This window comes from Schistocerca cancellata, chromosome 8 (assembly GCF_023864275.1).
Source record: "Schistocerca cancellata isolate TAMUIC-IGC-003103 chromosome 8, iqSchCanc2.1, whole genome shotgun sequence".
Lineage (NCBI taxonomy): Eukaryota > Metazoa > Arthropoda > Insecta > Orthoptera > Acrididae > Schistocerca > Schistocerca cancellata.
Window position 1 is genome coordinate 361627011 of NC_064633.1, and position 72089 is coordinate 361699099.

At 40.2% G+C, this 72089-nt stretch overlaps 1 protein-coding gene and 1 long non-coding RNA gene across 2 annotated transcripts; both read right to left on the reverse strand.

Moving 5' to 3' along the window:
• Positions 1-12658: 12658 nt before the first annotated feature.
• LOC126095580 (uncharacterized) lies at positions 12659-18037 on the reverse strand. Its single transcript, XM_049910356.1, has 3 exons — positions 17231-18037; positions 16979-17043; positions 12659-12795 (listed from the first exon to the last, which is right to left on the reverse strand). Exons 1-3 carry the CDS (start codon positions 17998-18000, stop codon positions 12659-12661), a joined length of 972 nt encoding a protein of 323 aa, XP_049766313.1. The 5' UTR covers positions 18001-18037.
• A 7-nt stretch (positions 18038-18044) lies between these two features.
• On the reverse strand, positions 18045-44089 carry LOC126094902 (uncharacterized). The gene is made up of 4 exons (XR_007521894.1): positions 43984-44089; positions 43799-43878; positions 23387-23445; positions 18045-18109 (listed from the first exon to the last, which is right to left on the reverse strand). It is a non-coding gene; the product is annotated as an uncharacterized LOC126094902 (long non-coding RNA).
• Positions 44090-72089: the final 28000 nt, after the last annotated feature.

The following is a 72089-nucleotide window of genomic DNA, read 5'->3' on the forward strand; positions in this document are numbered from 1 at the left end:
TTTGATAGATATAAAGGATAGTAGAAGAGAAGGCAGCAGTGCAGAAAACTAAAGATGAAACAGCACTACTACAGCTCGGGGCCCTATGCTCGCTACGGCACATATTCATTAAAGTGTAATGAATCCCCTGAGGTCAATTACGCACTGCAAATACTTTTCAGCTTTTGCCTTACAGGCAATGCCGGTAAAAATTCAGAAATAAATTGCTGTATCCATACTAATTCAAGTTTTTGCATTACACGAAATGTTGGTAAAAATTCAAGAGCAAATTGTCGTATCCAGTTCAAAGCTAGTTTCTGTGTTACAGGTAATAGTGGTGAAAGTACAAAAATAAATCGACGTATCCAGTTCAAATCGTGTATCTGTGCTCTGTCATTATTAAATTCCTTAGTTTTTCTTACTGATAAAAACTGCTCGTAATCAACGTTATCGTCTCTGAATTTGTGAACACGTTCAGGTTTGTGCGAGAATCTGTTTTTCTGTGTCAGTTCGGATTTCAAGTTGTGTAGCTTTTCAGATTTTAAATCGCGTACTCTTTGTAGATTACCCAAATTATATGCGCTGCGTGAGTCGGAAAAATGTTCGCAAAGTGGCGTCTGCTGTGCTGTATTATTAACTGAAATATTTTTCATCTCTGTTACTTCTTGCTGTAAACTTGACAGTTTTCTACGCAACGTGTTGTTAGACGAGTCGATCTCATTAATTGTCTGCTGCAAATTTTGAAATTCAGGTGTTTGGTTAAATGAAACCGGTGCAGTATCGTCTGATTTATTATCATTACTACTTTCAATAGCATCAATACGACTGGCCAATTCTTCATATTTTTCAGTCAGTATTTTTGCCTGATCATCGGTTTTAGAATCGGACGCATTAATCTGTTTTTGCAACTTACGCGTAGTTTCGCTCAGTTTTTTAACATCAGCTTTGATGACATCGCAATCCTGTGTTAGTTCTAATTGTTCGAATCTGTCTGTCACTGTTTGAATATTTACTGTGTGTGTATCTGTTTTTGATTTAAGATCAGAAATTTCATCCCGTAATTCTGTGTTCGACTGTTTGATGGAATTAATTTCGTCGGACACTGACGCAATATTGTTGTCTACATACGTCTTCGCTTTCGCGAACATTTTACGTTTGTCTTCTTGTCTTTGTGCAGTGATTGTTTCCATGACCTGACGTTTTACTTTGTTTTGATCTTGAATAAATTTGCGGAAACGCGTATCACTGTTCTGTATGTGCTGATTAAAGCGTTCGTTAATCTGAGTGTTCTGCTGTTCGAATTTCGCGTCTATCTTTGCGTCCACTGTGCGCGAAAGTTCTGCTGTCATTGCTTTAAACTCGTCGCGTAATTGTGTAGCTTTTTCAGAGCATTGTTTAGCGACTCCGCTAATTTCGTCTCTGAGTGTTTCTGTCGCGGCAGTTTGCATTTCCCTTAATTCCTGCGCAACAGACTTAATTTCTTCGCTATTTTTTCTTGAACAAGCCTCAATTTCTGCGCGCAACTGTTCCTTAGTGTCATGGCACTGCGCGGCAACGGCTCTAATTTGTTCACTAAGCTGTCTGGAATTGTCGTCTAATTTTTCATTTAACTTGTCTTGTTTTTCGTTCTGTTGTTTGACCTGTTCACTAAGTTGTCTGGAATTTTCACTCTGTTGTCTGATATCCGCACTAAGTTTGTCTTGTTTTTCGTTCTGTTCGTTCTTAAACTGTAGCATTATTGCCATAAATTGTTCCAGAGTAACATTACCTACTCCATTATCTGTGCTGTTTGATTGTGTACCTGGAATTGTCGCGCTTTGTGTGACCATTTGGTCATTCTGCAATTTACAAAAGGGATTATCATTCGGACCTACACTGTCACTCACTATTTCGGAATTAAATAAATCCGTCGTACTTTGAGTATCCTGTTCATTTTCATTAGACAAATTTGTCTGTACGTTACTTGAATTTTCCAAATCGGGTATATTAAGCTGGGCAGCGCTCATTACAATAGAGCGTTCCGCGTCATCAATTGTCGTCAAATTCACAGAGGAGACAATTGAGTTCGTTTGTTCCTCATTAAGATAAAAGTCATCATTAGTGGTTGTAATGCACTGATTGTTAATGAACACAGGATTGTCATCATTACACTGCGTGTCACAATTACTATCGGTCACGTTGTTTAAGTCGGTAAATTCATTCATAATACCTCGCGATACACTATTCATAGTCTTTCGCGGCATTTTTACAGTGGTCACAATTATTCACAAAACAATAAACACAAATGCAAAAACAACACACAAATACAACAGAGCAACGAATTGCCGTTGACCTGTAGAAAGAAAGTCACAAGTTAATAAAAGCGTTGCGCCAAATCCTAATTATATCTAAGCAAATAAGAGCAGATATCTGACTGTTGTTCAAAAGACTCTCAACGAAATACGATCCTGGACTGGGTGTCGCCAAGTGTAACCTCCCCACAAAAATTTCGTATGACAATGTTATATAGAAATGGAGCCAAGAAGCAATATCGTCCCCACAGAAATATTTAAATAAAATATAATAATAAATGGGACCCAAGAATAACCTCCTTGCAATGAAATGTGCTGACAAAGGCAATAAAAATGTGAAATTCGCAATCTGACTCTGGTGTAAGCTTCCGCAAAATAATGAAAAACAATTCAGTACTAATGAAACTTCAGTGATAATGATAATTCAATTAAACCGAAATATCGGTCTTTGGCCCTGTGCAAAAATCAGAATTAAATTCTTACCTCATTGTAACTGCTAGTCAAATTTCTGCTCTTATTGTTGCGCACAGCTTGGAGGAAATGCATCGCAAATATAATTTTTATATATATATATTTTTTGTTACTTTAAGGGAAATTTTTTCTTTAAGGAAATGCAACGGAAATATTATTAAAAAAGAGAATTGTTTATTAAAAATGCTTAGCTTGAAATCAAATTATTATTGGGGCACTTGTTGGAAATTAATTACAATAAATGAACTTTAAATTATCTGATGATTACCTTAATTAACAATATACCTTATTCAGCATCTTGACCAGTGTTGCCGACAGACTACATCACACAACCGCACTGGGCTGCTACTACTGACCGACTGCTCTGCATGACGGCTACTACAGAACTGCTCTCAACGACAACTGACTGAGTACTGCCCTCAACTAGACAGAGCTACAGACTCGCAACGACTGACTGACAGACTGAGAACCGCTCGCAACACGCGCGGTCAAGCGCATACTCTCTGGTCACAGATGCTACAATGCCTCGCCATCGCTGCTATGTTACATACGTGTTTCAACATGGAGTAAAAAGTTAACTGTAACTTGTACACAAATCAGACTGCGGTTATGAGAGTCGAACGACAGGAAACGTTCAGTGATTCAGAAGTGAGTAAGACAATGGCTGTAGCCTATACTCAGCGGTATTCAGTATGCCAATTAAACAAGCGCTAAAGGAATTCAGAGACAAAATAGGAAAGGGAATTAAAGTTCAGGGAGAAGAGATACAAAATCTTTAACTATGCCGAAGACATTGCAAGAGACGGCAAAGCACTTGGAAAAAACATCTGAACATAAATGAGTGTCTTGAAAATCGACTATAAGATGAATATCGACAAGAGTAAAAAGAAGTTAATAAACATAGTCGCATTAAGTCAGGCGAAGCCGAGGAATTAGATTAGGAAACGAGGCAATAAAAAATTTATATGGGATTTGCTATTTAGGTAGCAAAATAGCTGATGATGACCAAAGTAGAGAGGATATAAAATGCAGACTTGCAATAGCAAGAAAAGCTTTCTTAAACCATTTAATTGTAAGGAAGCCTTTCTGAAGTATTTGTCTGGACTGTAGCCTTGTTCAGAAGTGAAATTTGGACGATAAGTGTTTCAGACAAGAAGAGAACAGAAGTATTTCCAATGTGATGGTACAGAATAAGTGTGAGATTAGATACTGAACATACCCACATGTGGTGAGAGATGGGAACATGTAATGCTCCCAGGAACATTGTCGAAGTAGGTCGCTTTGATGGCCAGGTGTTATAACGTGGGAGGCATAACGTCACATGGGCGTCCTTATCTCCAAATCTTTGAACACGGTACAGTCACCGGTCAACACTATTGTAGCATTGTACTGTCTTTTCTCGGGTGCATTCAGCCCTCACTTTATTTTTATGGATGACAAAGCGCAACTGCGTCGAACAGAGAGCAGGTGGGGGAGCTCTTGGAACGAGAGGACATTCGGCGAATGGACTGACCCACCCCTTCCCGGCTTGAATCCCATCGAACACGTGTGGGGTGCGTTGAGGAGACGTATTACACCCCAGCCTCGTGCACCAGCGACGATCCAGCACTTGTTAAACACGCTGGTGGAGGAAGGAACGCCCTACCACAAGTACAGAAAGGGACTGAGAGAAATACGCAATGAGACGAACGCAAATGACACTTTTGTTCAAAAACAATAATTACAATGAAGAGCAGACAAAATAATCTACATAAAGATAGCAATACTAATATGCGTAACATGTGAATCAGTTAGTCCGGGTGCAGGTACAGGAAAGTGACACCCGATACTTGTTGGTTCTGTTGCTGCGTGTTTCTGGGACAGGTAGGACGTGTGAACAAAATCGTCGTCGTATATGCTACAAACAATTTATTTTCAAACATAAAAATGCTGTTTCAATTTAGAACCTACTTCTAAAACGATAATTACTTTCGAAAGTGACCACTTTTCTCTTAGCTTCCTAGTACTGTGTCTTCTTATTTAGGCCTAATATGGAAGTTCCAGGCTTATAAATTATGGAAGTTCCAGGGTTATATATACAATATTAAATAGAGATAATGTAGCAGTAGGTCTAATAATGAATAGGAAATCAGAGAAGTGGGTAAGCTGCTTTGCCAGCCGGAGTGGCCGAGCGGTTCTAGGCGCTTCAGTCTGGAACCGCGCGACCACTACGGTCGCAGGTTCGAATTCTGCCTCGGGCATGGATGTGTGTGATGTCCTTAGGTTAGTTAGGTTTAAGTAGTTCTAAGTTCTAGGGGACTGATGACCTCCGCAGTTAAGTCCCATAGTGCTCAGAGCCATTTGAACCATTTTTAAGCTGCTTTGAGCAACATAGTGAACACATTATCGTAGCCAAGATAGGCAAAAAGCAAACATACACCACGGTAATAAAAGTTTATATGCCAACTAGCTCCACAGATGATGAAGTGATTGAAGACATGTCTGATGAGATAAAAGAAGGTTTCAGATAGTTACAGGAGAAGGAAACTTAATTGTGATGGGCGACTGGAATTCGATAGTAGGAAAAGGAAGAAAAGGAAAAATAATAGAAAAATATGGATTACGGGAAAGCAGTGAAAGAGGAAACTGCCTTGTAGAATTCTGCACAGAGCATAATTTAATCATGGCTAACACTTGGTTTAAGAATCATGAAAGAAGGTTGTATACGAGGAAGAGACACTGGTAGGTTTCAATCTGATTACGTAATGTTAAGACAGAGATTTCAGATTGCCTACCTAATGGTAATACAGAGATTCAGATTGGTTATGTACTAGTGAGACAGAGATTTGAGAACCAGATTTTAAACTGTTAAACTGTGAAACATTTCTAGGGGCAGATATGGACTTCGACTATAATTTATTGATTATGAACTGTAGATTAAAACTTAAGAGTTTGCAAAAGGGTAGAATACGAAGGAGATGGGACCTGAAAGAACCAGAGGTTGTTGAGTGTTTCAAAGGGAGCATTAGGCAACGATTGACTGAAAGGGAGTAAAAGGAATACAGTAGAAGATGAATCAACAGCTTTTAGAAATGAAATACTGAAGGCAGCAGAGGCTAAAATAAGTTAAAAGGCACGGTCTAGTGGAAATCAAGTGTCAAATATGAGATGCAAAATGGCTAAGCAGGAATGGCTAGAGAGCAATTGTAAGTTTATAGAAGCATGTATCACTAGGGGAAAAAGTTGACTTCTACACGAAAATTAATGAAGCCTTTGGAAAAACGAGAAGCAGCTGTACGAATATAAATAGCTCAGATGGAAAACCAGCACTAAGCAAAGAAGAGAAAACTCAAATGTTGAAGGAATATACACTGAGCAGACAAAAATTATGGGATACCTCCAAATGTCCAAATGTCCATTTGCCTGACGTAGTGCAGCAGCTGAACGTGGCAGGGACTCAACAGATCTCTGTAAGTCCCTTGCAAAAGTATTGAGCCATGCTGTCTATACAATTGTCCACAAATGCGGAAGTGTTGCAGATGAAGGATGTTGTGTACGAACTGACCACTCGTTTATGTCCCATACATGTTCGATGCGATTCATGTCGGGCGACCTGGGAGGCCAAATTTTTCGCTAGGATCGTCCGGAATGTTTTTCAAACAAAGTGCGAACAATTGTGGCTTGGTGACACGACATCATTGATTGAGAACATGTAGTCCATTGACGGCTCCAAATGGTCTCCAAGTAGCCGTAAATCATCATTTCCAGTCAATGATCAGTTCAGCTGGACCAGAGGACCCAGTTAATTCCATGCAAACATAGCCCACACCATTATGAAGTCACCATCAGCTTGTACAGCGCCTTCTAGACAAATTGGGTCCATGGTTTCGTAGGGTCTGTGCCACACTCAAATCCTATCAACAGCTCTTACCAACTGAAATCCGGATTCATCTGACCAGACAACGGTTTTCCAGTTGTCTATAGCCCAACCAATATGGTCACAAGCCCAAGAGAGGCTACAGGCGATGTCATATTGTTAGCAAATGCACTGCGTCGGTCGTCTGTCGCCATAGCCCATTACCTCCAAATTTCGCCACACTGTCCTAAAGGGTAAGTTCTTCGAAAGCGCCACATTGATTTCTGCGGTTATTTCAAGCAGCACTGTTTGTCTGTTAGCACTGACATCTCTTCGCAAACATCACTGCCTTCGGTCGCAAAGTGAAGGCGGTCGACCACCGCGTTGTCCGTTTGAAATTTGATACTATCGGTATTGTCTTGACATTGTGGATCTCGAAATATTGAATTCCCTAACTATTTCCGAAATGGAATGACCCACGTGTCTAGCTCCAACTACAATTCTGCGATCAAAGTCTGTTAATTCCCGTCGTGCAGCCATAACCACATCGGAGACCTTTTCACATGAATCACCTGAGTACAAATGACAGCTCCACAAATGCACTGATATTTTATACCTTGTGAACGTGATACTAACGCCACCTGTATATGTGCACATCGCTATTCCGTGAATTTTGTTACCTTAGTGTATAGAAGCATCGTGAAAGGGAAATGAACTTGAAGGCAATATTGTAGAAAGGGAAGAGCAAGTAGATGAAGAACAGACGGGAGAAGAATGCGAGAAGAATTTGACAGAGCACTGTAAGTCCTAAGCCGAAACAAGGCCCTTGGAGCAGACGACACCCCCTCAGAACAGTTGACGTACTTGGGAGAGTCAGTCATTACTAAGCTATTCCACATGACGTGCAAGATCTATGACAGAGGTGAAATACCCTTACACTTAAAGAAGAATGTAATAATTTCAATTCCAAAGAAAACAATGGCTGACAGGTGTGAGAATTACTGAACTATCAGACTACTAAGTCATGTTAATAAAATACTAACACGAATTACCTAGAGAACAATGCAAAAAATTGGTAGAAGTCGACCTTCGGAAAGACCAGTTACGAAAAGAGTTGGAACATGTTCGCAATTATCGACAGCTATAGAGGCAGCATGGCTCAATATTTCTGCAGGGGACTTCCGACGACTTACTGAGTCCATGACACGTCAATACGTTTCAGTAAGTGCGGTGAAAGGAGGTCCGACACTATATTGGGAAGTATCCCGTGACTTTTTTCACCACAGTGTATGCTTCTCAAGTATAAAATATATGTTTGTATTCTATTGATTTCAGCGGACTAAGCTGCTGTTATACACATATTTGGTAGCAATTAATTCACAAATAAGTTGTAGTTATTGTCACTGAATGAGGGAGATTAGCCTGTTTTTGTTTCTTTCACGGTCATTCATGTCTCTTGATCATTTATTAACGCTTCGAAAGCAAAAATATAGCAACTTCTACTTTAATTAAGTAGAAAAATAATTTAAAAAACCATTAACCTTCATCCTGTTAGGGGCGCTAGTGCTGTTCCAACTGTAAGACGATAACACAACAGTGAGTGGCGAGATTGTGTGTGTTGGACTGTGATATTACCATTACGCAGTCAGATGCTTGTTTAGGATCCCAGTAATGAATGTATTGTGTTCTGGTGAAAATAGTTTTTCCAGAGAATTTTTAGTCGGACTCCTTAAAACCGGTGGTTCATACAAACATAGTTATACAGACTGTTCTAAATTTTATTCTGAACGTTAATGCTTTGGATGGAGGCCATCTATTCCTTTGTGATAGACTTGGGAAACCGCCAAAATATGGCAAAGTTCTCAGATGGTACAGATACTTTCAGTGCGTTAAAAAGTCTAAATGTCGAAGAATCGGCAGACTGACTCTCTGTGAAGAGCTGCGTATCTTAAGAGCAGAGAGATGTTTCAACGTTATACTGCGTCGTTGGTAGATCTATCAGAGCTGAGGTGGAACGTTCCCTCAGCAGCCAAAATGACAACTTTTGCAACCAAATCCATCACTGCAAGGAAGGGGCGCACTGAAGGGCGATTAGGTACAGAACGCCAAGTTTAATGATGACAAAAATGGTTCAAATGGTTCTGAGCACTATGGGACTTAACATCTATGGTCATCAGTCCCCTAGAACTTAGAACTACTTAAACCTAACTAACCTAAGGACAACAACACACAACACCCAGTCATCACGAGGCAGAGAAAATCCCTGATTCCGCCGGGAATCGAACCCGGGAACCCGGGCGTGGAAAGCGAGAACGCTACCGCACGACCACGAGCTGCGGACTTAATGATGACAAAGCTTTTGTGGCTATCTCTGGACGGGTGCGTGAATAAACACCAAGGAATGCGAAGACATACTGGACGAAATTTATTGTTCGATAATAAATAAATAAATTACACAAGGTCAAAGGAAATTGTTTAGTTAGTTTTCTTTGAGTGCTGAGACGTCTTCCGCCTGCTGTTCTGCTCAGAGAGCCAGGGCGTTTGGCGGAAGCCGGCTGCTGATAACTTGGCCGAGTTGCTTCGCCCCCTCGGCGTTGGCTGCCTCGAAGCCAGGAATGTCGCGACTGCAGCGCTCCAGCCAACCCCGAGTCCTCGGAAACCCAATAAAATCTACGCCGTTTTTCTGCAAAACAGAAATACCAGGGTGTGAGTCGTATAGTTGTAAAGTCGTTTACGGAGCAATTAAGTTAGCGCGTATGATTGGAAGCAATTCAAGGTTTACAGTTGCTGCTCTGGTCCTATTCCGCACTGTAAAGGTAAGGATCGCCATTAGCTGTTCTAGTAGCTTACAACACCCATTTTAAATCATCTGTCGCATCAACTCATTGTACATGAAATTAATTATACAGATTTCAGGAAAAAATTGTAGCAACTGTAAGTTTAGAGTTAACAATACAGCAAATTCACACATTAATAAAATGTAAACATTTCTAGAAGCAATGTTTCTCAGAATGGGTTAGTTATACATATATATGAAATAATCATAGACTGTGATATACTGATAAAGCGTTTCGAACTTCAACTCATCGCATATCCATTCTAAGGATCCTACCATTTGAACAGTTATAGTATTAAGTGTCTGTAAGCGGAAGGTAGCACTGTGATCTTGGTACGTACGTATCACCAGCAGCTCTAAGAACTTTTCTAATTATATTTTAAGCATAATGCGGTTTAGCATTGCTGTGCACAACAATGCTGTAACGATAAGTTAAGTTTTAAATGTATACAGATATATCAAAAAGGAAATATTCTGCAGAACATGAGGAAATTGTTTTCTTTTTTGTATCATTATATTCTGTTAAGTGTAGATGTAGAACTGAGCTAATGATATATCTGTATCTTAAAGAAAATAATAAAGAGCACACAGCATTCAAAAGATAATTTATTGTGACTTGTACCTGCATAACGAACTAACTTTCACAACAAAGACGTATAAATTGTATGGTTTACCATGGTAATTTTTATTATGCACTTTACTGGACTGGACTGTATCTTAAATCGCCTTTCCCTGCGGTCATATGAGCCCTTTGTCTTAAGTGACTGAAACAGTATCTTAAGCCCGATGTTTTTGTTGAAACTGCTCATCATTCCTGTCATTCATTTGATGCTATTAATTTCTTGGGCGCTCGCGCTGATGACGTCGTCCCTGCATACCTGTTAAACCATTATTTTGGAAAATCTTTGCCACCCCCTCTCATATGTCGCGTACTCTTTTCCATGCAACATTTAACATCTACCGTTCCATAGTTACTCGAGTATTAAGTTCACTTCCGTCGTGTCTCTTGCAGCGCTCAACAATGTGTCTATCTGTCCAGGTTTTCCAGATGTGTTTTCTCATATACAGAATGAAACGGTAAAATTTTATTACTTTCAACAGCCCAGTCAGCAATAGTGATAATCTAATTTATGGGAAACTATCAGCCTCGACTGTGGTAATGAAACCAACCGTTATCTAGGTTTCAGCCCAAGTAATTGAGCCTTCTTCAGAAGATTTACCTGATTCTATAAAATATCTACGAGAGCGTGGTCTAGAAATAAAACTAAAACAGTCTGTTTTAGTTTTATTTCTAGACCACGCCCTCTTCGACATATTAAAGAATCAGACATATCTTCTGAAGAAGGCTCAATTACTTGGACTGAAACCTAGGTAAAGGTTGGTTGCATTACCGCAATCGAGGTTGATAGTTTCTTATATATTTAAAATTTTATCTGACCACTTCTTTTTTAACAGCGCTCAATAATTCCAATTTCAAAAGATGCCTCTACGCTATCGCTTATTCCTCCCTATAACTAATAGCATCATTACAAAATAAAATATGTATTCCAGTAATAATAGTCTTATAACTGAGGCTTGGCCTAAAGTAAGTATAATTTTTTCTCTGTTTTAGTAACTTAAACGGAAAATTGTATTTCATTTTGACTCTGCATTTAAAAATTACTTTTTTTTGTTTTGAGGGGTAACGCAATAAAATTCGTTGATTCGTTCAGTGACAGCTGTATCATCTCTATAAGCAAAAACTAGTATCTTCCGTTATATCAATTAACTTCGTTTAGCAGCTAGTTTGTGTACTGTGGACTATCTAGCAACACCTTTAATGAGCTGTTATAACGTATTTACGTACTTTTGATCTTACGATATTCACTTATATACACTTATATCTCAGGAGGAATGTAGAAAAAGTTTAATTCAAAATCGATCTTAGGTAAGTTAGAAGCCCACGATCTTTACAGGAATTTATTTGCGCTTTATGCAAATTTTGTAATATTTTATGGCTACAAACAGAGCAGCAATTTGTTTAAATTCACCATAGAATGCCTTACACATTTTATTGATTACAACACGTTTCCGAAAGTTAGTTGTATCATCAGGTGACAAGTTTATTTACCTAATGTCGAGTACGACTTCAGGTCAGGGCTGGTAGTGACGGAGGCAAATCTGATGACACAACAGTGCGTGACGGTCATCACGTGTTACCTCTCATTTTTCCGGCAGTACATTGCTCGTCCACATATGGCACGTGTGTCTATGAACTGCCTGTGTAATATTGAGGTACTCCCATGGCCACCAAGATCCCCAGATCTGTCTCTCATGGAACATGTGTAATACCCCCTCGGATGTCAGTTGTGACCCAGTGTCAGTATCAAGGTCCAGTTACAACAGTTGTGAGCCAACTAGCCTCAGAAGATAAAACAGCTTATGACAGCCTTCCCAGCCGAACCAGTGGATGCATCCAAGTCACAGCGTTTACAGTCCTATAAGCAGTCTCATATTGTCAAGTTCTCTGTGAATTTTCAGCCAGTGTATTATTAGTCGGTTTTCACTACCCACTCTTGTTTTGGAAAGCATGATAAAATACAAATTGATACCTCCAAATATTTGCATGATTTGACCGATTCCAGCTGCAGCTTGTTTCAATTGTAGGATACTAAGTTTATTCGTTCTGTGAAGCGCGCAGTTGCTTGTTTCTGAACACTTAAAGCGAGTTTCCAATCTTAGTACAGCTGTGGAAACTTATCAATGTCTGACTGAATACTTGCGCAGCTATTCTCATATTACATTTCATTGTAGAAAACTTCATCATCTGCGAGGAGACTGAGGTTACTATTAATATCGTCTGCAATGTCAATGTAGAACTTGGTCAGCAAGAGACCCAATATACTTTCCTGGAGCACACACGGAGTTAAAGCTACTCTGCATCTCTGATAACATGCTTCGTTCTCCCTACCAAAATTTCTCACCCCAGTCTTCAATTCCGCTCAATATCTCTTATGACGGTGCTTTCGATAAGTAAGCGTAGGTGCGATACAGAGTCAAATGATTTTCGGAAGTCAAGAAATACTGCGTCTATCAGACTGCCTCGGTCCATGGCTTTCAGCTTGACGTGTAAATGGAGGGTTGGCTGCTGAGACATGTGGGTTCCTATTGAACTTATTTCCAGACGGTTGTCGCTATCTTTGACAGAGCCACGCCGGGATGGAGTAGAGGGTGCAGAGAGTGGTAGAGGGTGCATGCGGGCAGTGATCAGACCGGCGAGAGGCTGTCGTGGAGTGGTGTTTCAGCCAGGCACCAGGAAGTCAGCACCAGCACTGAGTGCAAGCGCGGCGAGCCGGGACCACTTGTGACGTGGCTATGGGAGTGGGTTTCAGGCGCCTGGCCACCTGGGATAGTATACCAGGTCACCTGCAGGTTCTGGGATGTACTGTGTGGCCCTCGTCAGTGGAACACCTATCGCTGGATTTCAAGCACTTTGATGTTAACTGTCTGTACCGGGAGTGTGCACGTATTAATCGACATGGATACTTGTCAGGACTAAAACTGATATTCGTGTAACGAAGTGCTGCGGTTTTTATGTGGTTTACCAGCGTGTGACTCATTTGTAGATTGACTATAGAACTGTATAAGCAGCTCTCTTCCACTATAGGAAACAATATAAATTTAAATGGTAATTGATTCCGGTGGTGTCTGTATTATGTCGTACGCTGTCAGTTAGGGGGAATGTAATGCAATGCATATGCATGACAGCCTTTGTGTGTCCGGTATTTTGTAACTAACTTATGAACGTGAATTGACACCAAGCTATTGAGTGAAATTTCTTAGCGTCTGTGTTCCTGTTGCATTGTGATTAATGAGAGTAGTTATAATGTATTCTCTTAGAGCATTTTGGAGAGCAAAGCTGTTCCATTCTTCGGTTATCGTAATCTTGAGAATTATGTGACTTCCCAATATTGGCCAAATTGATTAGAACACCTTTACAGTGTAGAAAAGTTTGTGTTGTAAAGCTGCTGTGCAGATTGAATCAGATTTTGGAATCATTACAGCGCACAATGCTGTAGGTTTAATACCCATTCCATTAAACAGATTGATTCACAAACAGCAGTTGGCGACGGGCTGTTATACGGCATTTTCCGTTTAATTGTAGTTAACCAAATCATTATAAATTTTACTGCATAGCTGGTAGCTACCGTCCTAAATTTCTTATAGTTATTAAATCTCAAGAAGATACTTGTTTTTAGGTTAACCATTTTAAATTGCATAACCATATTGGAATTTCCTTAAAGACACTGAATTTAAAAAATAATACAAGGTTTAAAAAAACTTCCTGGCAAGATTAAAACTGTGTGCCCGACTGAGACTCGAACTCGGGACCTTTGCCTTTCGCGGGCAAGTGCTCTATCATCTGAGCGACCGAAGCACGACTCACGCCCGGTTCTCACAGCTTTACTTCTGCCAGTACCTCGTCTCCTACCTTCCAAACTTTTCAGAAGCTCTCCTGCGAACCTTGCAGAACTAGCACTCCTGAAAGAAAGGATATTGTGGAGACATGGATTAGCCACAGCCTGGGGGATGTTTCCAGAATGAGATTTTCACTCTGCAGCGGAGTGTGCGCTGATATGAAACTTCCTGGCAGATTAAAACTGTGTGCCCGACCGAGACTCGAACTCGGGAGTGCTAGTTCTGCAAGGTTCGCAGGAGAGCTTCTGTAAAGTTTGGAAGGTAGGAGACGAGGTACTGGCAGAAGTAAAGCTGTGAGTACAGGGCGTGAGTCGTGCTTCGGTAGCTCAGATGGTAGAGCACTTGCCCACAAAAGGCAAAAGTCCCGAGTTCGAGTCTCGGTCGGGCAGAAAGTTTTAATCTGCCAGGAAGTTTCATATCAGCGCACACTCCGCTGCAAAGTGAAAATCTCATTCTGGAATTCACGGTTTAAATTACACTGACGGAAAAAATCGCAACACCAAAAAATAATTAATGTAGAACATGTCTTTAGGTAACATATTTATGTAATTAACACTGCAAGATTACAGGTTAATATAAGTGCGAAATGAGCCACTGCAAATGTGAAATGCTGGTGCATTAATAACCGATGTAGCCGCCAGAATGCTGAATGCATTGTGTTGTACAGGTGCAGGACTTCAGTTTGTAGGATGGAGTTCCATGCCTGTTGCACTTGGTCAGTCAATGTAGGGATGGTATCCACAAACGCTGGATTTGTAGTCCGATGATATCCAATAGGTGTTCGACTGGACGCATCTGGTGATCGAGCAACCCAGGACAAAATGTCGACACTCTGTAGAGCACATTGCGTTACAACAGTGGTGTGTAGACTAACGTTATTCTGTTGGAAAACACCTCATGGTATGCTCTCCATGAATGGCAACATAACAGGTCGAATCACCAGACTGAAGTACAGTTTTTCAGTCGGGGTGCATGGGATAATCACGAGAATGCTCTTGCGACATTGCACTCCAGACCATAACTCAAAGCTTAAGTCCAGTTTGTCCAGCACATAGATTGTGCAGGTCGTCAGCTGGCCTTCTTCTAACCAACACACGGCCAGCCATGGCGCTGAGGCAAAATCAGCTTTCATCAGAAAACACAACAGATTTCCATCCTGCCCTCCAGTGAACTCTCGGTTAACACCACTGATGTCGTAAATGGTGGTGGGTTGGGTTCAGTGGAGTGCACGCTACACTGTGGTGCCAACTGTTGCTCAGAGTGCTGCTGCAGGTGCAGTTACGATGTGACACAGCCATACGCCGAACACGATGGTCTTCCCTCTCGGTAATGTTACATGCCGTTCGGACCCTGGTCTTCTTGCGACCACACGTTGTCGTGACGACCGCTGCTATCAGTCATGCACCGTGGCTACATCCCTGCCCTGTCTCTCTGCAATATCGCAGAAGGAACATCCAGTTTCTCGCAGCCGTATAACACGACATCGTTCAGACTCAGTGGGGTGTTGACAAGGTGTCGACAATAACGTTTCTGTCGCCTTTAATGCATTCTTGACTAACATCAGCTCACCTTGTTCTGTATCAAAGGTAACTAACGCACACAGCAGTTTCAGCGTGTATTTAAAGCAAACCTAATTTGCTTCCTCGTAGTGGCACTAAAGTGCGCGTCACTTATGTTGGTGGCCAAGTTTAGGTTCGTTCTGCGTATCTGACGTCACAAAACACAGTCAGCCAATGAACAGTGAACGACGTTGCCACATCTCGACTGCAGTGCAGAGCATGGACGAGTGTCTTTAGTTTTAGAAACGTTCGGTCATAAATAAAGTAATAGAACAAAAACAATGTCTTGATAACAGACATTATTTTATAGAAAGTTTGGAAAAAGCATTCTTTATACCAATTGCTTCATATTCTATTAATTAATTAAACCAAACAAGCAATAAGACTCCTAATTCAGGCGATAGCAAGGAAAGGTGTTTGTATCACTCTCACGAACCGCTTTTTCGCAATAAAGAACAGCGGTAATTGTTTATTTCCTATTGTACTTGGACGAAGCGTGAGTATTCATAGTCATACCAACAGTGTTTGTCAGTATTTTGCGTGCGGTGTTATAGTCCTCATTGCGTTATGTAGTCAGACGAGGTGCGTTAGCGTAAAGGTTAGGCTCGTTTCACACTGGGACACTTGTGACGGTCACCGGTGACGGTCACCGGTGACGGTCACTGATAGAGATACAGTCGTATGAATTGGGGCATTCACACCGGGACACTGCACTGAGTCACCGAGTCACGGTGACCCAGCAGTGACTCACCCTCGCCACATGTGACGGACACCGACACTGTGTTCGCTGCGCTCACCGCCGGACATGCATTAGCTTGTATTGGAGTGTTCACACTGGGACACCGATCACAGACACAGCAGTGCAGAGTTGCCAATAGACAGGCAGCCGTTGCTAAGGCCAGTGGTTCTCCACACAGTGCAGCCATGAGTTTAGAGTTCATCAACACAGAAGATTTTATAAGTGAAGTGGAAAGTCGTCCCGTTATTTGGGATATGAAAAGCGATGACTACAGTAACAAAGTCATGAAAATGAAAGTGTGGCAAGAAATTATTACGAAATTTGTGCCTCATTTCGATGAAAAGAGCATAGATGAAAGAAACAAAATTGGTAAGTTCTATATTCTTTCTACACTTTAATACGGTATTTTTCGGACCACAAGAATAGCGAAATATATTTTCTACCCCTGTACGAGGCTAGGAGGTTAATAACCTACAAGGAGAATGCTATCCCTCACCCCTTTTCTTTTGCATTACCAATAGCAAGTGTACTGTTATGAAGTCTCTATGCGAGAAGAATTGACAAAATGGATGAGCGCAGAAACCATGTACTCACCCCTACAGGGCGAATGAAAGTAAAATAAAATAAATAGTTTTATTTCAACATTTTCACAACAAAATTAAGGGTACGTCTTTTCGTAGTCTAATAAGGCGCTCCGCCTTATGGTCCGAAAAATACAGTTAAAATATTAATCAAAACAACAGAAATTTACGCATATGTTGTTACTATAATGATGAATTTTATTTATTTACCATAATACTATTGACTTACAAGTTTTTGACACCCGAATGAGAACAGTGCTCGTGCTTGGGTTCTGTTCAATTAGGTACACACAACTGTAATACAAAAAAGTGCATTGTAATTATAATTTTAATTGCAAGTTTTAATCAGTTCAGTGAACGCAACAGTATGGTTTGTTACAGTTAACATGGTAATAATTGAACACTGCACATTTCAAATACAATTCCAATGAACATTTAGGCCTAACGACATTAATGTTCACATAACATTTCTAGCACTTACATTTTTTGCAGCTGCCATGGCACTTCGCCTTCAGGGCTGATGAAGTAGTATGCGAAATCTTCTCTGATACCGTTCGCAATATTTCCTCCACGGACCAAGCAAGGTGACATGTCCTGCAATCCCTGAATAGTTACCGTATCCTCAAACTGTATTCCATCACGATCACGCACAAAGTTATGGAGGAGGCAACATGTCTTCACAATAGACTCTGCCACATCTAATTTAACATCCAGTGGTCGATAGAAAATGCGCCACTTGTTTGCAAGAATTCCAAAAGTACACTCGATGTACCTTCTAGCTCTGCACAGTCTATAGTTGAACACACGTTTTTTAATGTCTAAATACTTTCCACCATAAGGGCGCAAAATGAATTTTGACATTCCGAAACCTTCATCTCCTACTAACATGAATGGCGTAGGTCTTTCAAACGATAATGACAGTTGTTTTGGTGCAGGTAAATCTAGCGTACCATCTTGTAGTTTATTATTTAACACTGTATTACGAAACACAATTGAGTCAGACGATTTTCCATATGCTCCAACGTCTATAAATAAGAATTTGTATGTCGAATCACAAACAGCTAACAACAGAATGGAAAAATAGTTCTTATAATTATAGTAGAGTGAACCACTGGAAGTGGGTTTTACAATTCTGATGTGCTTCCCGTTCACTGCACCCACACAATGAGGAAAGTTGGCCCTCTTATGGAATCGTTCAGCTGAGGCAAGCCATAGATCTTTCGAGAGGTCGCGAAAACATTTTGACTTCATTTTACGCCATATGGCAGAGCAAACGTCTCGTATAATATACTAGATAGTTGATACTCCAATTCTGTACTGAAAATGTAAGTCCATCATGGATGATCCGGCCTCCAAGTACCTGTAAAAAAAAAAGATAAAGCGTATGGAGCAAAACTACAAAATTTTGCAGCTTACACACAAGCATACACACGCACGCACACGTGGACATTATAGATAACTAGCTGAAACACCCGGCAACTATAATTTTAATAAATGTTAATAATTGTACTATGCCTATAACTTTCGCGCAAGCGACAAAGTTTCATCGCAATCGGATGAACGGTACGGCTGCGTATAAAATACGAACAAAACCAAACAACAATACTATGGTGGTTTTTGTTTGTTGCAGGGACAATCCTTCAAAGGAAATGGAAGAGCTTAAGGACCAGTTATACCAGAGAGTTATTAAAGCAAAAAACAGAAAAGAGTGGTTCTGCAGCAACTGGTAGGAAGAAGTATATCTACTTCGATCAGCTGCGATTCCTAACAACTGACTGTAAGAACACTACTTCTAGTATTGACAATGATGATGATGAAGACAGAAATGAGTTTGATGAAGGAGAAAATTTAGAGCAGGAGGCACGTGAAAAAACTGCTGAGCGACGGTAAAAAAGGCCACGTGAAAAGAAGTTTTTTGAAGAAGATATCCTATAGAACATTTTGAAGGAAAAGTACGCCAGAAAAGACAATTCATCACAGCAAGGCGACGAAGATAGCTTTTTTATGCAGTCTTTAGTACCTGAATTAAAAAAATTACCCAGTCATGCAAGATTGAAAGTGAAATCAGATTTGATGAATGTCATTATTAATGCCCAACAATATTACAGCGCTTCTGCTTCCTCTTCGTCCCAAATAGGATTTGCGCCGGTACCAAATTACGCTACGGGGGATCCGCATCACGACCGTGCATATCATGGAACAGTTCAAGGCTACACTGGAGGACAGTCGAGGTTGTCCGATCAGTTACCAGCTGTGTGCTCGCCAGCGGCCTCCGAGTACAGTGACGAGTCCTTAATATACTTTTCAACAGCGCAGGCAGAGAAACAATGAACTTAAAACTATTAGTGAAAGTTTTACAATATTTTGTAATGTATATTAATACCAGTTAAAATCTGTAAAATGTGCTTTCAATAAAATAAAATAATACTACAGTACCTACCTTAATGTAAGAGCAAGTTTTTCCTCTGGTGGGATAGCCTTCCTTAGTGTAGTGTCTTTTCCTGTGATTGCTTCTTTCACATTTTCTAGTAGTTCATCAAATGAAGTTTTTGACATTCGAAAATACTGAAAAAACTTCTTCTCAGATTGTCTCAGATCGTCATAAAGGGTGTAATATAATCCTGTCTCCAGCCGATCACGTAGCAGTGGATGTGTGTGTAATGAACGTTTTGTCTTCATTCTCCTCCTCCTCCTCCTCCTCCTCCTCCTCCTCCTCATTACAAGTACTTACAACAGTTCCTCCTCGCTCGAGTCCATTTCACCAACTAATCAGTTGGCAACAGCTGCAGTGTGGGACACCAGTGACCCAGGAGTGTTCGCCACAGTCACCGGTGACCGTCACAAGCGTCCCAGTGTGAAACGAGCCTTAAAGTGTTAGCTGGCACGGTAGCTCAGCGTGTTCGGTCGGAGGGTTTAGCTACCCTCTGTAACAAAAAAACTGAGTGAACAGCTCAACGAACAACCTGAACGGATGTCATGCGACGTCCGCCTCGAACATATACAACGAACAATATAGACCAAAATGAGATTTTTAGTAATGTTTGTTTAGTGCCGGCACGGTAGCTCAGCGTGTTCAGCCAGAGAGTTAGCAGCCCTCTGTAATAAAAAAACTGAGTTAAGGTATAAACGACGACCTGAAACGAGTGTCTTACGACGTCCGCCCCGAGCAGATGAAACGAACTAAAAAAAAAAAAAAGTACGCGAAAGGTTATGTGTTCTAACCTTATGGGGTGCTTAGTATTTTCATTATTTAAAAACAATATCGAAGTGCCTTACTTCACGAATTATATTCGTTTGAATGCAATTTTTTGAAATTTCTAGTGCTTTGTCTGTTCATTAACCCTTTCGCTGCTGTAGACACGTGCTCGCCGCATTCCGCGCTGTGCGCGATTTTGTCATCACTGCACTGCTCGCCTGTGCAGACACATGGTGTTCCCACTGCTTTGACACACTTATCATTCGATTTCACAAAAACTATTTGGCCCAAAAATTTGATTTTTACACGTCTTCTTGACTGATACCTTCCCCCCATAAATGACTTAATTTTGTTTCGATGTTCAACGCAGTTATTATGCGGCGTTAAATGTAGTAAACCATTGCATGAAATTTTGAAGAGTTTGCAGAGGTAAAAGTCCATGGCGTATACTTTCCGTATGGTCGATTTTAGTTGCCACAATGTTGAGAATAAAATGTGGACAAGATACCTAAATTTCATATAAAATTTACTGTATAACAATATCTCATTTAATTTAAGTACGACATAGATGTCGTATGTAATATTGAGAAATATTCCGTCTTTCGCGACTGTAATAAAAGTATTATTTACACCGGACGCGTTTGGCTTTATTTTAAAGCACTTCAATCAAGGAAAGGTACGGCACATACACAATGGTACTCATGTTCTCTTTCTTGTTTTTGTTCCACAGTCGCATTTTTACCAATGGTACTGAAATATATTCCTCTTCTGCAACTGTAATAAGGGGCTTATTTAGACCAGACGCGTTTCTCTCTTTTGAAGCATCTTCAGTGGACCAGTATTTTGTCTCCTCCATTGCCAAGTCACCTTTCGTAGTTTTGTGCTGCGGTAATACAATATTCAACGTTTGTGTTGGCAGATCAGTGTTTTAGCAAATAAATGATGTTTGTGTGTGCCACACACAAAAATTATATTTGACATAGCTCAGAGCACTTCACTGATAGACGGTATATTCAAGTCCTAATGTTTTTGTAAGTACACAGTTCTGTTTAATGTATTTTGTGTACTTCCTTTTGATTGATTGAAGTGCTTTAAAATAAAGCCAAACGTGCTCAGTGTAAATAAAATTTTTGTTACAGTCGCGAAAGACGGAATATTTCTCAATATTACATACGACACCTATGTGGTACTTAAATGAGCTATTGTTATACAGTAAATTTTATATGAAATTCAGGTATCTTGTCCACATTTCATTCTCAACATTGTGGCAACTAAAATCGACCATACGGAAAGTATACTCTATGGACTTTTACCTCTGCAAACTCTTCAAAATTTCGTGCAATGGTTTACTATATTTAATGCTGCATAATAACTGCGTTGAACATCGAAACAAAATTAAGTCATTTATGGGGGGAAGGTATCAGTCAAGAAGACGTGTAAAAACCTAATTTTTGGGCCAAATATTTTTTGTGGAATCGATTGATAAGAGTGTCAAAGCAGTCGGAACACGATGTGTCTGCACAGGCGAGCAGTGCAGTGACAAAATCGCGCACAGCGGAATGCTTTGTAGCAGCGAAAGGGTTAATGCGGCCGTGGTGGCTTTACTTCATGAACTGCGCGCTCCCCCCTAAACGTAAGCTTGCGAACTATGCTATACTATACTATGGCGCTGCTTCTATTGGCGCATGCGTCGTGTGCAACTGGCAACGCAGCAATCTCCCACGTCTGGGCGGCCATGCGCGAGCCGCCAAGATAAAAGAATTGAACTATAGTAGCGGAACTTCGTGCGACTGCTTCGAAATATGATTAGACGTCATCTCTGAGCTGTAGACACAATATTTTAATATTTACAAGCCTTTTCTACCGTGCCATGGTTTAAGATTTTAAAATGTTTTAGCTTTCTGCTTCAAAAAATTGTTGTTGGTGCACTGTTTATGTTTGAAACTAATCTTAGTTGTTAGTCTGTTGTAGTGATTTCAATGTAACTGCCCTTCTACCCATGCCAGTGGGTCCTGTTGGGCGATATGTTATGGCCACTGAATCCACCAGGTTGTGACTGTCTGCGATGACGCCTATTTAAAAATACTTGCTCTATATGGCCGGCCGGTGTGGCCGTGCGGTTCTAAGCGCTTCAGTTTGGAACCGCGTGACCGCTACGGTCGCAGGTTCGAATCCTGCCTCGGGCATGGATGTGTGTGATGTCCTTAGGTTAGTTAGGTTTAAGTAGTTTTAAGTTCTAGGGGACTGATGACCTTAGCAGTTAGGTCCCATAGTGCTCCGAGCCATTTGAACGAACTTGCTCTATATTTGATTTTGTATTCCTTTGGAAAAAGTTTACAATCAAGAAAACTGTAAATTTGTGGTAAGCTCCTATGGGACCAAACTGCTGCCGCCATCGATCCGTAGACTTAGGCACTACTTAAAGTAACTTCAGCTAAGGACAACACACACACACACCCATTCCGCAGGCAGGAATCGAACCTCGGATGGGATCAGCCGCGCGAACCGTGGCAACGTGCCGAGACCGCGCGACTACCCCGCGCGGATGCAAATCAAGATCTAAATAATTTCATTATAAGTAGTGTGTAATGTAGCCTTTGGAAATAAATGTTTATTGACCTTTGTTATTTAATTGTAGTTGGTGTTTGAAATATTACTTTCCGTTTACTTGTTGTGGCCTGACCGTCCCACCGAAAAGCTAATTATGTTGACGCCAAAGTGGCGTACCATTTTAGTTGGGTTTCACATGACCGATATTTTTGTAATCCTTGCTGGTTCTTATGGAGGAGATTATTATATTCGAGTCCACTTCCATGACCAAACCAAATATCAATGTCATGTTTTCCTCCTATTTTTCAGAATCAACAACCTGAAGCTCTCCCAGTGGGAAATTGCACCACCTGTTTGACGAAAGTGCGCGGCTTAACCTGCCGTAGGAATATACATGAACTGAACTGATTTCACTGCTCAGATGACCTGTCCATGATAAGCAGGCGATCTGACTTAGAATTGCGATGTATAACAGCTTCAGAAGTTACCACCAGCATTTCTATGACACTTTACGTCATTGTATTTTTGTAACTGTATCCCCAGTGCTTCCCTTAATTTCATTTCAGTGTGTTTAATTCAGTTAATATGTGTTCTAGCCCAGAATTGAATAAGGATAAATCTGGTAATCCGCAATAATTGTGAATCTCTGAACTCATTGTAATGGCTTTCAACCGTGGGAAAAGCGTTGTAGCTTCGAAATACAACCGTTGATCAACTCGCGCCCTCTTCTTTGGGTCCTTCGGATACGGAGTCGTCTTTTCGGTACTGCGACACGAGGTACGTGGCGAACGCATGGATGCCAAAGTGTACAGTATTATCAGGCATGTGACACGTTACAGAGAAACCCATTTCCACTATATAAGAAAACAACTGTAAATATATGTAGCTTACCTGTCCCATATAATAAAGCCGTTGTCGTCTAGAGTTGGTATAGTATGTTCTGGATTAATCTGAAACAAAAAGAGTCATTCAGTGCTCTGGTTCGTGATACTCGGCGATTATTACAGATTTCAAAATAAATGTGATGAGCATAGAGGATATGAATCAGCGCCACTGTTAGATTACGTCATTACCCTTCCGACTGAAAGTAGGAAAAAATAGTATATGTGCAGGATACTCAACAGTCTAGTCAAGGACGAACAAATTAAATACGTACTAATGAAGAATGGTGTAAACCATTATAACAACATTTTAGCCATCAAATTGAAGCAGAAATTCGCTGGTGTCGAAAATTAGGCTAGAACTGCACAAAACGTTTCTCAAATTCTAGGTTTGGAACGAAACAATGTTTTTGAAAACGAAAAACAGGAGCACAGTCATAGGACAAGGAACTTGCAGCATTTGAAATGTCGCGCTATAGGAAGATGTGAAAATTAAGTGCACAGATTAACTAAGAAACAAACAAGGGATACAAACTACTATCTGTTGGATCTTTGTCTATGGTGTCATATTTTAAATTTTAAACACAGCTAGAGTGAACAACATATATTGTCTCAACTCAGTGAAACGTGTTTTCACTAGATGCCATATGTAGACATATCTAAAATATTTGACACCCAATAATCGTCCTTGATGTATGTAAATATCTTTGAGACAGCAGTTCATATAAGCTACACAAGAGGATAACATCGAATAATTTTTCAGAAGAAAACTAGAACTCCACTGAATATAGCACATAGTGCTGAAACATGTATGGATGATTACAAAAATTTAAAACGATGTCCTGCGTAAGACAGAATTTCTCTCCAGTCAAACTATAGAGTGTAAAATGTAGACTGGCTAGAGAAAGAATACCAGTTATGGAAAAGAGGATATGTTAATATTGTATATAAATGTAAACGTTAATAAGTCCTTTCTGAAAGACTGTGCTTGGAGGGTAGCTTTGTACTAAATAGAAGCATTGAGAATAAAGAGTTCACAAAAGGAGATAATAAAAGTTTTGCAGTGAAAGGCTACAGAAGAATTGTAACGATTAGATGGTTAGACATGATAACTGATGAGGAAGTACTGAAGCGAGTTGGGGAAAACAGAAATCTGGTTCACAGCTCGACTAAAAGAAGGGATCTGTTGATAGAAAACATCCTGAGGCATCAATAATTCTCAGCTTAGCAACGGAGGAAAGTGCGGGGATTAAGAAGCGTAGAGGGAGACCAAGGCTTGAAAGCTGTTATGCAGGTTTAATTGGATGTGGGTTGCAGTAGTTATGTAGAACTGAAGAGGCTCGCACAGGCCACGTGGAGAGCTGCATCAAACCAATCTTCCACATATGTAGTTAACATTGAATGTCGCGGCCATGAAAATATTAAAGCCATTTTATCTATCCAGTATAGGAGGGCTACTCAGAAAGTAAGGTACGATAGGTCGCGAAACAGTGAAAATCCGATGAAGCTTTGCACAGATGTGTTGGGCAGTGTCTCTAGTATGTCAGTAGATCACGTCACGTCGCTCTTTTCAGTTCTGAGCGCACAGTGAGCACGTAACCATGCCTAGGACACCGGACTCGCTGGGTAATAGTACAGCGTAATAGGCATGCTTGCGTACAGTCTGAAAACAGACCGAAATCAACCTAAATCATTATGGACATTGCTGTTAGAACGTCAAGCAGTGCTGTCAATAAACTCAAGTGCTGCAGTACCATGACTTATTTCACTGACAGTCGATAACTTGTTTTTGTGACTGTAAAATTTATATTTGACAGGTTTCGTGTTTTCTGCTATTTTATTGGGAGTCGATGCTTACGGAATCTCATTCCGATTTGGCACTTCGAACGCTTATCAGCAGTATGCCTAATTCTACGAGTACATTTCACAGTAGGGTCCTAATCTTTTGGTGCATTCCTCTGTAGAAGATAATGTCTTACTTCCTTTTCCTTCCTTACTGTGTCTGCTGAACTAAGAATAATTATTAGGACAAATTCGACGCCATCTTCCGCTCCGGCAGCGAATGGCTTACCTCTGCCCCACACTGCCACGAGAGCAAATTTATATTGTAGCTAGTTTCTTACGCCACTTTCGTGTATGAAATAGTGGGGCAAGTATTGTATACACAATGTCAATAAGTACGCCCATGGTGAAAACGATCAGACGTTCGATTTCTAAACAGTTTGGGAAATATTTATAGTGAGAATCTAACACATCTGAGCGCATATTGAACAGTACAAAACCCACTGAAGTAGTATTAGCGGTTATGTACATGGACAGGGCAACACAAAAAGAATACAGAAATTGCAAACGGCTGTAACGATTTAATGCACAGTGACACGTCGAGTTGCACAGAATGTAAGAGAAAGTTCAAAATTTCGATCGTTGAGCAAGCACAGTGAAGTAGATCCGTTGGATCGGTCGTACTTGTTGCATTCTGTCCTCGGCCACCTAGATACCCGGACATCACACAATTTTTGTTTTTTGTTTTTTTGTTTTTTTGTTTTTGACGGGTTTATGTGAAAGACCTTGCGTATTTGTCTCTCTTAAAAAACACAAACTGCGTGTTTCCAACGCTCTTACCGAGCGAGGTGGCGCAGTGGTTAGCACACTGGACTCGCATTCGGGAGGACGACGGTTCAATCCCGTCTCCGGCCATCCTGATTTAGGTTTTCCGTGATTTCCCTAAATCGCTTCAGGAAAATGCCGGGATGGATCCTTTGAAAGGGCACGGCCGATTTCCTTCCCCATCCTTCCCTAACCCGAGCTTGCGCTCCGTCGCCGACGGGACGTTAAACACTAAATCTCCTCCTCCTCCAACACTCTCGATTTGACGACCCGCTTGAAGTTCAGAATGTATGGCGTGAAAGATTATCGTTTCGATGTTGTCCTTGTGACTAAGACTAGCATGGCACACCTGTAAGGAACCTGAAAAAAAATTGAACTTTTTTTTACGGTCTTTCACTTCACAAGATACTGCGGGATGGTTCAGAATTTTTACACAACTACTCCTCCTTCAGTTCCGCGCTAAACACCGCCAAGCATAGTTTCAAGCGCCCTCGGCTACCGACGTACCTTGTAAATTACACTGCTCACCTGTACGTATTAACTAACTTTCCTACTTGAGCTTACTTAATCCTTTAATTCAAGTTGACAACCTGTAAACTCCAATAACACCACAGAGACCGTCTTATTTTAGTAACGTTTCTTCTGTTTCAGAGCAAGAATTTTTAATAGTTACTTGAGATGGATTAGTATGAGACACTTTCATCATACTGCATTTGGTTGGTGATGTTACACGCTTGCATTGACCATGTTTTAGAAGCACCTTTCAAATCAAAGACTTCATCTGCATGCATTGCAATTATATGGAATGTGTTCACAGCTTTAGCTGACTCCACAATCTTGTTTGAATCTTGCCAAACATGGCCGTAATTGCGTTTCTTCGTTTCTTTATAATTGCAGTATCTCTGCCGCAGCTCAAAAAACTGTGCTATTTTGCTATTTAACGCCGTTGCCGTCAAGGTCAGAACGGCGTGCTCGCCTAGCATAACGCGCAGAGCGGTAGTTCCCGGGACAGGTAAGGTAGGCCAGGCACAGATCGAATCCGCGCTGCGACTTAACAGTCGTGTGCTGGCGCAACGGCCAGCCTCAATTCTCCTTTTAGGCGGTTTTCCCCGCTGTTGTAAGCAAATTATGGATTTACGTCTCAGGTAATACGATAATCAAACAGTTAAAGTTCAATTAAATAAGGCAAAGCGTACACGATTCACCCACAGGTGCTCACACGGTTTCTTTCCCTTATGAAATATATTCACGTATTGCGAATATGTATTAGCGTCAGCTAAGAGTCGAGCACAACATTGTTGCACCTGAGAGTGAGCACACTTCGGTTAGCTTATCGTGAGTTTTTATCGTGGTATTTCAAGATGGCACGGTGAACCATTTGATACTGTATGCACAAGTGTCCTGAAATCATTCACAGTACGATATGTTATCCTTAATCACCACTGTATTTCTTTACTGTAACGCCACCGCATGTTTACAATAGCGGCCATGGGAGACCAAGTGCAATAATATTGTCTTCGAGTAGCACTACTGACAAATGAAGATAAATGTTGGACTGGGGCTCGAACACTTATTTCCCACTTGTCATGAGAAGTCACCTTGACCAATTCGGCTATCCAAGCACGCCTCCATTCGCGGTCAAAACCTCCGTATGTCACGTAGCCACAATACAAATGCTGGCACGTTTTTGAAACTACGCACAGGAAGAGCGATGTTTTTTGTGTAGATCACCCTGCAGCGACAAAAGTCATGGGACACCTCCTAATGGCGTGTGGCATCTCCTTTCCCCCGGCGTATTGCAGCAACTAGACGTGGCATCGACTGAAGTTGATGGGAGGTTCAAATGGCTCTGAGCGCTATGGGACTTAACATCTGTGGTCATCAGTCCCCTAGAACTTAGAACTACTTAAACCTAACTAACCTCAGGACATCACACACATCCATGCCCGAGGCAGGATTCGAACTTGCGACTGTAGCGGTCATGCGGTTCCAAACTGAAGCGCCCAGAACCACACAGCCACACCGGCTGGCTGATGGAAGTCCCCTGTAGAAATGTTGAACTACGCTGCTTCTATAGCCATCCATATTTGCGAAACTGTTGTCAATGCACGATGTTGTGCATGAACTGACCTCTCGATTACGTCCCACAAATGTAGGACTCATGTAGGGCGATCACATGGCCAAATCACTCGTTCGAATTGTCCAGAATGTTCTTCAACCAACAGCGAACAACTGTCGACTCTGATTTGACATCCTCTTTTGCGACCAAGAGTGGCTGAAAATGGTCTCCAAGTAGCTGAACATAAGTTTTTCCATTCAATGATCGACTCAGTCGAACCAGAGGACACAGACCACTCTATGAGGAGCCACCACCAATTCGCACAGTGCTTTGTAGACAACTTGGGTCCATAGTTTCGTGGGGCTTGTGCCACACTCAAATCCTACCATCAACTCCTACCAACTGAAATCGTGATCATCTGGCCAGGCCACAGTTTTCCAGTCATCTATGGTCCAACCGATATGGTTACGAGCCCAGGAGAGGCCCTGCAGGCGGTATTTTGCTAATAGCAAAGGCACTCGCGTCTGTCGTCGTCTGCCTTAGCCCGTTAACTCCAAATATCGCCAGGAAATGTTCATCGTTATGTCCCACACTGATTTCTGCTGTTATTTCACGAACTGTTGCTTGACTGTTAGCACTGACAACTCTACGCAAAAGCCGCTGCTCTCGGGCGTTAAGTGAATACTGCTTCATTCATGATGAGAGATAATGCCTGAAATTTGGTATTCTCGGCGCACTCTTGACACTGTGGATTTTGTAATATTGATTTCCTTAACTATTTCCGAAATGGAATGTCCCATGTGTCTAGCTCCAATCTACCATTCTACGTTAATTCCTGTTGAGCGACCAAATTCACGTCGGAAACCTTTTGACAAGAATCACGTGAATACAAATGACAGCTCCGCCAATGCACACTGCCCTTTTGTACCTTGTGTACGCGATGCTACCGCCATCTGTATATGAGCATTTCACTATCCCACGACTTATTTTTTTCTTTTCAGTTTTTATCACGAATGGTGACAGTGTTCTAATAAAGCAGTAATTTCATTTATTACGCTACACTGTAGTAAATGCTTTTCCTGCATAAACACGGACAGTCACCATTACTGATATTCTCTTCCTCATGTTAACTTGACGATTGTGGTGTTAGAAAGACCATATGGGCACGAAGTTATGGACTGAGATAAATTTTACTAAATTCTGGAAAAGCGAACCCTGAGATGGGGATAAATCTTAGGAAAAGAAAAGGACCTATAGTGTTTTAAGATCCCTAAATGTATACGAATTGTTTAACCGTTGCTGGTAACTTGTGTAATTATCCATTGCAGAACAGGAGATTTATGTTTTGTTAGTGGTGGTCATAACACATCCTGTGTAACTTTACTAAATGCCTTCTTTAACAACTATCTAGAACAGGTATCTAGGAACCACACACATGATGGAAATACATTTGATCTAATGGCAACAAACAGATCAGACCTCTCTGATGATTTTCACATTGAGTCTGGTATCAGTGACCATGATATGATTGTGGCAGCAATGATTACCAAAGTACAAAGGACAACTAAGACAAGCAGGATGATAAACATCTTGAGTAAACTAGATACAAAAATCAGTAGTGCCATATCTCAGTGAGGAACTTGAAACTTTCAGCACAGGGCAGGAACATGTAGAGGAACTCTGGCTCAAGTTTAAAAGAATAGTTGACCATGCACTGTATATATGTGTACCTAGTAGGACAGTTCATAATGGAAAGGAACCTCCATGATACATAGTCACAGTAAAGAAACTACTAAACATAGATTACTGCATAATGGATGTAAAACAAAGGGTAGGCCTATAAATTGAGAGATGTTAAATGAAACTTGTTTGGCTGTCAAGAGGGCAATGTGTGATGCCTTCAATGGCTTCTGTAGCAGAATAATGTCAACTGATCTCTCACAGAACCCAAAGAAATTCTGATCATATGTTAAGGTTGATAGTGGCACCAAAGTTAGTGTCTAGCCCCTACTGAATGAGACAGGAACTAAAACTGAGAGTAGCAAAGCAAAAACTGAATTACGTAACTTCATTTTCAAATGTTCCCACACATATTAAAACACAGAAGAATTGCCCCTATTTAATCCTTGTACCATGGAAAAGATGAAAGAAATAAGTATTGGTGTCAGTGTTGTTGAGAAACAGATGAAATCATTAAAACTGAACCAAGCTCCCGGGCCCAATGGGATTCCAATAGACTCTATACTGAATTTCCTGTCAGTTACAAACTCTTCTAACTATATCATCACAGACCCCTCAAAAAAAAAGTTCTCGCAAAAGGCGCAGGTCACACCCACCTACACGAAGTGCAATAGAAGTGATCCACAAAACTACCGTTCAGTATCCTTGACCTTGATTTGCTGTAGAATCTTAGAACATATTCTGAGTTTAAATATAATGATGCACCTTGAACAAAATGACCTCTTCAATGCCAACTAGCATGGATTTCGAAAACATTGATCATGTGAAACCCAACTCACACTTTTCTCCTATAATATACTGAAAGCATTGGATCAAGGAATTCAGGTAGGTGCCGTATATCTTGGTGTCTGAAAACACTTGACTCAGTACCACATCTACACTAATTGTCAAAAGTACAATCATATGGGGTATCAAGTGATATTTCTGACTAGACAGAGGAGGTTTTGGCAGGGAGGAAGCAGTGCATCATCTAGGATGGGGAATCATCATCAGATGTAGAAGCAACTTCAGGTGTGCCTCAGTGAAGTGTATTGGGACCCCTTCTGTTCATGTTGTATATTAATGATGTCGCAGACAATACTAATAGTAAAATCAGGGTTTTTGCACATGATGTAGTTACCTGTAATGAAGTACTTATCTGAAAGAAGCTGCAGAAATACTCAGTCAGACCTTGATAAGAATTCAATGTGGTGAAAAGACTGGCAACTTGCTTCAAATCTTCAGAAAAATGAAATTCTTCACTTCACAAAGTGAAAAAAACTGACTATAATATAAAAGTGACTATAATATAAATGAGTCACTGCTGGAATTTGATAACTCATACAAAAACCTGGGTATAACACTTTGCAGAGGTATGAAACAAAATGATCACATAGGCCAAGTCAGGGGTACAGCAGGTGGTTGGTTTGTTGGCAGAATACTGGCGAAATGCAAGCCAGCTACAAAGGAGATTGCTTAAAAATCAGCCGTGCTACCGGTTCTTGAATAATGCTCAAGTGTGTGGGGGCCGTACCAGCTAGGTCTAGCGGTATATTGAATGTATACAGATATGGGCAGCATGAATGGTCACAGGTTTTTTTAACCCATGGGTGAGTGTCACAGAGATACTGAAGGAACTGAACTGAAAGACACTACAAGATATATATATATATATAAACTACCCTGAAAATGTCCATTAACAGAGTTTCAAGAACTGGCTTTAAATGATTACTGTAGGAATATACTACAAACCCCTATATATTGCCCACATAGGGATTGTGTAGATACGAGTACAATAATTACTGCACACACAGAGCCATTCAAACAACCATTCTTCCTGCACTCCGTACATGAATGGAATAATTGGTACAATGGGATGTACCCTTTGCCCTGCATCTCACGGTGGTTTGGAGAGTATAGACGTAGAAATAGATGCAGAAGTAACTTCAGTTGTGCTGCCGAGAAGTGTTTGATGATGATGTTTGGTTTGTGGGGCGCTCAACTGCGTGGTTATCAGCGCCCGTACAATTACCCAATCTTTGCTCAGTCCAATTTCGCCACTTTCCTGGATGATGATGAAATGATGAGGACAACACAAACACCCAGTCATCTCGAGGCAGGTGAAAATCCCTGACCCCGCCGGGAATTGAACCCGGGACCCCGTGCTCGGGAAGCGAGAACGCTACCGCGAGACCACGAGCGGCAGACACCGAGAAGTGTGTAATGATTCTTGCTGTTCATATTATATATTTATGACTTTGCAGAAAATACTAACAGCAACCTCAGAATTTTTTCACCTGCTGTATTTTGCAATAAGGTACTGTCTGAAAAAAAGTTGCACAAATATTCTGTCACATTACTGACAACATTCCAAAGTGGTACAAAGTTTGGAAACTTGCTTTATATATTCATATATGTAAAATTCTACAGCTAAAGAAATGAAAAAACACAGGATACTATTACTATAACATCCATAAGTCACAGTTGGAATCAGTGAATGCATACAATCATCTGCGTGTAACAAACTGTATGTATATGAACTGGAACAGTCATATAGTTTCAGTAATATGTAAAGTAAGGGGCAAATCAGTTTGCTGGGGAATACTATGGAAATACAATCAGTCTACAAAGGAGACTGCTTATAAAATTCTTGTGCAACTCACCGTACTATGTTGCTCAAGTGTGAGCGACCCATATCTAATAGGACTAATTGTGGATACTGAAGCCATGCAAAGAAGGGAAGCACAAACAGTCATAGGTTTGTTTGAGCCACAGGAGAGTGTTACAGAGATGCTGAGAAAACTAACTAGCAGGTGCTTGAAGACAGATGCACACTATCTCGTACTGAGCACAGATGTAGAAACATGGAAACTTCAAGGAATGAAAATAATATACATATTAATAAAACTAAATGGAAGATTTTATGATGAGGAGCTATAATTCTTTTATAAATATGGTACATATAAACTGGACTGTGATGAATGCTGTAACATGTTACAAATCATTATGACAGATATACTACTTAGCATCCAACTGAAACACCAGGATGGATGAAGAGTGCTACAAAATGAAGCATTTTGGATGTGTCAAATTGATCTGTGGCTGTTGAGCAAACAGAAATTGACAAAATAATTTCTGATGTTTTGTTCTGCCTAAAAGAAGCATGAGAAGATAAAATCAGCTATCAAAGCCAATGCTATGTGCAGCATTTTTTGACCATCACAGTAAAGAAACATCAGCTGATAGCAGATTTGTGGTTGGTATGACTAAGGAAAACATCAGCATAGGTTGGCTTTTAGTGATAGAGTAGAATTCACAAAAACCAGAAATTTAGTTCACACAGATATTTGTGGATTGAAGGAGAAAAGTGATTTTCGGGATCATCAGTACTTTCCTTTATTTAAAGATGATTTTACGAGTTTCATTGTCTCATAGTTTCTGCCACATACAGATGAAATAAAAGAAAAATTACCACTGTTTAAAAAAAAAAGAAAAGAAAAAATCTGATTTTACAGTGGGAGAATTACATATAGATGGTGGTGAGGAGTTTAGTAACAATGATATGAATCCTTTTGCTGGCTCAATTATGCAAAAACTTTCAATTACTGAAAAACATGCTTCCCAGTAAAATGGAGTTGCTGAGTTTGAACACAAAATCCTGTGTGAAATGGTACATTCTTGGCTCTGCCCTGCTGCACATCTACTTAAAGCATTGTGGGATGAAGCAATTTTGGCTGCAGCCTGTACCTTGAATCAAATTGGCCTCATGAAAATTAAGGCACGTCTCCATTTCAAATAATTTTCAAGAAGGGAGGTCAGTTCAATAATTTTGTACTATTTGGAACAAAGCATTATGCTTGGATCCCAACATGAAAACAGAAGAAATTTGGTGATTAATCTACTAAAAAATATGTGGTTGGTTAAGTAGATTGTGAGTACCATGTTTACTTTCCTGAAAAATGGTATGTCTCATATGCAGAGATTTGTACCTATCCACTGAATCATGTTAAAACAGCTGTTTGTACATCACGTATTGAGAAAGATGATGAGGTTTCAGGAATCTGACATGAAACAGTTAAATTTGAAGAGATTAGTCAACAAGATCGTTTCAACAGAGATGTATCTAATGACTGTGTTAGCAATTACTTGCATGTTAGTGAAGTACAGCTACGTAGCAACTCAGAAGTAAGTTACAGTAAAGATTCACACCATCAGCCAAGGATGATGCTCCTTCATGAACCTGCAAGGAATTATACATAAGGAGGCAAATGAGAATTATCTTAAATAAGTAAGGTGAGTGCAAACTGTCTTTCCAATATAAAATCAAATGCAAATGGTAAAGTGGTTAGATAAAGTCAAAAGGGTATGTATAGCGATTTGGAATAGGTTATACTGACATATTTAGTCCTGCAGCAAGATCTGGGACATGAAACAATTTTATGTAAGGACTGCATTTCTAAATGGTATTTTTAAGAAGGAATTTTAATGCATCAGCCAGTATGCTACGACAGTAAAAAGGGACCTGTAAGCAAAGTGTTGAAAACTATGGTTTGAAGCAAGCATCAAACTGCTACTCACCATATAGCACAGATGTTGAGTAGAGGATACGCAGAACAAAAAGACTATCAAACAAGTAAGCTTTTGGTCTAAAAGGCCTTCATCAGAATTAGACAACACACACATGCAAACACAACTCACACACACATGACCACAGTCTCTGACTGCTCAGGCCAGACTGTGAGCAGCAGTGCATGATGAGAGAAGCAATCTGGGTGGTAGTGGTAAGGAGGGGGCTGGGGTGAGGAAGGGGAGAGGTAGCAGGGCAGGAGTGGAGGACGGTAAAGTGCTGCTTATGGGAGCATACATGGACATGGTAGAGAGAGGGAAGGGTGGCTAGGTGAAGTCAGGAGGTTAGACCAAGGGTAGGGATAACAAGAGAAGTAAAAAGATTGTGTTTGCTTTGGTTGACCACATGGTATCCCGCTTGTCACTATTGATGCCACATCCATTTACACTAATATTCCTAATGCCCGTGGTCTTGCCACTATTGAACTCTGTGTTTCGTAATGCCCAATGGATTTCACGCCTACAACCTACTTCCTAGTCACAATGACCAACTATATCCTCACCCACAATTACTTCTCCTTTGAAGGCATCACCAGCAAACAAATACAGGGTATGGCAGTGGGCACCCGCATGGCAGCATCCTATGCCAACATACTCACAAGCCATGTGGAGGAACCCTTTTTAACCACATAGAATACAAAAAACCTTACCTGGTTCACATTCATTTATGACATCTTTGTGATCTGGATCATGTTGTGAGGGTGCTGTGCCCTATCCACATTCCTCTGGAACCTCAACACCTCCTCTCGCACTCACTTCATCTGGTCCTCCTCAACCCAACAAGGCACCTTCTTTGATATTGACCTCCACTCAAAGATGGCTATGTCTGTACCTCCATCCATATCAACTCTTCCAACTGCGAGAAATACCTCCACTTCAACAGCTACCACCCATTTCATACAGCCTAGTCACTCGTAGCCACTGCAAATGTCATGATGAGCAGTCCCACTTGAAATATACCACAGGTCTCACTGATATCTTCACAGACTGTAATTACATTTGCACCTTCATACACAAAAATATCTCCCATGCCTTATCTCTCCATGTACCAAAGTCTCACCATCTTACCACAGAGGACTATTCCTCTTGTGACTCAGTACCACCCAGGACTGGAGCAACTGAATCACATGCTCTGCCACAGTTTCAACTACCTCTTGTCATGCCCTGAAATGAGGGCTGTCCTAACCACTATCCTTTCCACCCCTCCCATAGTGGTATTCTGCCATTTACCAAAACTACACAATATCCTCATCCATCCATACACAACGCCTGCTTGCAACTTCTTGCCTCAGGGCACATATCACTGTAATAGACCCAGATGCAAAGACCTGTCCCATACATCCTCCTGCCACCATCTACTCCAGACCGGTCACAAGCCTCACCTATCCCATCACAGGCAGAGCAACCTGTGAAACAAGTCATGTTATCTACAAGCTAAGCTGCAACCACTGTGCTGTGTTCTATGTGGGCCTAGCATCCAACAATCTGTCCGTCTGAATGTGAATGGTCACCAGCAAACAGTGCCCAATTGAGACAGCTGGGCCACCCAGTTGCTGAGCCAGTACCCAACACAACATTCTTTATTTTAATGACTGCTTCACAGCCTGTGTCACAATACTTCCTACAAACATCAGTTTTTCTGAATTGCGCAGATGAGAACTCTGTCTGCAGTATAGCCTATGTTCCACTGACCTTCCTGACCTCAGCCTTCATTAGCCATTGTCCTCCACCCTCCTCCCACTCTAGCACAATTACGATGGCCTTTTTGGCTGAAAGCTTAAATGTTTGGCAGTCTTTTTGTCCTCCCTATCTGCAGCTCAACATCTGCACTGTATGGTGAGTAGCAATCTGTATTTTTCATAATTCTGTCATTAATCCATCCCAGATTTTCCACTGTTTGGTGTATTAAAACGACAATTACAGAAGGAATTAATGCTGAGGAAACCGATGAACGCAGTATTGAAGCTTACAGTAATATCAATCATGCGGAGGAAAAGTAGACTAATGATGCTCTTCCTGAGTTTCAAGGTGATGCAGTTGTATGAAAAAGTAAACTATGGTAGTGTGTCATTCTTCTGCCAACTGGGGCTCAATATATAGATGCATGTGATGCTTTCAAATCATTTCTGTGGTTACATTGGCTTCTGAGAGAACTTAGAGCCATTGATGGGCCTTCTGTTCTTAACTTACAATTAGTTGTACAAAGTACACACCATAAACCTTCAGATTTATAATGTAATAGTAAGACAGAGCTTTCAAAACGAAATTTTCAATTGTAAAAGATTTCCAGGGGCAAATCTGGTTTTAGAGTTACTGACAATTTCAAAGGTAGCATAAGCAGGCAATGGTTGACTAAAACAGGGGAAAGAAATGCAAGACAAATGGGTAGCTTTTAAAGATGAAACAGCGAGATAACAGAGAATCAAATAAGCAAAAAGACAAAGTTCAATAGAAATCCTTGGGTAATGTATTAGTTATTGAAGATAAGTAACACAAGGACCAAATGTAAAAATACAACAAATGAATCAGACAAAAGGAATTACAGATATCTAAAAAATGAGATTGACAGGAAGTGCAAATTGCCAAAAAACCAATGGCTGGATGAGAAATGCAATGTTATAGAAGCCTGCATGGCTATGGGAAACATAGACACTGCCTATAGGAAAAGTAAAGAGTTCTTAATAGAAAATGGAATTACTGTTAGCAAATTTAGAGCACAGGTGGCAAGAACATACTAAACAAAGAATGGAATATTGAAAGTTGAAATGTATATGTAGACTAAGGGAAAGACAGAAGAACTTATATAAAGAGAAGCACAAATAGATGAAGATGAGGTGGGAGATACGATTCTGTGAGTGAATTTGACAAAACACTGAAAACATTGAAACAAGGCCACTCAGAATTACTGAGGTCCTTGAGGGAATCAGTCATTACAAAACTCATTCTACCTGGTACACCAAGATACAAGAGAGAGACAAATTACTGTTACTGCTGGACTTTAAGAATAATGTATCATTCATATTCCAAAGAAAGCAGTTGCTGATCAGTGTGAATATTATTGAACTGGTATATTACTGAGCTAGTATTATTAAGTCATGGCTGCAAAATAAGTACACAAATTATTGACAGAATTATGGAAAATTGTGGAAATTAATCAGTTTGGGTTCCAGGGAAATGCAGGAACATAGAGGGCAGTAAATACTGTATCATTAATTTTAGGTTAAAACATTTGTATATATAGAGAAATCTTTTGACAATGTTGACTGGAATACAAATACAGGAATCATACTGTGTTATAAGGCAGCAGAGGTGAATACAGGAAGCAGTTGGTTATCTACAACTAATATTGAGATCAGACTGTAGTTATAAATGTTCAAGGGCATCAAAGGAAAGTAGTAGCTGAGATAGTAATGAGAAAGTGTTACCCTCTCCCCAATTTTTTTCAATATTCACATCAAGCAAGCTGTACAGGAAACCAAGGAGATATTCACATATGACATTAAACTTCAAGGAGAAGAAATAAAAACTTTTTGAGGCCTGCTAACAACACTGTAAAGACAGCAAAGGAAATAGAAGAGCAGTTGAATGGAATAGACAGTGATTTGGAAAGAGGTTGTAATATTAACATCAATATTAGCAAAATAAGGGTAATGGCATGCAGTCCAATTATATCAAGTAATGCTGAAGAAATTAGATTGGAGATTATGCATTACAAGTAGTTGGTGAGTTTTGCTATTTGGGCAGAAAAATAATTCATGATTGCATAAGTATGGAAGATGCAAAATGCAAACTGGAAATAGGAAGAAAAGCATTTCTGAGAAAGAGAAATTTGTTAATATCCAACATAAACTTAAGTGTTATGAAGCATTTTCTGAAGATATTTGTCTAGAGTACAGCCTTGTGTGGAAGTGAAATATAGATGATAAACATTTCAAACAAGGAAAGAACAGAAGCTTTTGAAATGAGTTGTTACAGAAGGATGCTGGACACTAGGTGAATAGATCAAGTAAATAATGAGGCCTTGAATCAAAATGAGGGAAAAAGAAATTTGTGGCACAATTTGACCAAAAGAGGGGATCGGTGTAGAACACATCTGAACCACCAGCCAATCTCCAACTAATGGTGAAAATGACTGTACAAATTTTAAACAACTGATCCTTGAATGTGGCATTAAATTGCTGCTTTAAGGCAGCTCATGTATCACTAGCTGTTTCCTTTTTCATTACAACTGATACACTTCATAAACAACAGCACTTGTTGTCATGCATACTGTGTAAATGTTTGCCTTAGGAAACAAATCAAACAATTCCTTGAGCTTTTTGATTTGTATTTCTACAGCACCTTCTTTGAGTGGCTGGAGCTTCAGTAATGTTTTGCCAATGACATTCAAAACACCTTCATGGTACTTGAATACCTTCCTTTTCCAGCCTCACCAGTCAAATTCTTGGAGTAATGATTTATGTACCTTATAAAGCAATGTACCCATTTCTGCAGACCTTGATCTAAGTGTACACTATATGATCACAGGTTACTTTCTGAATGCAAATCTTTTAACCTAAAACTCAGCTGTTAATGTTTCTAACCTCAAAATTCAACTGACAGTGCTCTAAACCCATTTGTTGACACTTTAACATCAACTTGCAACTGTATTTTCTAGCATGCTTAAACTTTTTCTTTTTAACACTTAACTGTACTACACACAGTTTAGAAGAAGGTTTGCCAAGAACAGTTCACTGAAACTGGATCCGTAACTTGTTAAGCCGAATAGTTTCCAAGACTAACAGTAGTTTGCAGTCTGTAGTTTTACACAGAATATCTACTCTCAATCATAAATTGTACCAGAAAAAACTGAAAATTACCCAGAGAGATGTTTTTCTCATCAGTAACTGCTACTGACCTTCCTCATTAAACAATCAAATACAAATATATTTAGGACAGTATCATGGTGGAGGACAACAAGAAGATTCCATATTCCTAGCTTTCGAGAAAGTGTCCACTGCACACTGTTGACAAAGGTCAGAGCATGTGGATAAGGTTCCTGGACATGTAAGTGACTTGAAGACTTCTTAGATAATAGATGCCAGTGTGTTGTCATTGACAGTGGGTGTTCATCAGAGACAAGTGTATCACCACAAGTGCCACACAGAAGTGTGATAGGATCACTGTTACCCTATATTCACATAAATGATCTGACAGGCAGGCTGCACAGCAGTTTATTGCTGTTACCTGATGATGTTTTGCTCTATGGGAAAGTGTTGTCATTGAGTGACTGTAGGAGGAGACAATGTGACCTGGACAGAATTTCTAGGTGGTGTGATGAACTGCAACTTGCTCTAAGTGCAGAAAAATGTAGGTTAATACAGGTGACTAGGAAAAGCAATACTGCAACATTCAAATACACCATTAGTAGTGTGTTGCTTGACATAATCACATCATTCAAATATCTAGGCATGAATGAGCATACCAGGTTGGTAGTAGGGAAGGCAAGTACTCAACTTTGTTTTACTGGAAAAATTTTTGGGAAAGTGTAGCTCACCTATAAAGGAGACAGTATAAAATGCTAGTGTCACCCATTCTTTCGTATTGCTCAATTGCTTGGTATCCCCACCAGGTCAGAATAAAGGAAGACATTAAAGCAATTCAGAGACATGTTGGTTAGATTTGCTACCAGTAAGTTTAATCAGCACACAAGTATTAAAGAGATGCTTCTTAAAACCCAAATGAGAATCCCTGGATGGAAGTCGATCTTCTTTTCACTAAGCAGTGTTGTGGAAATTTAGAGAACCAGCATTTGAGGCTGACTCCAGATCAGTTCTATAGCCATCAATGTACTTTTTGCATCTGGAAATTGGGGCTTCTACAGAGGCTTATAGACAGCTGTTTTTCTGTCACACGATTTGCGAGTGGAACAGGAAAGGAAATGACTTGTAACAGAACTTTGTACCTTCTGCCGTGCACTGTACAGTGACTTGCAGAGTGTGTGTGCAGTTGTAGAATCATTAGTTTCATTAATGGAGGGAGGCCTGGTGAATAAAAATTGTAGATGCACAGTAAGACTGGACTACAGCACGCAGTTCAAATGAATGTACGTTATAGTCATTAGGTGAAGATCAAGAGGCATCTGAAGGTTTCGCTAGTGTGGCGAGCTGCATCAAAGCAGTCATCAGACTGAAGACAGCAACAAACAAACAAACGATGTGCTATGAGATTTATATGTGGGTTAGGTATTTATGGATGAGGTAAAAACTGACAGGCAGCTAGTATTCTTACAAAATAGTTACTATATGCTAAGTTACATGTGATGAAAATAATCATTGACATAATATAAAATATTGGGAGAGAATACGAAAGTATTTGTGAGATTAATAGTATTATATCCTAACAATGTTTCAATATGTAAACTGATTACATAGAAAATCTTTGGTGTTATTCTAGTTCTTCTGTTTCTGTCGAAAAAAATGGATCTTGCATCAAAATTCTTGTGTGTGTTATTTTCATGTTTTTAATGAATAAAATAGCAATTTTACAGGTTTATTCAAAAAGATGGAAGAGATTTAACACTACAAAATATAGGAACATGACTCCAACATTCCTGGAAAGAGAAAATTCAAATTTCTATGTATTCAATGTGAGCACCATGTGTTACACGACAAATATCAAAATGGTGGCCCATTGCCTGCCACACACAAAGCAGCTGGTCTCTTGTTATCAAATTCACAGCTTCAACAATGTGATGTCACAGACTTTCAAGAGTGTCAGACATGGGGCGGGGGGGTAGGAATAAAAAATGTGATCTTTTACATAATCTCAGACATAGAAGTCAGATCTGGAGACCTGGGAGGTCACTGGTGATGAAGTTCATCTTCTGTTCTTCTTCTTCCAGTCCAACAGCTGGAATGGCGTCGTTCAGGTAACATTGGATGCACTTAGAGAAATGAGCCGGGGTACCATCTTGCATGAAGATGAAGTCATCTGAATCACCTTCATGTTGAGGAAATAAAGTTTTGAAGCAAGTCTAGTTCTAGAATTTAAAATTTAAACTGTTGCGTGTCCAGAAACCTTGGAATTGTGGTGCTACCGTTTGTAATTTGGAAGATATAAATGTCTGAAATCTGTTTCTTGATTTTGAATAGCCGTGTATTTCAATCAGCTGATGATGATTTGATACCCATGCTCGTTCCCACTGCCAATTAGCAAAGTGGTTCAAATGGCTCTGAGCACTATGGGACTTAAATTCTGAGGTCATCAGTCCCCTAGAACTTAGAACTACCTAAACTTAACTAACCTAAGGACATCACACACATCCATGCCCGAGGCAGGATTCAAACCTGCAACCATAGCGATCGCGCGGTTCCAGCCTGTAGCGCCTAGAACCACTTGGCCATCCTGGCCGGTGCCAATTAACACTTAACATAGAAGTTACCTGGTAATATCGATGAATGGTGTCCTTGATCCACTGTCACATGTAGCTGCTAATATGTATTCACATTTTAGGAGCTCTGTTTTATTCTTGACATTATTGCAAAAATGAAATAATGTCCCCACTCTTTGTGACAGTGTCATGAAATGTGACTTGGAACAGCATGTATTTCAAGATACATGTGTCATAATGTGATAAAATTAACAACATTCAAATACTTAATACTACTATAGCAATGGGGCTTTCCCTCCACAGTAGGTATGCTTAGTACTGTACTGCACTTAACACTGCACTGTGACGCTGCATATGCATGTTGCCTAATGCAGGGGCATTAGAGCAGAGAGATGATTTGTCAGTAGAAACCCAACACAGCTTCTTACCATCATCATCAACAAACAAACAAACAAACACACACACACACACACACACACACACACACACATACACACACACACGTCTATCAGTAAATTATTTCTCATGAATTATCTTCAATGCTATACTCTTTTTTCTGCAAAACAATGCCATAAGATGGGATGGATAGCCATAAAGAAATAATATTGTCATGTCCTGAGAGCGAGTAAGGATCATATGTTTGACTGACAAGGGCTTACCTCGATCGACACAACTGAAGAGCGACTTTCATGCAGGAGTTGCAGGACTCAAACCCGTAAAGAACCTACAAGCTAAAAGGGTGCTCCAACACAGAACTCAATGTTATTCTCAAGGATACTTAGGGCCAACGAAAGCCAGTCCCATACTGATGCTGCTTGAATAAATAATTGCACAAATGCTTCTGCTGTCTTCCCAAGACGGCTCATAGATACAAAGTACACTTAATGTAATATGTCATGTCTTAGTATAGGATTCTGTGACACCTCCCATCTCGTTGGTAAAATATTATTGACACAGACCTCGGAGACTATAAAATTTGTATGTCATCTCGTCAGTAGTGCTAACGGATTATTATGTCCATTTATTTACATTCACTTTAAATTTTCAAGTGACTACACCTCACAAAGTTAAGGCTGGTATCTTTCTGCATTGTCAACAGAAATATACACCATAAAACTCATTTTACATTTTTACCTCTGACCACATCTCACAAAATTATGACTGCTATCATTCTTTATTTTCAACAGTATTATACATATTTTCACAAAATATGTCAATATTTTACCACTACATTGTATCACTTTGGGCAAAATTGTGTGAAATCTGGTTTTGAAGAAAGGGATTCAGTGTCCTTAGTTCTCCTGACCCCAACAGTCTATACTTGCTATTAGACACATTTTCTTACTGCTATTTCAACACCATTTACAATAAATATATATGCAACACAAGATCATTAATACACATAAAATAGTGGATCCTGAGTATCCCCTGTGGAATACTTGCCCATAGACCATCCTTTGAAGGCTTCATTTGTTGATAATTTCCTCTTGCAGTTCATCAGTTATATGCCCAGCAACTTTTAAGAGTTGGCCAACTGGAGAACTATGTCGTAAAGGTAGTATTACAGGTATTCCTGAGAGTTTCAGCTTCTCAGCTTCTATAATACAACAGTTTATTTACATCATATGCCTATTTGAGTTTGGACTCAGTTCCAGTGTTTGCAGAAAAATGTTAATGAATTAAGGATGAGTCCACCTTTTTGTAAGCACACAAATTATTGTTTTACTTCATCACCCAAACATGGTTCACCTCAGTTGTAGCATCCTCAGTGGGTATCTTATTATTTTCCTGAAAATACATACATACAGGTTCTTTTTAGATTATGGATATGATGCATCAGATTATGTTGTCATTTAAATCATATGTGCACTTTAGCTTATATTTTTCACTGTGCGTGTCCTGTGCCTGCACAGCAAAATAAGCCACAAGTCTAAATCAGAACACAAGACATCTGCATATAGGAGGCATGTTAGAAAACCGTCTGCATTAATTTGTATATTTTGGAGAAATTAATTAAATATTTTCGTTTCCGTCCTTACCGTTGTAGTATTTTCCTAGTTCTTAGGAGCGACAAGTTTGTTTTATATATCAAACGCGATTTCGTGTAATTGATCTGTACCTGTGGACATAGACAAGGATTTTGTGAATCTTTGGTAAGGCGAACTATTTCGTGTGGTTTGTATATTCATGGATTCTGTTTTGCATTGTGATAGTATTTACTCACGTTTTCTCCTGTTCGTTTGCAAATACTACGTCCAGTTACTTCGCAGTAGCTTGGACACACCCATTTTCCTGCACAAAGTTACGTCTCTGATGCGCTTCGACTGTCGTTTCTCGTTTGTTTAATCTATTGTCTCTCTCTCTCTCTCTCGCTGACGCCGCGAACTTTGAAATGTCATCCTTCAGTATACGCAGCTGGTCTCACAGAACCTTGCAGTTTCTATCTTTCTGACTTTGCATTTAGCTGTATGTTATGGAGGAAAGCGTTATTAAATGAAGTAATATAATTAAAAATCAGTTTAGTAAATATATTTAAAGAATAAATTTAATATTTTGGTCAAAAATATTTAAAATACATAAAATTTAGGTGTTATCAAAATAATGCATGTATTCAGTCAGATATTTTGTCGATACAGTCTTGGCACACAGTAACAGAATGTTCAAGGCAAATGTATTTCTTGCAGTTCTTACAAATATATCTTGTTTTTCTGTTTTCGCTTCTGCAGTCCACACACCATCGTCCTGAAGTCGCAGTTGATTCCACTTCAGAAATTTTCACACTGCAAAACTCTCCAATTCTCTCAATTATCTTCCTTGGCAATGTTTGTGACATTACTCTTTGCTGAAGACGATCATGCAGAAGCGCAAATAAAACTGCCTCAAAAACCCTCTTCTTCTCAGTTGTTCTTTCTGAGTTGAAAATAATAGCAGCATTTATCGCAGCTGTGTGTTCATGATGCGATAAAAAACAACCATTGGACATCTTCTTGTGTTTCTAACTACATTGTATGTTGCACTCATTCCGTCTACAACGTCAATTCCACCCGTAGTAAGGTTATAGAAAGTGATAATTTCTGGTTTTTTATCATTCCCTGTATTTTCGTCAATATTTCCATTGTGGTGCATCGTTGACAGTAGTAATGCCACTCTATTTCGTTTCGGCACATAAGAGACTCAGGTGCAATTTTTCTGAAACCCAAACATAGATGACTTTTCTTGTCGATTTTTAGTGTTCATAAATCCCCTTGGGAATTATCTCTTGTTCTTCCTCAGGGTACCAACGATGGTCGTCTTCTTCGTAATCAATGTGTTTGCAAGCTCGTAACTTGTAAAATAATTGTTGCAAGTTAGGTTGCGGCCAGTATTTAGGATAGGTTGACAAAGTCTCTGAACAAGTTCCACTGGTCTGTTGTCCTGTCTGTAAAGGCCCGTCCACACGCAACGATCTGTCTGCGCACATAACATCTGCGCAGACAGATCGTTGCGTGTGAACAGAAGATTTGCACCAACGTGAGGTGTGTGCAAACCTGGAAATTGGAGTTGGAGGTTTGAGCAAAACCTCTCAAACCTGTGGGTTCAAACCACATCTGTGCAGACAAGTTGGAGCATGTGGAACGGAGATCGCCACAAATCTGGCGCGAAACAGCTGTTTGCTCAGTCTAGTGTTTGTATTTATGCGCACAGGGCATTAAAATAGCTGATACTCGTCAGTTTGTAAGTTTGTAAGTGAATTCATTGAAATATATAGAAACCATCCATGTTTGTGGAAGATTAACAGTAAAGAATATAGTGACCGAGACAAAAAGACAGCAGCATACAATGCTCTAATTGAAAAATTGCGGACAGTTGACGCCTCGGCCAACAGAGAAACAGTAATAAAAAAATAAATTCGTTGCGAACTGTTTACCGAAAAGAGTTATCCAAAGTTCAGAAATCTAGAAGATCTGGTGTATGAGTTTTATATACTGGAACAAAAGTTTGTAACAGGTTGCTTCTACACAGTAGCGAACTGAAAATGCCTACTCAGAAACAAAGTAAACCATAGCTCATTGGCCATGTAGGTATATAATCTCTAATAATACAGGCCTACTGTGTTTTAAACACGCCTACAACACCAAAAATATAATCTGTAATTTGACAGACTTAATTTACTTGACTTGCTTTCATGAACTCGTCCTTCAGGACAGCGTAAATAGCTTCACATGTGTTGTGTATTATTTCACTTAACGCTTGTTTCGATATTGCAGTTGAAAATTCCAAATCCTTGTAGCCCCTTCCTGTTGCTAGGAATTTTAATGTTACCCCCAGCCGTTCATAAGGAGAAATTGCCCTTCTCATACAAGTATTTTTTCTCATAATATGAGGGGTTAAAAAATTTAAGAGATAATTATAAGTTTCGACATCCATCAGCAAATAATTTCGCCAGTCGTTAGGTTCGCCCTGCAACTCTCGCAGTAAATTTACGTGAGAAAACTGCTTTCGCTTTAGCAGCCACTGTCTACACCATTTTGACCGCTTTCTGTTTCCTGCGGTTGGTCTGAATGTTTTTTGCATCACAAGTTGCGAACACAGACCACAACAGAACTTCCTTCACTTCTATATTTCAAAATAACTGAATTAAATTTTTGACGTTTACGGGGAGCGTAGTCGCTTGCTACTGCTATTCCTTTTCTACACCGACAGATGGCAGGCGAGTAGTAGATTGGGGTTTGTGTGGTGTGAACACATCACAATTGGAGCTATCTTTTGCATGTACAGACATCTGCGCCGATGTCTGCGCAGACAGATCGTTGCGTGTGGACCGGGCTTAAGGGCCTTCACGCTGTTGCGCAACATACACCTCCATGTTGAATGTGTAAAACATTCTGGCATCCACTGCTGCAAAAATCTTTACTCCATACTTGTCTGCTTATTTGGCATGTACTGTCGGAATCTGCATCTTTCACGGAATGCTTTTAATTCTTCATCAGCTGTCATGTATTCAGAAACTGTATAAGCCTTCCGAGAGTTTTCATCAATTAGACTGAACACCTGTCTTATTGCCGCCATGTGATATGTTTTCTCCCTTTCCATTCTCGTTTGTTAATAGTCGAATCTGAGGCATCGAAGGAGAAAACGAAATCTGTTTATGCCCATTGTGAGATGAAATATTTCAACTCCTGTGCCATCTGTTCACCACAAATCTTGTAGACTTAGTCGATGGGCACGCACTACACCAGCGTTGTACAATAATCCCAAAGTCCTTTATTTCAGCTTTATTAGTTTGTTGTGCATCTCTTTCCCTTGAAAAGTTTCCCTGGATACTTTGAATGTACATATTAGTGCAGTCAACGAGTATGTATATAATGTTTTCATCAAAAAACAGTTACCAGCACTGTAGAGGATTTGTAGCACTTTTCGCAGCACCTTTCACCCCTGGGAAATGAGTTATGGTGTTATGACAACGTGTGCGGGAGTTCTTTGGCGGAGCACGTGAGTTTCATGCTGTTCCGTCTTTACCGACAAACACATCATTGTCAGCACCACAATCACTGTCTTCTGATTCATTGTTTTTTGTATCAACTGCACTTACAAGATCGGCCGTTTCGTCACGTAAACAACCGTGACATGTCCACGGAAAATCAACGCTGACGAATTTTCTATATAATTTAGCGCACTTTTCGTGGACCAGTAGTGGCATTTGATACACAGAATACCCTTCATCACACCCTTTTCATATTATCTACACGCAGAACTGTTCATTTTAGCCTTTTTAACGAGAGATAAGCGTCACTACACTTTTCTATCGGCGCCATATTGGTGCAAAATGAAACATTATGCAAACTGCACTGTTTAAAGAAAAGTTACTGAAAAGTCCAGAAGAACATGCATTATGTCTGGGATTAGTGCACCTGATAATAAAAATGAAACAATTTGGAATATTGTTAAAAGGGAAACAGGGTAACTGAGAGCACAGGAAGAGTGTATTTCTGTCAAACTCAGTTGAACGTCTGTCAACAAGAAGTCAGAAGCAGAAAACATTTTTAACAATCATTTTTTAAGTGTTTTAGAGAAAATAGGATCCAGCTATTCACTAGAAAATGCAAGGCTGTATGGGGAAGAGGCAATAACTATGCAGTATGATAAAACAAATTCAACCCACCTATCCTACTAAAATGAGGAAAATAACAAACTGACTCAAAAGTAAAAGCTCACACGGAACTGATGGCATTTTCAACAGACCACTAAAAGCTTGTTCTCAACAGATTAGTAGGATTCTCAGCCACATATGCAGCAGCTCACTGAAACAGGGTATTTTTCCAGATGGACTAAAATATGATATTGTTAAACTGTTGTATAAAAAAGGGAATACATCTGTTACTAACAACTACTGACCAATCTCACCTCTGATAGCTTTATCGAAAATTTTTGAAAAAATAATGTATTGAAAAGTAACATGACATATTAGTAAAAATGAAGTACGGCACTAATAAAATGTCAGTTTGGTTTTCAGAAATGTTTTTCAACAGGAAATGTTATATATGCTTCTACTGATCAAATATTAACTTCACTGAATAACCAAACATCATCCACTGGGATATTTTCTAATCTTCCAAAGACTTTTCATTGTGTGATCATGAAATTCTTCTAGATAAGCGTAAGTCTTGTGGTATGACTTCATATTTAACTGGAAGAATGCAGAAAGTTGAAATTAACAGTAAAGATAGTCATAAAAATCAGCAGTCCTCTAACTGGGGAGGTATCAAGAATGGTGCCCCACAGGTTTCAGTCTCGGGTTCTTATTGTTCATAATATATATTAAAAACTTGCCACTTTATATTCATGAAGATGCAAAGCTAGTTCTTTTTGCTGATCATATAAGTATAGTAACCACACCCAACAAACAAGAATCAGCTGAGGAAATTGTGAATAATGTACTTCAGAAAGTGTCTGCAAGTGAACTATCACTAAATTTTGAGAAAACACAGTATATACAATTCGGTACACTAAAGTAAATGGCATAAAACCATTTATAAATATAGACTATGAACGGAAGTCTGTTGCTAATTCAAAATTTGTGGGTGTGTGCATTGATGGTAAATTGAACTGGGAGAAACACATCGATGATCTGCTGGAACAGTTAGGTTCAGCTACTTCTGCTATTAGAGTTATTGCAAATTTTGGTGACAGACGTATCAGTAAATTAGCTTACTATGACTATTTTCATTCGTTGCTTCCATATGGCGTCATATTTTGGGGTAATTCTTCATTAAGAGAAAAAGTATTCATTGCACAAAAGCATGTAATGAGAATGATAGCTGGATCCCACCCAAAATCACCTTGCAGACATTTATTTAACTCAGATTATTTACAATACCTTCACAATACATATATTTACTTATTAAATTTGTTATTAATAACCTATCCCAATTAAAAAATAACAATGAAGTAGAACACTAGAATAAAGGATGATCCTCACTATTTTTGGTTAAATCTGATGTTGGCACAGAAAAGGGTTTGCTATGCTACCACAAAAATCATTGATCATTTCAATAGCATTAAAAGTCTGACATATTGCCAACCAACATTTAAAAACAAACAAAAAAAGTTCTGAATGACAACTCCTTCTACTCAACAGATGAATTATTAGATATGAAGCAGTAAAATAAATTGTGTAAAGAAAACTTACGTTAAAGTGACATGTTCACATCATTATGAGTTGTCATTTCCATGATGTATGGAACAAGTATGTATGTATGTATGTACTTAACTTATGTATAATGTAGGATGTGTCTTAGGCTGGCCTGCTTGTGGCTTGTTGGGTGCTGTGCTGTGCTGCGAATAATTGTACTGTTTGTTGTTGGTTTTCTATCCACTGAAAACCAGTGTTCATGTTTCTTGGTTTCTATTGTGATGTCTAGTAAATCTATACATTTGTATCTTCAGTTTCAAGGGTGAAGGGTATTTTTGGGTGACCAGTATTGATGGCTCTGTGTATTCTGTAGTGTCCAATCATGTGTTTCATTTGTTGAGCAAATAATGTCATCAACATAACTGTACCAGTATATTACTTTGCTCTGTTTTGTTTTTATTGATTCTTCAAAGATTTTGTTTTCAAGGTGGTTAAGGATGATGATGGCCAGCAGGTCACTTATCGATGACCCCATGGAGAATCCTGTGTGTAGGATGTAGAATTCATCTTTAACTCTAAAATAATTTTGACCTGTAATCACCTTCAAAATAGTTGAGACTTCCTGTGTATGTGTTTTTGGGATAAGGTTTTCCACTGTAGTTGTCTTTCAATTACTTTGATTGTTTATCTGTTTAGCAAGAGTAATAGAAGGCAGATTTCAGGCTACCTAACAGATCAAAACGAAAATTTCTGTTCCGACACTGACAATGTTGAGTGTTTATGGAAAAAGTTCAAGGCAATCGTAAAATGCGTTTTAGACAGGTACGTGCCGAGTAAAACTGTGAGGGACGGGAAAAACCCACCGTGGTACAACAACAAAGTTAGGAAATTACTGCGAAAGCAAAGAGAGCTTCACTCCAAATTTAAACGCAGCCAAAACCTCTCAGACAAACAGAAGCTAAACGATGTCAAAGTTAGCGTAAGGAGGGCTATGCGTGAAGCGTTTAGTGAATTCGAAAGTAAAATACTAGGTACCGACTTGACAGAAAATCCTAGGAAGTTCAGGTCTTACGTTAAATCAGTAAGTGGCTCGAAACAGCATGTCCAGAAACTCCGGGATGATGATGGCATTGAAACAGAGGATGACAAGCGTAAAGCTGAAATACTAAACACCTTTTTCCAAAGCTGTTTCACAGAGGAAGACCGCACTGCAGTTCCTTCTCTAAATCCTCGCACAAACGAAAAAATGGCTGACATCGAAATAAGTGTCCAAGGAATAGAAAAGCAACTGGAATCACTCAACAGAGGAAAGTCCACTGGACCTGACGGGATACCAATTCGATTCTACACAGAGTACGCGAAAGAACTTGCCCCCCTTCTAACAGCCGTGTACCGCAAGTCTCTAGAGGAACGGAAGGTTCCTAATGATTGGAAAAGAGCACAGGTAGTCCCAGTCTTCAAGAAGGGTAGTCGAGCAGATGCGCAAAACTATAGACCTATATCTCTGACGTCGATCTGTTGTAGAATTTTAGAACATGTTTTTTGCTCGAGTATCATGTCGTTTTTGGAAACTCAGAATCTACTATGTAGGAATCAACATGGATTCCGGAAACAGCGATCGTGTGAGACCCAACTCGCTCTATTTGTTCATGAGACCCAGAAAATATTAGATACAGGCTCCCAGGTAGATGCTATTTTTCTTGACTTCCGGAAGGCGTTCGATACAGTTCCGCACTGTCGCCTGATAAACAAAGTAAGAGCCTACGGAATATCAGACCAGCTGTGTGGCTGGATTGAAGAGTTTTTAGCAAACAGAACACAGCATGTTGTTATCAACGGAGAGACGTCTACAGACGTTAAAGTAACCTCTGGCGTGCCACAGGGGAGTGTTATGGGACCATTGCTTTTCACAATATATATAAATGACCTAGTAGATAGTGTCAGAAGTTCCATGTGGCTTTCCGCGGATGATGCTGTAGTATACAGAGAAGTTGCAGCATTAGAAAATTGTAGCGAAATGCAGGAAGATCTGCAGCGGATAGGCACTTGGTGCAGGGAGTGGCAACCGACTCTTAACATAGACAAATGTAATGTATTGAGAATACATAGAAAGAAGGATCCTTTATTGTATGATTATATGATAGCGGAACAAACACTGGTAGCAGTTACTTCTGTAAAATATCTGGGAGTATGCGTGCGGAACGATTTGAAGTGGAATGATCATATAAAATTAATTGTTGGTAAGGCGGGTACCAGGTTGAGATTCATTGGGAGAGTTCTTAGAAAATGTAGTCGATCAACAAAGGAGGTGGCTTACAAAACACTCGTTCGACCTATACTTGAGTATTGCTCATCAGTGTGGGATCCGCACCAGATCGGGTTGACGGAGGAGATAGAGAAGATCCAAAGAAGAGCAGCGCGTTTCGTCACAGGGTTATTTGGTAACCGTGATAGCGTTACGGAGAAGTTTAACAAACTCAAGTGGCAGACTCTGCAAGAGAGGCGCTCTGCATCGCGGTGTAGCTTGCTCGCCAGGTTTCGAGAGGGTGCGTTTCTGGATGAGGTATCGAATATATTGCTTCCCCCTACTTACACCTTCCGAGGAGATCACGAATGTAAAATTAGAGGGATTAGAGCGCGCACAGAGGCTTTCAGATAGTCGTTCTTCCCGCGAACCATACGCGACTGGAACAGGAAAGGGAGGTAATGACAGTGGCACGTAAAGTGCCCTCCGCCACACACCGTTGGGTGGCTTGCGGAGTATAAATGTAGATGTAGATGTAGATGCTTCTTCAGTTGATATGCAGGTGTGCATTGATTTGGGTGATAAAACAAAACAAAAATTTGTGTACTTCCAAAAAGGTGGATCCAACTTTAATCCATTGTCTATTTATATATTTAAAATGAGTATTACATGATGACCTACTGCAAATGGTACTGGTCTAGCACAACAGCCATCTAGTGGTAGAACGGGTGAAACTACGAAAATTAGCAGACACATTATCTGTGCGCCAGAATAGAGAGTAATTCTAAACTACAGGTACCTGTGTAACCAAGAGTCATGATATAAAACTAAATGTTGGGTCTGTAATTCAGAACAGTAGTAATTTACCTAGGAGAGTAACAGTTACTTAATAAATAATGATAAAAACAATTTCTTATTATATAGGAACCTTGAATCATATATATAATTTAAATGAATGACATTCCAATATGGCACGCAGTCGATCTTGTGTTTCACACTGTGGTACGAATGACTTTATAAGAGACTAGCTGACCCGACGAACTCTGTTCCACCTTAAAGCCAATAAATAATCAGATTTTAGTTGTTAAGTTCAACATTTTATTAGGAAATACAAATAAAGAAATGAAGTATTTTAATGATTCTTTATTCTTTATGTTTCTTGGTGCATAGCTTCCACTCTTCTATTATGTACCTTGTAAAACACGACATTTTTTGTTTTATTATTAGGCGCAAGAACAAACAACACAGATGGCCTTCCGATGCATGAACATGCCACATATAACTGACCATGTGAAAAACATGGATATTCCAGATTTAAACCACAAAATTTGAAGGATTGGCCTTGTCATTTGTTAATGGTCATAGCGAATGCAAGACAGATCGGAAATTGAAGTCTTTTAAACTCAAACAGCATTTCAGTTGGGATCATCAGGATCCTCAGAATGAGAGCTTCCTCACCTTCGAATTTTCCTTTGAGTATCGTCACATAAATAACATTGTTCATAAATTTACTTAACACCAAATGGGTACTGTTGCATAGTTTTGGTTGGTTTATGTTTCAAAGCATGATTACTATGGAGCCAACTTTTAGGCATAAATTGTGCAGTGGTAAGCCAGGCACAGCCAAGGAGTTTAAAAATTCAATTCGATAGTTGGTGGCTTCATCTTCATTTGTTACACAGTCAATAGATTTGAATGAATGCATTTTACCAGTAATCTCATTCTGAATTATGTAGTTTAGGTCATCTACATCTTTATTCTTAGCCACTATAATTGCTCCTTCACTCAACCATTCATTACTTTTGTAGTTAGTAATGATGTTTGGGAATACTTTGTTGATAAGTTTGTCTTTCGATGAGACAAAGTTACAGAAATTATGAGGAAATGAAATCAACCGCTTGATTCTTCGACAGGTACTCGAGCATTACCGATAGTCAGCAATTGCTCAGAGAAATCTTCAGCAGATGTAGCGTTCAGCAATACAACTCTCATGTTTTTTGTGAGCTGAAGTTTCTTCACATAGCGCCATAGATTCGATGGTTTTAGGCAGGCATTTATTTCGTCTGCAACCATTGATCTTGGAAGTACTGGTAGTGGTTGGCGGATATCGCCAGACAGTAAAATCATTGCTCCTCCAAAACATCTCAAGTCATTGTGTAGATCTTTCAATGTTCGGTTAAGTGCCTCTAATGCACGTTTATTCGTCATTGTGTATTCGTCCCAGATGATGATCTTGGGTGCTGGTAAAACTTTGTCCATTGCTGAGTTTTTGTAATATTAGATGTTGGTTCTTCAATAGTTTGAAGATTTAATGGTAATTTTAATGCTGAATGAGGTGTACGGCATCCTTCTAACAATGTAGCTGCTATTCCAGAAGAAGCAACTGCAATCGCAATGTTGGATCTCGCATGAACATTGGCTAAAACTACTGACATGAGGAATGTCTTGCCAGTGCCACCAGGGGCATCCAGGAAATATAAACCACCATTACCATTACCAACTGCCTCATTAATGTATCATAAACTTCTTTTTGTTTGGGGTTCACATTGTGTACTTTCATTCAAACTACTAAATCTAGTTGCTGGTGGTCATATTCAAGTTCCCGTTCCAATTCTCGATTAAATGCGTCATTTATTTCACAATTTGGCGCTGGAATTCCTAACCTGAGTAATAAACTTCCGCACATAAGGTAACACGTCTTCGATCAAGATTAAGTTTCTCCTCATTCATTTCAAGATCTTGATTTCTGGAACTGATACGAATTTGATGTAAAATATCTTCTGACATATTATTCTTGTATTTGTGCCACAGGTTAGGTGGGTTCGATGGAAAGCATGTTGAAATGATGATAGTAAATAGTGTGCGTATCTGACTTGGAGATGCAAAGATAATGGCTTCACCAATTGTTGTATCCCAATGGCTATCGTTTTCTAGTAAATTGAGTTCTTCATATGCAGCATGATATGTTGGCAATATTATACCATTAACAGTCTGTAGTGTCTCAAATGGCGTTGGCTCATTCACATTTACCATTAACAACCGCAAATAGAAGCATTCATCATGCTTTGGATGAACTGTATACATACGACCAAGAGCAACAGTAGAACACCCATCTGGATAACTAGGAACAGCATGGCCTTGCTTCCGTCATTGAAAATTCTTCGATGAAGCATTCCATGTGTAATAATGTGGCATCTCCGAGTAAAGCACAGTTCGTGCAAAAGGACCGCTTTAGCAGATTGCAAAGAAACTGGTCAATGTTGTCGCTGCAGGTGTTTCAGCACATTGAACAACATTCGAAGCAGTGAAATATACTCATTGGCCATTCTCCAGATGCGCCGCCAAATGCACGGCAGTAAGATGACGTTAGTGAATAGGAAATGTGAATATACGCCAAATCGCCTCATTGCAGTTCACATAACGACCAACTTGATATCGCTGAATTTCATCGTTGGTACTGGAGGATTGGATGCCAAAAATCGCCGTATCGCTGCCTTTCGTGACATATTTGCAAATGTATGTTATGGACTTTACTGAATTGCAATACTCATCGTTGCAATGTGTCTTGTACGTTTTGGAAATAAGTGGCGAATATGGAACAATCCAACTGTTGTCGGCAATGAAATCCATTCTTTTCACTTTTGTTGTGATAGGTCGGCCATTATCATATGGTGATCGACGCAAATACAGTGGATAACCATTGTTGCCAGTGACAGTTAATTTCCGTGGATATCATTTTGAACGCTTTCCATCGACCATACAAGGTGATTGGGGATTGCTGGCGCCACACGGTCCATGAATCATATTTGTAATTACATCATGTAGGTCTGGATCGGCTTGGTGATAGGGAATCTTGGCACTTATGATATCGTCTGTTTGGTCTGGTTGAATTCTTTCCACTAACCAAATAAGAATGTGTGTGTGTGGCAGGCCTTGTTTTTGGCATTCGATTGAATACATCCAGCATCGTGTATCTCCAATAAATAAATAAGGTACTTAATTGAAGAGTGGAAGCTATGCACCAAAAAACACAAAACATAAAGAATCATTACAATACTTAATTTTTTTATTTGTATTTCCTCATAAAAAATTGAACTTAACATCCAAAATCTGATTATTTATTCGCTTTAAGGCGGAACAGAGCTCGCCAAGTCAGCTAGTTAATGACATATACTGATACTTGACAATATCTGTGATTTGCGTTTTGTTATTCCATGCCTGATGCGTTTTTGTTATACCTCGTTTTATAGCGGTCGAACGGGATAAAAAGTATCCTATGTCCATCTCCTGGTTTTAAGCTATCTCCCACAAAATTTCAGCCAAACCGGTCCAGCCATTCTTGAGTTATAAATAGTGTAACTAACATGACTTTCTTTTATACACAGGGTGGTCCATTGATCGCGACTGGGCCAAATATCTCACAAAATAAGCGTCAAACGAAAAAACTACAAAGAACGAAACTTTTCTAGCTTGAATAGGGAAACGAGATGGCGCTATGGTTGGCCCGCTAGATAGCGCTGCCGTAGGTCAAACGGAAATCAACTGCGTTTTTTTAAATAGGAACCACCATTTTTTATTACATATTCGTGTAGTACGTAAAGAAATATGAATGTTTTCGTTGGGCCACTTTTTTTCGCTTTGTAATAGACGGCACTGTAATAGTCACAAACATATGGCTCACAATTTTAGACGAACAGTTGGTAACAGGTAGGTTTTTAAAATTAAAATACACAACGTAGGTTTGTTTGAACATTTTATTTCGGTTGTTCCAATGTGATACATGTATCTTTGTGAACTTATCATTTCTAAGAACGCATGCTGTTACAGCGTGATTACCGGTAAATACCACATTAATGCAATAAACGCTCAAAAAATGATATCCGTCAACCTCAATGCATTTGGCAATACGTAGAACGACATTCCTCTCAACAGCGAGTAGCTCGCCTTCCGTAATGTTTGCTCATGCATTGACAATGCGCTGACGCATGTTGTCAGGCATTGTCGGTGGATCACGATAGCAAGTATCCTTCAACTTTTCCCACAGAAAGAAATCCGGGGACGACAAATCCGGTGAATGTGCGGGCCATGGTATGGTGCTTCGACGACCAATCAATCTGTCGTGAAATATGCTATTCAATACCGCTTCAACCGCAAGCGAGCTGTGTCGGACATCCATCATGTTGGAAGTACATCGCCATTCTGTCATGCAGTGAAACATCTTGTAGTAACATCGGTAGAACATTGCGTAGGAAATCAGCATACATTGCACCGTTCAGATTGCCATAGATAAAATGTGGGCCAATTATCCTTCCTCCCATAATGCTGCACCACACATTAACTCACCAAGGTCGCTGATGTTCCACTTGTGGCAGCCATCGTGGATTTTCCGTTGCCCAATAGTGCATGTTATGCCGGTTTACGTTACCGCTGTTGGTGAATGACGCTTCGTCGCTAAATAGAATGCGTGCAAAAATCTGTCATCGTCCCGTAATTTCTCTTGTGCCCAGTGGCAGAACTGTACACGACGTTCAAAGTCGTCGCCATGCAATTCCTGGTGCACAGAAATATGGTACGGGTGCAATCGATGTTGATGTAGCATTCTCAACACCGACGTTATTGAGATTCCCGATTCTTGAGCAATTTTTCTGCTACTGATGTGCGGATTAGCCGCGACAGCAGCTAAAACACCTACTTGGGCATCATCATTTATTGCCAGTCGTGGTTGACGTTTCACGTGTGGTTGAACACTTCCTGTTTCCTTAAATAACGTAACTATCCGGTGAACGGTCCGAACACTTGGATGATGTCGTCCAGGATCCGATCAGCATACATAGCACACGCCTGTTGGGCATTTTGATCACAATAGCCATACATCAACACGATATCGACTTTTCCCGCAATTGGTAAACGGTCCACTTTAACACGGGTAATGTCTCATGAAGCAAATACCGTCCGCACTGGCGGAATGTTACGTGATACCACGTACTTATGCGTTTGTGACTATTACAGCGCTATCTATCACAAAGCGAAGAAAGTGGTCCAACTAACATTCATATTTCTTTACGTCCTACACGAATATGGAATAAAAAATGGGGGTTCCTATTTAAAAAAAAAACGCAGTTGATATCCGTTTGACCTACGGCAGGGCCATCTAGCGGGCCAATCATAGCGCCATCTGGTTTCCCCCTTCAAGCTAGACAAGTTTCGTTCTTTGTAGTTTTTTCGTTTGATGCTTATTTTGGGAGAAATTTGGCCCGGTCACTATCAATGGACCAACCTCTATATAGATTAGACAGTTCTGTTTATGTTTGTGTTTCTGTTTCTGTTTATCTACTGAACATGTGTGCCAGGTGTATCCCATGTGGATGGTGTAATAGGTCTACGTGAACCAGCGTCTAGTTACAGATTTGCATGCTTGGGGTGCTGGAGCATAGGTGTACAGTTTGCTCACATCGTGTATTTGGGGCTTAAAGCAGGTGCTATTTCTACTTATATTGGCATGTCTCATACGTTCTGACCATAACACGATCCAAGCGCCAGGATTGCTGCACTTTCCCAGTATCGTATAGTATGACATCAATCAGTGGTAACTCATTAAATGGAACTGTGAATGGAGCTGTGAATAACCATTCATTGTCTCATACCTTTGTTGAGATACTTCTGTCAAACACAATATACTTTAGATTGAAATCCTTAGCACCTCTCCAACCAGCTGCAGAATTTGCGCTTTGCATCTTTCATGATAATAGGTAGAGATGAGCACAAAATTCTGTTTACATACCTAATGCATAACCTTAAAATTTTTACGTTGTATTGTTCAAGAGACAGTTGCACATACTGCCACTTGGCTTCATCATTTAGTGAGAAATCTATTTCCAGAGTAATATAGGAAACATTCTACTAGTTTTATCAATTTCTGCTGGTAATGGCCATATTTTATGTATATTGTACTCATTGTTATTCACTAGTGCTACACTTAAAACATAATTTACTGTCAGCTAAGAGTACACTGAAATTTGTAATATGTAATAACTGGTAACCCTGTCCACAGTGTGTTTGGTCAGAAACTGTTAATCCTTTGTATCTTCTGTAATTAATTTTAAATACTTACAAGTATTCAATTTGTAGTGACTGTTGTTTTCTAAATCACAGTATGTATAAACTTGTGCATTGTATATCAAACCTGACTTATCCTATATCATATGAAGTAACTATGTACTTAATCGCAATTCACAGGATGAATAAAAAAAACAATACGATACAATACACTCATCTATACTGCATTTAGATCCACGTTAATAAGGGCACACACATTACCTTTGAAACACCGAAGCATTTGCACAAGAAATTGATACAGTCAAAGCAATTGCAATAAATTTTGGGTATTCAGAAAAATCAGTTGACAAACTATCCAACAAAATACAGGCCAACATCAGTAACAGAAGTACTGCATGAAGAACGACTGATAACACATTTTTTCACAAGCATTCCCTATTTAGGAACAGAATCACAAAAAATTACTAACTTATTAGGAACACCAATATTAAAATATCATTCGCCACAAAGTATGAACAGTGACACTATTTACCTCACTCAGTAAGCACGAACACCCCATTAATGGACCATAGTGGAATATATAAATTATAGGGTAACAGCTGTCCTTCATTTTATGTAGCCAAAACAGGACAAACTTTCCACACAAATTAGAAAGAACACACTGATGCTTTTACTCTTAACCACTTTAAAAAAATCCACAAAAGCCAAGGACATGCACCTTAATACACTCAGACTAAGTGACATCCAAAACAGACTAACTGTACTCCACAGAGAAATCTATAGTAAAAAAACATGATCTTTTAGAACAGTTAGAAATGATGCTATACAAAAAGAAAAATCTTTTGAAAACATGTAGATTTAACAGACAGTGTTCTGCAGCCACAGTTTCTTCAGCAAATTTAAATGTTTATTTTTTCCTGAAGAAACAAGTATTTAATAGTACAACAATTTGATAACATAATCCACATTTGACATATTCACAAATATTTGTTTTGGAAATGATATCGTGTATAATTAATAATTTAGCTTCTTTGAAACAATGATGCTTGTGTATTTGTAGTAATGCATGAGCTGTATATTTGAAATTCTTTGACTTTTTTGACCTGTGTTTACAAAATGTGGTGTAGAATAAAAATGTATATATGTGAATGAAGATGTTTACTCCCACTGTGCTTCAAAATCATGTATCTACCACTCGAAACAGTAAGTTACTTTTCGATTTGTATTAGTTTTGTAAACTTATATTCACAATGTGCCCACATTGTGTATTCCACTGTTATTTACCCACAGCCAAAATTAACCTAAATCTGGAAAAATAGTAGATGTAGAGTGGCACATCACCTGAAGATGATACCCCAGGGCTCGAACTGCACTGTGAATTGAAATGAAGTCACAATGGTGGTTGTAGGCAATTGTTCTTTATTTTACAAAAATAATACATTCTCAGCAGAAACACTGTTAACAACGAATAAAGTCAAGTCAAATATTCGTACATTACATGTGTCTGAAATATAATTCTGATAAACTTAGTTAAACTCTCTCCATTTGAACAGATCTCGGAAGACCAAATGGTAACAACCGAGTGCCATGGCACCCTCAGGCAATAAGTGTGACTGGATGTGGATATGGAGGGCCATGTGGCCGGTGCACAGCTCTCCCAATCATTGTCAGTTTTCGTGACCAGAGCTGCTACTTCTCAGTCAAGTAGGTGCTCAGTTGGTCTCACAAGAGCTGAGTGCAACCTGCTTGCCATGAGCTCTCAGAAAACCTAGATGGTCACTCATGCAAGTGTTAGAGAAGCTCAACATCCCTAAACTTCTGTGATCTGATGGGAACCGGTGTTACCACTGTGACAAGGCTGTTGTTTCCTTATATCCAAATAACTTACTTGACTCTACTGAACACACATCATAGGCAGCTATTTTTTCTACATTTGATGAAACGAATTATGTTTATGGACATCTCTTCCATGTAAGGGAACTGCAACTTTCTTTGGAGTTTTGAGTTTAAGCTGTAACTTATCTCTGGGATGGTGAATGTGTTGGCTCTTTCTTGTGCCTGCGCTTTGCCCCAATGCAGTCGATTACCATCACAATCGCCAATTTAGATGCGTGCAGAACGATTCAAAGGAGAGTCGAAGCAGCAGTGAGACATAGCGGAAGCTATGCTGGTTACCGAGAGAGGGCAGTGGCCATGTCAGTTGTCATTGTGGCAGTGCTGGTCGTGCTATGGTCAGTGGTGGGCCGTGCAAGCCTGGAGTATGTTTAGGCCGAGTATGGATGCAACTCTCGTTAGTGGGCACCGTGGCGTGAAATTTCTAGCTAATAGCGGAACTGGGGCCTTGCTACTTCTGGAGGACAGTGTAGCTATGCTGAGGCCTGAATACAACCACCTGCATCCTATCACCATTCCAAGACTTCTGTCTACCGCTGCCACCTTCAGTTGCATTAATTCTGGTGTCTAAGTTGTATTCTCATCCAGGATTGTTCCTGTATGATTAACTATTGTGTGACCCTTTACGACTCTCGTTTTGAGCTGTGGTACCTCAAATGTAGTGTCACATTTTGTGTGTGGGAGTTCTTTACCCTGTAGGTACCGTTTTGCTTACAAGTACTACCTGTGTCTACTGCATTATTCACTGGGTCTAACTTATGAAAACTTGTTTAAATAAACAGATATTACTCCAGCATATTTAATGCGGAGTAATATCTGTTTTTTTTTTAAACCCAGATGCCTGGCAAGTTCTATAAGCATGACATTGGTAAAGTCTGTTATGTTGTTTGAAGTATGTGATATTGAATAGCAGTGTTTTTAGTCGTGGGAGTCAGTCAAATTACTGATGACAGTTGCTCTTGCATTACTTGACTACATTCTGATTACCTCTGCTCAACTGTGTGCACAAACAGGTCAAATTACGCAGTGCCATTTAAAATGTAATCTTAAAGGGGTAATTTTATTTTACACATTTAATGATCTGTGCTTTTAGTGCTTTGCACACAGCTAGAGTATTTCAGTAAGCCTCCTACTTAAACTATTTGTTGGTTAAAGTTGCAATGCAAATGTCTTGTGTGCTTTAAAGTGTTGCAATTTGCTTTATGACCTTCAGGATTACTGACTGTTTGCAGGGCTATATGTTAATATCTAATTTAACATCTTGCATGAAAAAGGTTGGCTAAATTCGCAGTTGCCTTAAAATGGGCCGTTTGTGTTAGTGTTTTTAGAAGGAGCGTGTTGTTTTGTAAGATGGCTGGGCTGCACCTAATGTGTTGGCGTGCGACCAGTACAACTGAGTAGTCTATGACTGCGGAAGGCTGCTATGTATGAGCATGCATGTCTTCTACCTTTAAGAATTGTTTTTCTGGTTTAAAACTGTAGCTTGTAAATAATGCTTTTAATGTTTTGAAGTGTTCAAAAGATTTCAAACCTGAATAAATCTACATAGCTGCAGCGTGCGACATAGTGGGCATTTCTGTGTGATATGCTATGGAAGGGATCAGGGCAATTTTGTTAAACTGCAAGAAGATTGAGTATAGCTAATTTCCATGGGACAGACTTTTGCCATATGTCACGGACTGAGAATATCTGAGGTATTGTGTGCATGAGACAAGTATCGCCCAGTATTAAATTCTATGGCATGCCGGCTAACTGAAAATAGGCATTGTGGACTATAAAAAGGGATGTTGAACTGAATATAATAATGGAACTGGACACAGCTTTGTGAAAATAAAAGTGTACAAAGTTTGAACGATCGAAGTATAGTAATGGATCATAGTCCTTGCTATAATATCTTTTAGTGATGAACTATAAGAATCGTGAACATTTTAGTTGCCGTAATAGTTGAGAGTATTTGTAGGATCAACCTTTCTTTTCTCTCAATATAAAATGCAATCATCCATAGTCATTTAATTATTATTGAATGTTGTTAATAAAAAAGTAAAGTGTTGTCTTCGTTAATGCAGCAAAAAATGAATTGTGGTTGACTGAGCAAAAACTTAATGTTAATTATCATGAAAACCTGAAATTAGTCGCCATTAAAGTGAAGATGTTTGTGGTTGCCCCATCTTAGGTACAGATATAACGAACAGTCTGGCATATACAGTAGATAACAACAACAAACTATCGTACGTCAGACAAGTCGATGACATCATATCGACAGAGGGTGGTTACAAAGTTCACAATGTCCTTGCTAATACCAAAACGCCTCATCCCAGTACACAATCTAGAGTTTGCTTCATATGTCCAGTTATTCACCTCAAAAGTTTTGAAACTAATACCAGATCGACAGCTCTCACAAAATAAATTCAAAATCTCACCCCCCCCCATTTTTTTGAGGCCAACATAGAGCCTCAAAGCATGGCCACCACAATTAGCAGAAGTATGAGCCGATCAATCACTTTACACAGAATACTGAAACTTGTAACTCTAAATACACTCAAGATTTCATCTTCTGCCTTGAAGTCATTGAGAGAAAAGCCTCAATAAAATTTTTTGTTTGAAGTACTTTGTCTATTCGATGTACAACCTCATTTCATAATGTGAGAAATTGACTATTTTTTATTGTTTTAAAAATCATATACATAGTACAAAGCATACTAGAAGAAGTAGGCTTCACAGTATAAATGTTATGAAAATGTTCGAACTTTCACACAACATCAAATGTAAACAAACAATCGATATGTGTAAAGAAACTGGAAAATACAGTAATCTTATAGTTTCACCGCCTTCTAGAACCTGTTATCAAATAGTCCTGCATCTATCTGGATTGTGTGTGAATTTGCAGATTACCATTTAAAAAGATTGGTACTTGGGATATGAAATTACAGAAGAGATTATCGGAGAAACAACAATATAATACCCAAAAACTTGCAAATCTGTGATTCCCTTAACTCAGTTACCCCAAAACTAAGTTTTTTACTTCACACTCATATTACAACCAAGTTGTAATCCTTCTGTGCTAACAAATTTATAACGTTCTATTCACTCTCGTTTGATCTTCTTGAGTAAATAATGTCATTTTGCTGTCAGAGTCTGCTGTTTTCTCAAATGATTTTTGCGTTTGAAGTATTTCATCCGAACTTCAAATTTTTTGAATGGATTTTGTACCTCACTTCATTGGTGTTCAGTTTATCAAAATACTGACAAGTTTAACTTTTGTTAAGCGCAGTTCTGTGTAAATTCAATAACTCTTGTATTTGAACTGTCGAAAACATAGGTACATAAGCAACAAGAAAGCTGAATGGTGTAAACAAGAGGAGTCTAAGTGAAAGCACTGTGAACGAAAAATTGGAAAGGTTTGAGAAGCACTGCAAATGTCTTTGTACACTTACTCTGTTGCTTGCATGTATACTCCTCATTTAACTGTTGGCCTATCCGTGCTTTCACTTTCAGTTGTTCAAATAGTTGGAGCTAAGCCCAAAATTTAGGCAAAAGTTTTGGTAAAGTGATGCCTCAGTGATGTTGGACAACCATTGACTTTTAAGAACAATTTTAATATTAAATTGAAGCTCTCTTATCATTATTATTCATTTACTTAAAATTTAGAAATTACAATTCTTGCTTTTACCCTTTGTTTTAATAGCTGCCATCTGATAATTAATTTTTGTTCTTATGTAATCTTGACACTGTTATTGTGAATTTTATATTTACACTGATCAACAAGAACATTATGAGCATCGATCTAATAGGCAGTAAGTCCACCTTTGGCATGGATAACAGCAGCAGCACGTGGTGGCATGGAAGCAATGACACCTTGTGGGTTACGGGAGGGAGTTGGTACTACATCTGCACACACGTCACCTAATTCTTGTCAATTCTGGGAAGGGGGCCAATGAGCTATGATGCCACATTCAGTCACATCCCCGATGTGTTTGATCGGGTATAGATCTGGTGAGATGGGGGCCAGTGAATCAATTATAACTCGCCACTGTGTTCCTGGAACCACTCCATCACACTCCTTGTCTTGTGACATGGCGCATTATCTTGCTGAAAACGCCACTGCTGTCAGAAAACATGGCCATCATGAAGGGGTGTATGTGGTCTACAACTCAATGTACGATACTCCTTGATTGTCATGGTGTCTTGAACGAGAACCACTGGACCTGTTGATGTCCACATGAATGTTCCTCTGAGCATAATGTATGGTGCCACTGACAATTTGTCTCCATCCCATGATACAGATGTCAGGCAGCTGTTTCTCTGGAAGACGACGAATTCGCTCCAATCCATCGTTATGATGAAGAAAGTAACAGGATTCATTAGACCAGACAACACTCTGCCATGTCCAGTGTCGACAGTCATGTGCCCATTTCAGTCTTAGTAGTCGATTTCGTGGTGTTAACATTGGCACATTCATGAATCGTCGGCTGTGGAGGCCCATCTTTAGGATTGGTCAGTGCTCTGTGTGTTCAGACACAATTGTACGGTGCCCAACATGAAAGTCTAATATTAGTTCTGCCACAGTTCGCCACCTGTCCTGCTTTATCAATCTACCCAACCTGTGACATCTGACATCTGTAACGAGGCATGACCACCGAACCCCACGACGTCCGGATGTGGTTTCACTCTGATTTCACCATGTGTTGAAGAAACTCACCACAACACTACATCTGTGACGTTTGAAGTCGCGTAGTCGTCTGTCATTTGTTTATTTCTTTCAAATAGTCTTTGTACGTTAGTGACAATACAGTTAGCGTTCTGCCACCGAGCAGTGTGTCAGCAGTCCGCAAGTAGCAACATTACTACATTTACTAGGCAGTCTTGTATATTAATAACCGTTTAAATTTTGTGTCTATTTGTTTGTGCTCTCTGCATATTAGTTCAGACGTTCTTTGCGCAACAGTATTTAGGATGGATAGGGACTGTGACTACTGTGTTCGGATGTGGGCTGAGTTGGCATCCCTTCGCTCCCAGCCTCAAGCAGTGTTGGCTTCGGTCACACAGCTTGAGGCTGTTGCCAATGGGCATCACTGTTGAGGTACAGACGGGGGTTTGTCGGGGACGGCCAGCTCGTCCCACGCATCCCCCGATCGGACTACGGCTGTTGCTGCCCGTAATACTGCCCTCATTGAGGGTGATCCCTCACCTGTGGTAGAGTGGGAGGTCGTCTCGAGGTGTGGCAGGGGGCGAAAGATATTCCGATCTTCAGCCGGACATGGCTGCTTGTCCTGTTCCAGAGGGTGCCCTTCAGTCTGCAAGTTCTGCGCTGCCGCAGAGGGTGGGCTTACTGGTAGTTGGGAGCTCCAACGTCAGGCATGTAATGGGGCCCCTTAGGGATATGGCTGCAAGGGAGGGGAAAAAAACCAATGTGCACTCCGTGTGCATACTGGGGGGAGTCATTCCAGATGTGGAAATGGTCCTTCCGGATGCAATGAAGGGTACAGGGTGCACCCATCTGCAGGTGGATGCTCATGTCGGCACCAGTGATGTGTATCGCTATGGATCGCAGGAAATCCTCTCTGGCTTCCGGTGGCTATCTGATTTGGTGAAGACTACCAGTCTCGCTAGTGGGATGAAAGCAGAGCTCACCATCTTCAACGTCGTCGACAGGACTGACTGCGGACATTTGGTACAGAGCCGAGTGGAGGGTCTGAATCAGAGGCTGAGACGGTTCTGCGCCCGTGTGGGCTGCAGATTCCGCGACTTGCGCCATAGGGTGGTGAGGTTTCGGGTTCCGCTGAATAGGTGAGGAGTCCACTACACACAGCAAGCGGCTACACGGGTAGCGGGGGTTGTGTGGCGTGGACTGGGCGGTTTTTTTAGGTTAGATGGCCTCGGGCAAGTACAGGAAGGACAACAGCCTCAAAGGGTGCGGGGCAAAGTCAGGACATGTGGGGACCAAGTAGCAATCGCTATTGTAATTGTAAACTGTCGAAACTGCGTTGGTAAAGTACCAGAACTTCAAGCACTGATAGAAAGCACCGAAGCTGAAGTCGTTATAGGTACGGAAAGCTGCTGAAGCCAGAGATAAATTCTGCTGAAATTTTTACAAAGGCACAGATGGCGTTTAGAAAGGATAGATTGCATGCAACCGGTGGTGGCGTGTTTGTCGCTGTTAGTAGTAGGTTATTCTGTAGTGAAACAGAACTGGATAGTTCCTGTGAATTATTATGGGTGGAGGTTATACTACCTTTACCGACCTCCCGACTCAGCAGCATTAGTGGCAGAACAACTGAGAGAAAATCTGGAATACATTTCACATAAATTTTCTCAGCATGTTATAGTCTTAGGTGGAGATTTCAATTTACCAGATATAGACTGGGACACTCAGATGTTTAGGACGGGTGGTAGGGACAGAGCATCGAGTGACAGTATACTGAGTGCACTATCCGAAAATTACTTCGAGCAATTAAACAGAGAACCGACTCGTGGAGATAATATCTTGGACCAACTGATAACAAACACACCTGATCTTTTCGACTCTGTAAGTGCAGAACAGGGAATCAGTGATCATAAGCTGTTGCAGCATCCCTGAATATGGAAGTAAATAGGAATATAAAAAAAGGGAGGAAGTTTTATCTGTTTAGCAAGAGATCTGTTTAGCAACAGATCAAATCGAAAATTTCTGTTCCGACACTGAAATTGTTGAGTGTTTACGGAAAAAGTTCAAGGCAATGGTAAAATGCGTTTTAGACAGGTACGTGCCGAGTAAAACTGTGAGGGACAGGAAAAACCCACCGTGGTTCAACAACAAAGTTAGGAAACTACTGCGAAAGCAAAGAGAGCTTTACTGCAAATTTAAACGCAGCCAAAACCTCTCAGACAAACAGAAGCTAAACGATGTCAAAGTTAGCATAAGGAGAGCTATGCTTGAAGTGTTCAGTGAATTAGAAAGTAAAATTCTATGTACCGACTTGACAGAAAATCCTAGGAAGTTCAGGTCTTACGTTAAATCAGTAAGTGAATCTAAACGGCAAATCCAGACACTCTGGGACGATAATGGCATTGAAACAGAGGATGACACGCGTAAAGCTTAAATACTAAACACCGTTTACCAAAGCTGTTTCACAGAGGAAGACCGCACTGCAGTTCCTTCTCTAAATACACGCACGAACGAAAAAAAGGCTGACATCGAAATAAGTGTCCAAGGAATAGAACAGCAACTGAAATCACTCAACAGAGAAAAGTCCACCGGACCTGACGGGATACCAGTTCGATTCTACACAGAGTATGCGAAAGAACTTGCCCTCCTTCTAACAGCCGTGTACCGCAAGTCTCTAAAGGAACGGAAGGTTCCAAACGATTGGAAAAGAGCATAGGTAGTTCCAGTTTTCAAGACGGGTCGTCGAGCAGATGCGCAAAACTATAGACCTATATCTCTGACATCGACCAGTTCTAGAATTTTAGAACATGTTTTTTGCTCGCGTATCATGTCATTTCTGAAAACCCAGAATCTACTCTGTAAGAACCAACATGGATTCCGGAAACAGCGATCGTGTGAGACCCAACTCGTTTTATTTGTTCATGAAACCCAGAACATATTAGATACAGGCTCCCAGGTGAATGCCATTTTCCTTGACTTCCGTAAGGCGTTCGATACAGTTCCGCAACAAAGTAAGAGCCTATGGAATATCAGACCAGCTGTGTGGCTGGATTGAAGAGTTTTTAGCTAACAGAACACAGCATGTTGTTCTCAATGGAGAGGTCTACAGACGTTAGAGTAACCTCTGGTGTGCCACAGGGGAGTGTTGTGGGACCATTGCTTTTCACAATATATGTAAATGACCCAGTAGATTGTGTCGGAAGTTCCATGCGGCTTTTCGCGGATGATGTTGTAGTTTACAGAGATTTTGCAGCATTAGAAAATTGCAGCGAAATGCAGGAAGATCTGCAGCGGATAAGCACTTGGTGCAGGGAGTGGCAACTGACCCTTAACGTAGACAAATGTAATGTATTGCGAATACATAGAAAGAAGGATCCTTTGATGTATGGTTATATGATAGCGGAACAAACACTGATAGCAGTTACTTCTGTAAAATATCTGGGACTATGTGTACCGAACGATTTGAAGTGGAATGATCATATAAAATTAATTGTTGGTAAGGCGGATGCCAGGTTGAGATTCATTGGGAGAGTCCTTAGAAAATGTAGTCCATCAACAAAGGAGGTGGCTTACAAAACACTCGTTCGACTTGTACTTGAGTATTGCTCATCAGTGTGGGATCCGTACCAGGTCGGGTTGACAGAGGAGATAGAGAAGGCCCAAAGAAGAGCGGCGCGTTTCGTGACAGGGTTATTTAGTAAGCGTGATGGCATTACAGAGATGTTTAGCAAACTCAAGTGGCAGACTCTGCAAGAGAGGCGCTCTGCATCGCGGTGTAGCTTGCTGTCCAGGTTTCGAGAGAGTGCGTTTCTGGTTCAAAAAAATGGCTCTGAGCACTATGGGACTTAACTTCTGAGGTCATCAGTCCCCTAGGCTTAGAACTACTTAAACCTAACTAACCTAAGGACATCACACACATCCATGCCCGAGGCAGGATTCGAACCTGCGACTGTAGCGGTCGCGCGATTCCAGACTGTAGCGCCTAGAAGCGCTCGGCGACTCCGGCCGGCCGTGCGTTTCTGGTTGAGGTATCGAATATATTGCTTCCTCCTACTTATACCCACCGAGGAGATCACGAATGTGAAATTAGAGAGATTCGAGCGCACACGGAGGCTTTCCGGGAGTCGTTCTTCCCACGAACCACACGCGACTGGAACAGGAAAGGGAGGTCATGACAATGGCACGTAAAGTACCCTCCACCACACACCGTTGGGTGGCTTTCGGAGTATAAATGTAGATGTAAATGTAGATGTAGATGTAGAACACTCGACAAGCCGTGCAGTTTTCGAAATACTCATAACGAGTCTCCAGGCCACCACAATCTGCTCTCGCTCAAACTCAGGTAGATTCCACGCCTTCCCCCCTCCACACATGGACATCACGCTCAGTGTGTGTGCCTGATTAGCAGTCATTCCTCGCCAGGTGGTGCTGCTATCGCCGGGGCGGGTTTATGTCGGTAGATGCCGGTGGTTGTAATGTTCAGATGGCTCTGAGCACTATGCGACTTAACTTCTGAGATCATCAGTCGCCTAGAACTTAAAACTAATTAAACCTAACTAACCTAAGGACATCACACACATCCATGCCCGAGGCAGGATTCGAACCTGCGACCGTAGCGGTCGCTCGGTTCCAGACTGTAGCGCCTAGAACCGCATGGCCACTCCGACCGGCCAGGTTGTAATGTTCTGGTTGATCAGTGTACATTGTGAATACCATACACTGTGATTACCATATTCACATACGTTCTCGACCTTGTCTCAGTTATTTTATAAGTGTTATCATAACGCTAATAATTATATCTGTTTTTCCTTAAAATTATAACTTTGCACACGTATGTGCCACATGTCAGCTATAACTTGCAAACCATAGTGGGCAAACGCAAGCACACACAGTCTTCTGATGGTGTACACTAACAGTCATGTGTTGACTAACCTTTAGTATTGACAAACTACACATAGTAACAGTGAAGTGCCTAACATCGTATTTAGGTGCTACCGATTCTTCAGTAAACGTGGTACGTATTTTTTACTGTTTTTTATGTCTTAAGACTGATAAAATATTAATCGAAAGACAATTTTTCTGTTTTTTTTTTTTCATTGCTCTGAGGGTGGCTGCTTGTCATCCAAAGCAGATATTGATCAGGTTGTAATTATATTTTATTGCGACCAAGACTACTAAAACCTTTCATGAATTATGAGAATGTAATAATTGTATTAGGATCATTCGATGAGATACCTGCTACAAAATTCTCATATACATAAAAGGAAAGTAAAAATGTATCGGTGTTGAGATGAAAGAAGTATCGAGACTTTTTTTGTGGCCCTATGCGTGCACGCGACCGCGGCCATTTGGGTGTTTGTGTGTGTGTGTGTGTGTGTGTGTGTGTGTGTGTGTGTGTGTAAAGAAATAATCAATTGTTGCTCACACAATCTGTACAAAAATATTCCAGTCACGCTCACACCCACACACACACGCACGCACGCCCGCATCTGTGGTCGTGCGGTAGCGTTCTCGCTTCCCACGCCCGGGTTCCCGGGTTCGATTCCCGGCGGGGTCGGGGAATTTCTGTGCCTCGTGATGGCTGGGTGTTGTGTGCTGTCCATAGGTTAGTTAGGTTTAAGTAGTTCTAAGTTCTAGGGGACTGATGACCATGGAAGTTAAGTCCTATAGTGCTCAGAGCCATTTGAACACGCACGCACACGCACGCACACACACACACACACACACACACACACACATACACACAACTTGATATAAAAACAATAAAGGACTTATTGGAGTAAAGAACAGCAAATTTGATCGAAATCAGTGCGTTTTTGTATCCATCTGTCGATTGGTAGCGAAGCGAATGAAAAATACGAAAAGTATAATCTGTAGCCGGTCACATAATGCAGCTGAAATGACGTATCTCACATAGAAAGATCTGTTGCTATCGTCGGTACCGAACTGTCAGCTATACAATGGGGGCGCTGCTATTTACTATGTACTGGTAGACATTCAGGCAACGATTTCCTTAATGTCAGGCCTGAGATACCGACTCATCCCAACTTGTCCGCCCAGTGTCTGCAGTTGAGCGTCTTTGTTTTTAAGTCTCTCTCTCCCTCTCCCTCTCCCTCCCTCTCTCTCTCTCTCTCTCTCTCTCTCTCTCTCTCTCTTCCCATGTGTGTGTGTGTGTGTGTGTAACTGGCAGTAGCTAGAGCGCTGAGTCATGCAGAGAAGCAACACAGAACTTCTGGCAGATATTTCAAGGACAGTGAATAGGCATGAGGTGTAACGATGACTGTAGTATAGTGAAGAGACTTGAATATTTTGCTTCGCTTGGTTTCGAGGATCATGTTGCAGAAAACAGCCAAGGAGACTGAGGTGTTAATGCGGAACTTCAAAGGTTCTACGAGACAGTGGCGGAATTTCCGCTCGTTTTCGCTAAGTTGACAGTTGAGAGCCTTACACAGGTCAGAAACTCGATATGGCAATGTAAAAGCGACCGCAAGAAAACAGTGGTATCTACGTACCTTGGACAGCAATGTTTGTGCATTGTGTTAATATGGTGATTGTAGGAGATTTGGAACTCGTAGTCAGGCCCGGAAACGGGAAATGTTTTTTCACACAGCGTCTAACATCCAGCGTATGTTAGTCTATCTATTATTCATATTATTCTGAAACGCACCCCTGTTGGATATTTTGAACATTCTTGAACACATTCTAATTTTGTTTCTCAGCAAATGATACATTGATTTTTGAATAAGTGCTTAGTGTATGTGATGTCTCTTCCAGGGGAATCCCTGCCGCATCAAGAAATAAAAACCTTTTCCGCAGACAAAAGGGGACGTGGCTATGCGAGCTGAGCTGAATAAACCTGAACGGGTGAATGCCAATCGC

What these genes read in the sequence shown, in the direction of transcription:
- LOC126095580 (XM_049910356.1), bottom strand. Translation starts at nt 18,000, where the DNA reads ATGAAGTCAAAATGTTTTCGCGACCTCTCGAAAGATCTATGGCTTGCC. An exon ending in CCATGGCAGCTGCAAAAAAT is followed by an intron (nt 17,044 to 17,230) that starts GTAAGTGCTAGA and finishes TTTGTATTACAG; the next exon opens with TTGTGTGTACCTAATTGAAC. An exon ending in CATTCGGGTGTCAAAAACTT is followed by an intron (nt 12,796 to 16,978) that starts GTAAGTCAATAG and finishes ATACTATCCCAG; the next exon opens with GTGGCCAGGCGCCTGAAACC.